Source organism: Gossypium hirsutum, chromosome D11, assembly GCF_007990345.1.
Source record: "Gossypium hirsutum isolate 1008001.06 chromosome D11, Gossypium_hirsutum_v2.1, whole genome shotgun sequence".
Classification (NCBI taxonomy): Eukaryota; Viridiplantae; Streptophyta; class Magnoliopsida; order Malvales; family Malvaceae; genus Gossypium; species Gossypium hirsutum.
This window is the reverse complement of record NC_053447.1, coordinates 69005452-69077540: the sequence shown is the minus strand read 5'-3', so window position 1 is coordinate 69077540 and position 72089 is coordinate 69005452. Positions and strand designations below refer to the sequence as shown.

General features: G+C 33.1%; 4 protein-coding genes across 9 annotated transcripts; 1 reads left to right on the top strand and 3 right to left on the bottom strand.

The window, feature by feature from the left end:
* The first annotated feature begins 30129 nt into the window (after window positions 1-30129).
* LOC107904361 (norbelladine synthase) lies at window positions 30130-30953 on the top strand. The gene is made up of 2 exons (XM_016830709.2): window positions 30130-30371; window positions 30497-30953. The coding sequence occupies exons 1-2, from the start codon at window positions 30188-30190 to the stop codon at window positions 30799-30801; spliced, it is 489 nt and encodes a 162-aa protein (XP_016686198.1). The 5' UTR covers window positions 30130-30187; the 3' UTR covers window positions 30802-30953.
* A 5919-nt stretch (window positions 30954-36872) lies between these two features.
* On the bottom strand, window positions 36873-40522 carry LOC107963462 (WEB family protein At3g02930, chloroplastic). The gene is made up of 3 exons (XM_016899975.2): window positions 40289-40522; window positions 39569-39776; window positions 36873-39408 (listed from the first exon to the last, which is right to left on the bottom strand). The coding sequence occupies exons 1-3, from the start codon at window positions 40303-40305 to the stop codon at window positions 37114-37116; spliced, it is 2520 nt and encodes an 839-aa protein (XP_016755464.2). The 5' UTR covers window positions 40306-40522; the 3' UTR covers window positions 36873-37113.
* A 2721-nt stretch (window positions 40523-43243) lies between these two features.
* LOC107963451 (uncharacterized) lies at window positions 43244-46204 on the bottom strand. Its single transcript, XM_016899967.2, has 5 exons — window positions 46053-46204; window positions 44845-44974; window positions 44399-44492; window positions 43777-43857; window positions 43244-43594 (listed from the first exon to the last, which is right to left on the bottom strand). Exons 1-5 carry the CDS (start codon window positions 46084-46086, stop codon window positions 43457-43459), a joined length of 477 nt encoding a protein of 158 aa, XP_016755456.1. The 5' UTR covers window positions 46087-46204; the 3' UTR covers window positions 43244-43456.
* Window positions 46205-48518: 2314 nt separating this feature from the next.
* On the bottom strand, window positions 48519-58954 carry LOC107963411 (uncharacterized). 6 transcript variants are annotated; one of them, XM_041105055.1, is made up of 14 exons: window positions 58799-58954; window positions 58312-58572; window positions 57813-57869; window positions 56357-56573; window positions 55707-56224; window positions 55158-55243; window positions 54945-55039; window positions 54555-54863; window positions 53982-54479; window positions 53153-53801; window positions 52780-53010; window positions 52496-52620; window positions 51120-51505; window positions 48519-49787 (listed from the first exon to the last, which is right to left on the bottom strand). In XM_041105055.1, exons 4-14 carry the CDS (start codon window positions 56460-56462, stop codon window positions 48804-48806), a joined length of 3987 nt encoding a protein of 1328 aa, XP_040960989.1. In that variant the 5' UTR covers window positions 56463-56573; window positions 57813-57869; window positions 58312-58572; window positions 58799-58954; the 3' UTR covers window positions 48519-48803. The 6 variants fall into 6 exon arrangements, with proteins under 6 accessions (XP_040960989.1, XP_040960988.1, XP_040960987.1 ...); XM_041105054.1 differs by having other exon boundaries at window positions 55707-56573; window positions 57813-57886; XM_041105053.1 differs by having other exon boundaries at window positions 55707-56573.
* Window positions 58955-72089: the final 13135 nt, after the last annotated feature.

The following is a 72089-nucleotide window of genomic DNA, read 5'->3' as shown; positions in this document are numbered from 1 at the left end:
TCGGAATAGTGGTTTCGGGACCATAAATTCGACGAGAAAAAAAATGTAATGGCCTGAATTTTCAGAGGTGTCGGAACGGTGATTTGAGATCACTAAATTCAACAAATGGGTAGAAAATATTATTAATTTAGTAAGTATAAGTTAAATGTGAAGTTAGGAAAATTTTTGAAATAGTGAATAGTGCACTAGAAATAAATATTAAAATAATTAGAATCGAAATGAGGTATCAAGAACTCAGGGATTTTAAACCGAGCCATAAATATTTTTATAAATATTTATGGAGTATTAAAAAGTTAGTATTAAAGTTTCGTTAAGAAATTTTAAAGTTCCGATAATTAATTGAACAAAAAGGACTAAATTGTAACAAATGCAAAATTTTAGGAAATGATTAAATAGCTTAAATGATAAAAGGAAGAGGGCTTAAAAGGCAAATAGACCCAAGGTCTATTTGGGCTGGACGGCAAAGGCATGAAATCAGCAAGAAAGTAAGAAGAATTAAGGGCAAAATTGGAATATTGTAAAATTTGCTTAATAAAGTTAGGACCAAAGTGGAATTATCTAGATTTCTCTTCATTTTTCTGAATTCTCATCAGCTAAAACACCATGGAAGGGCTTATTCAAGCTGGTTCTTCATATTTTTATTACAAGTAAGTTCAATTCTTGACTATTTCTTGAAATTTTTGTATTTTTATGACTTTTACAACTAGGCCAACTTGTTAAATTCATTAGTTTTTGATTTTATGAAAGAAGTTGAAAGTTGATATGAATATGTGCTAGAATTATATGATGATTTATCATGAAATTAGAGCTTTAAATTGTTCATATGCTGATTTTATTGAGAGAATTGAATAGAAAGTGAATGTTTGGGTCCTAATAGTAAAAGAGTTTGAAGATAGAGTTATATGTGGAAATTCTGAATTTCAATAGTTGTGTAACAACTTATAATGTCTAGGTAAAGTATTAATTGAGAAAATTAGATTAATTGAGGGGTTAATTGAGAACAGACCGAATTGTATAAACTGTGAAATTTGGGGCAAACTGGAAATCAACATTTTGCACTAAAGCAGTTTTGGACAGCAGCAGTAGTGTAACTTTGAAAAATCACCAAAAATGTTAAAGATTGAATTAGAGGATGAATAAAAAAATGAAACTAAATCTTATTGAGCCTAGTTTCTTATAAAAGAAACGGTGTGAGCAATGGAATTGTAAATCATGAGATATAATAGATTTTGTGAGACAATGTCAGAATGAATTCGGGTTCCCCTATTCTGACTTTGGAAAATCATTAAAAATTTTAAAAAAATGATTATGAGTTATAATTTATATGGTTAGAATCCTTAATGAGTCTATTTTTAGAATAAACAAATGAAAACATCATCCAAATTCTGTACAATTAGATAATTAATTTTTAGTGAAGAGTGGTCGGAACTGTCAGACAGCGAAATAGGGGAAAATTTAAAGAATAAATTGTACTATTTGGCTGAACCAAAAATGCTGAAAATTTTATGGTATGAAGATATGTGAGTCTAGTTTCAGGAAAAATTAACGGATCTTAATTTGGAGCTCTGTAGCCCTAGATAAAAATAATTTAGTGACTCTGACTTGGATAAACAGTTTTGAATATACATGTGAGTGAATAGTGAAATTATAGCTAATGTTGTTTAAGTGTGTTATACACATTAAGGATGTGGAATGGAGAGGAGGAGGAGGAAAATTGGGAAATATATGAATGATTTGTGTATAATTGGTCATATGCTTGATTTTAATTGATAAACGATGAAATAGAAATGATGCTTATATTTGTGCATTATTGGTCATGGTTTAAGCTCATGTGTGAAAATAAAAGTTTCATAGTATGTGTATGGTATATTCGGTATATGATTTGGCACGAAATAATGTCATGAATGGTTTATGAATTAACACATGTTGGTAAGCCTGATACATGAATAAATGTTGTGCTCATCCATGCTTATAATGCTTATGCTATACGTGTATTTGGCTAACATATTTGGTGTATATGCTTAGACTTTGGCCAAGTAGTGGCTAGATTATGCCACGTTAAATTTATAAGTTATGCATTGAAATGGTTTATCGTGTGGTTAGTTCCAAAAAGAGTCATGTTTAAATACACTAGCTTGCAACTATGGTTGAATGATATGCTTATATCTTGTGTGATGTGCATAGAAAGAAGTGTGGAAAGATAATGAAATAATAAGTTCATATGGCTGAAATTTAATGATTAAATGTTAATTTCATGAATTATACAATGTATGAGGAAATGTATTCATTTTTGAAATGAGAGTAAAATAAAAATGCGAAAATCGAATAAATGATCAAATTAAGCGGAACGCCGGATTTGAGTACTTCTGATCAAGTGACAAAGTGATAAGTGGTAGCCTTAGCTACACTTATCTGATCAAGTGATAAAGTGATAAGTGGTACCCTAGCTACACTTATCTGATCAGGGACAAGTGATAAGTGATCATACGTAAGACCATAGTTATACTATGGTAAAGTGAAAGTGAAGTACTCAATTTTCCGTAATCGTTCCCTAATTTGATTAAGGATGGTAAGTGACAAATGGACCCAAAAGAATTAAAGTAAATGGATAAGTGGTAGTGTATTTATATCAAGACGATGTTGTTATTCAAGCTAAAGTGATATTTTCATTGCAAAATTGAGAATTTCATAAATGTGTTATTGAATGGTATAATCAATAAACATTGAGTTAAATGGTAAATACGCATTAGTGTTGAACTTGATGTCATTGAATTGTACGTGAATTAAATGGAAATTGCTAGTGATATGATCTAAATCGTGAGCATGAGAAATTGCGAATTGAAGGAAATGGAAATGAAGCATTGAATTGCATGAGTATGTATCGGGTCTCGTAAGCTCTAATTATTATGATTATAACATTTTGAGGATATATTGTGAAAAGTTATAGGAGCATGTTAGTTATTTTGAAAGTTTTAATTTAGATGAAATTTTATAACTCGGTTAAATACGTTTACAAGTGCATGTGTTTTGGTAATGCCTCGTACCCTGTTCTGGTATTGAATACGGGTAAGGGGTGTTACAACTCGCCAGGCCATAAGTGCTCGAAATCTCAGATGTATCAGCTAATTGTTGAACCATTATGGGAATATGGTGCAGATACAAGGAGTTTATCTCATGAAGACTTCCAAGATTGTTTTGAGCAGTTGGATTTAACAGAACCGGGTCCAGGGAGCCCTACTCCTGTGTTTTTGTTACATGCATTACAAGGGCTGCAGGGACATAGTACTATGAGGTTTCCAATAGCTATTGATCACATGAAATGGTGGTTTTGGTGGATTCTGGTAGCATGCACAATTTCATAAATTTCAAGGTGGCTAAACGATTGAAACTAACAATAGAATCAGGACCTAATTTTAGGGTAATGGTAGCCAATGGAGTCAGATTGTATACTCAAGGATTATGTAGAGCAGTGTTCTGGAAAGCACAAGGGTATAGATTTACCACTGATTTCTTAGTGTTATCAGTAAAGGCTTTTGACTTGGTACAAGGCATTCAGTGGTTACTATCTTTGGGACCGATCGTGTGGGATTTTTCTAATTTGACCATGCAATTTACTCATGGGGAACAAAACTGTATTTTGAGAGGCACAGTACCAGGGTCAATGCATATTGTCCCTAGTAATCAATTTTCCAAATGTATGAGTCTAGTTGGTAATGGACCATGACTGATGCTGTTGGCTTCATATGATCAGACCACGCTTACAATGCATTGGTAATGGATCATGCCCGATGCTGTTGGTTTCCTGTGATCAGACCACGCTTACAATGCAATCAGCTTAGTCACCACCTGAATTACAAAGTCTTCTTGCTGAATTTGATGACATATGTCAGATGCCTACAAGCCTACCTCATCCCCGATTACATGACCATAAAATCCCTCTGATAGATGAATCTAAGGTTGTCAAAGTGATGCCTTATAGATACCTTGCAGTTCAGAAGACTGAGATTGAGAAGTTAGTACAAGAGATGTTGCAAGCTGGAATTATCAAGGACAGTAATAGTCTATTCGCATCTCCGGTGGTGATGGTCAAGAAGAAATATGGGAGTTGGAAGCTCCGTATAGACTATAGACAGCTCAACCAATTGACTGTCAATGATAGGTTCCCTATTCCTATCATCGAGGAACTGTTGGATGAGTTGGGGCAGGCACATTATTTTTCTAAGTTGGATTTGTGTTCTGGTTATCACTAGATTCGAATGTGTGAGCAAGACGTACACAAAACAACCTTCAAAACTCATGAAGGTCATTATGAATTTTTGGTCCTGCCATTTGGCTTGACCAATGCTCCTTCAAGCTTCCAGTCACTGATGAACTCAATCTTTTGATCCTTTTTGAGGAGGTCAGTTCTTGTTTTCTTTGATGATATACTTGTGTATTCTCAGAAGTAGATTGATCATTTGATCTATTTGTAAGAGGTCCTTCAAGTGTTGAAGGCAAACCATCTTTATGCTAAGCAATCCCAAGTGCATTTTTGGAGCTACACAAGTGGAATATCTGGGACATGTGATTTCCTAAGGGACTGTTAGTATGGATCGGGATAAAGCAGTTGGCGTTTTGGACTGGCCTTCTCCAAGATCAGTCAAGGAGTTGAGAGGGTTTTTTGGTTTGTCTGGCTATTACAGGAGATTTATACGAGGGTATGGAATTTTAGCCAAGCCCTCACTGCATTGTTACGGAAGGGAGTCTCATGGCATTGGTCAGTGCAGGAGCAGACTTCTTTTTATTAGCATAAAACAATAGTCTGTCAAGCTTCAGTGTTGGTTTTGCCGAATTTCTAGAAGCCTTTTTATGTGGAGACAGATGCCAGTGGCCATGGGGTCGGAGTTGTTTTACAACAAAAAGGAAATCCAGTGGCATACTTGAGCAAGGAGCTGGGTATCAAATATCAAGCCTTGTCTGTTTATGTAACACCCAAAACCTGGCATAGATGTTATGGCCGAATCTAGTGATGTCACATGGAATGAGATTTGAAGACAAGATTGTCGAGTTTAAAAACCGTTATAGTAAGTTAGCTTTTATTTAATTCAAAAAAAAAACTAGTTGATTTGCTTTAAAACTTATCTCTTAATGGAAGCTTTTGTAACCAAGTAATTTGGGAAAATCGTTTCTATTTACGAAAAACCTTAGTTTTTAGAAAAAAATCATGTTTTGTGGAGTTGCAGTTTTTTTTTAAAAATCCATAAAAAACAGTATAAAGTCCCAAATTTAAAGCCAACCAGTCCATAGTCCAAAAGATACATCAAAAACCCTAAATAAGAAATAAATTCTAGGCATTAACGAAAAACAGTCTAAAATTTACGTGTGGCCACCGTCGAGTCCTCCGCTGTACGGACCCGTCAAGTCTGGGGATTACCTGTACAGATTAAACAGAGAAATGGTGAGTTTTCGCAAACTCAGTGTGTAATCCCCACAGAAAACATGCATACAGATAATCAACAGAATTCAGTTAGATACAGTCCGGGGCCTGTGCCCATCACAGAATCAGTTTGGGCCTTAGCCCATTCAGATACAGTCTCAGAAATACATTAGGGCCTTGACCCATATCAGATACAGAATGCAAATACAGTAAATCCTACCCACCAGCCTCTACACACCATCTCTGCTCAACCCTACACGCCATGTGGGGATTAAATCAACCCACCCATCCCTACACACCATGCTGTATCGAAATACGACACATAATTAGAAGGTTGCAGCTGAGCTGCCAGATAACAGGCTTAATAGTCTTTCAGACACTTCCTCCAAATATCATCAACCCATCCCGATGCAATGCAACATACAAAATATGTCATGCCATTATGCAAATAATAGTACATACATTCAGATATCGTAAGTCATGCTCGATATAGAAATCAGACAGACAAATCACACATATAGGGGTCTAAGTAAAGCTTACCGACCTTATAATAGGTCCACAGTCGACTTGGGCGACCCGTGCAACCTTACAGAACTTTTTAAAAAAATGGGCTCACACGCCCATGTGGCCCACTCGGCCCAAATTGGCCTTGGCCACGTGATCCATTTTTAATGTAACCCGTGCTAGTTAATTATTCATATATATTTTCATTATTTACTTATATGTTCTTTTAAAGCTGTCTACTTGAGTCACTGTTACTAAATTATTTATATCTTGAGCTACAGAATACCGAATTAAGATCTACTTGATGTTTTTGAAACTAGACTCAAATAACTTTCTACCAAAAAATTTTAGAATTTTTGGTTCAGCCAATAAGTACAGTAAAATCTTCAAACTTACCCATGTTCTGCTGTTTGACAGCTTCGTCTCTTCTTTGCTAAAAATTAATTATCTCTTAGTACAAAATTTTGATGATGTTTCTATTTGTTTCTATTGAAAATAGACTCATTAATAATTTAACACATGTAAATTTTTAACCCCTAATTATTTTTCTCCAATTTTTGATGATTTTCCAAATTCAGAACAGGGGAACCCAAATTCAATATGACCTTATCTCACAAAGTTTATTATACCTCACGATTTATAATTCCATTATTTACACTGTTTCTTCTATGAGAAACTAGACTCAATAATCTTTAATTCCATATTTTTTTCATCATCTAATTTGATTTTCACAATTTATGGCGATTTTTCAAATTTAGCCTACTGCTGTTGTCCAAACAGCAAGCAATTTTGACTTTTCGCCGAATCCCTTTTTTTTGCGTTTCGGGTACACACCTGGTTTTTTTACGCTAAAATAGTCCTCGAGCACTCTAAAGCTTATAATCAAGATAATCAACATCAATTTAACATATTTACAAGCAAATTGACAACTAAGAACGAACAGAAACCCAACTTACCACCAGCGATAACATTCCATTTAACTATTGTTAATACGAGAACATTGAATTCACCAGTCCGAGCCTTCCCCTATGCCTAAACCGCAGAGAAAAATATTACCACTTCAGTCGTTAAGAGATTCATGATAAAAACGAAGAGAAACACTTACCGAAACTAAGCGAGCACTAACAGCGTGCGAAAACGAAGGAAAATAAATGGATTAAGGAAAAATCAAGAAGAAGAAAAAGAAGAGAAAGATGGAAAAACTCAGAGAATTTCGGCTAGAGGAAAGGGAGAAGAATAGGCGGCAATTTTTTTTTTTGGAAAAGAGAGTCAAAATTCTGTTATAGGAAAAAAAAATCCCGATAACCCCAAAAATTCATTAATCTTCTCCCCTAATTCCCACTACACATCCACTACTCAGAATCCCCTTATTACACAACTCTATCCCGAAATCTGAGCAAAAAATAATACCCTTGCCTGCATAAGGATTCGAACACAAAACCTCCACCATAATAACACACCATTTAACCACCAAACCAGCAAACCCATTCTGATGTAATCTACCTAACAATCAAATCAAAGCCTATTAAACAAGAGTAAGGCCTAATTCATTCAAAATACCAAAATTTTCCCAAACGAATGCTTGAACTTGGGACCTCATACACACACCTAGAACACTTAACCACTAAAGCAAACATATATTTGTATCATATTTTCACAATAATGAAATTAAAAATTTTGGGCCTTACAGTTTATGACAAGGAAATGCTTGCGGTGCTCTTAGCAGTTAAAAAGTGGCATTCGTATCTTGTTGGCAGGCACTTCTTCATCAAAACAGATCACTAAAGCTTAAAGTTCCTCTCTGAACAGCAAGCCATCACACCTTACCAGCAAGCCATCACACTTTACCATCAGAAATGGGTTGCTAAGATGCTAGGATATGACTACTCGATTTTATATCACAAAAGGGGCTTAGAATGCAGTGGCGAATGCCTTATCCAGGAAACCTTCTGACCTTACTCACCAATTGCTTCAATGTGAAGGCAACTTGGATTCGGATTGGTCTAAAGTATGGGAACGAATTATAGCTTTATATGTGATAGACAAAAAGCTATTTCAGTTATGTCACAAGGTACAAACTCAGCCCCAAATGCATCCAAAGTATTCATGGCATGGCACATTTCTACGCAGATTGGGCAAAGTGGTAGTAGGCAATGATGTTCAACTTAGAAGACATATCTTCAGTCTCTTCCATGATATTCCTTTAGGTGGCCATTCGGGTGTTCACGCTACTCGTCATAGGATATCAGCCCTGCTGTATTGGAAGGGGCTTTCTACAAACATCAAATGTTGGGTGCGCGAGTGTGTCATCTGCCAACGTTGCAAGGCTGACAATTCTGCTTCACCTGGGCTTTTGCAACCCTTACCAATTCCAGAGCGTGGTTGGATTGATATCAGTAAGAACTTTATTGAAGGACTACCTTGCAGGGTAAATCCGCCATTTTTGTAGTGATTGACCGCCTGACCAAGTATGGTCACTTCTTGGCATTGGCTCACCCCTTTACTGCCCTCACTGTAGCTAAGAATATCTCACCCACATATACAAACTGCATGGAATCCCTAAATCTATTGTGTCTGATAGAGATAATGTAACACCCCTAACCCGTATCTGTCGCCGGATTGGGGTTACGAGGTATTACCGAACAAGACACAACTTTTAAACAATTACACATGCACACCTGTTATATTCAAATTAATAACATAAAAGACTAATTACATATTAAACATACATAATTAATCGTAAAACAAATATAATATCTCATGCATATAATCATATTTACACCTTAATCATCATGCATCAAAGCCATACAAATTATACTTCTAAATAAATATACGAATCGTGTGCTTATCATTAAAATGGTATTTAAATACATAATAAATTTTAATCATTTTATTTCTTAATAATAAACATGCACTTAATAGACCAAACAAATCATATCACAAAGCTTATGCCCAATCTCATATGCGGCATTAACAAATGTGCCAATTGATTTAATATACTTCAATATATAAGGCCAAATCCTGTTTATCTTCTTATTACAAGCTTATACGCATATGCATACACCAACAGAGCCATTTCCTAACATCCATACTAAACATATCTCTTTACAATTACTTTATAAATCTATTATCTGAACGTATTGGCTAAACATTTTAGTCTTTGCACTCCTATAATAAACGTCAATCATATTTCATTTTCATATGCATAACCAAATTGAATAACTTTATATGTGAACATCAACTTAATACTCCATTAATTTATACCATTTCTATATGCTCTAATTCATGCCATTTAACAACACATTTCAGCAATTATTATCTCACAAATGACCAAAGCAATTTCATTAGTACACATTACCGAATACATAATCAATCAATTATCAAAATTATTCATTCAAACATAAATAAATCATAAAACATTATAATCACATCTTATACCATGTAACATATTTTTCAAAATAGACTAAGTAATAAGGCCGAATACACGCCAACCTAACATCATCTTTAAACTAACTCATAAGGCAAATTATACATCCACACATAGGTCTCTAATAAATTATATCAAATATCCAAATCCAAAGACATAGCATATTCATTCCAAGGAAATTACTAACACATATCATAAGTCAATAATACTTCCATCATTTTCCCCATTACTTAACCGAAATATAAGACCATTCATTTCATATTCAATCAAAACCATATAATAGCAAATTATATCAACTTTTGAGACTACATTTTCATGTATATACTAAATACATCATATACCTATAATACACATATTGCTTTCGAAATAGGCTTAAATATAACTAATTTATACAACTATTAACAAATATGCCAAACACATCACACTTGTATATCATAACCGAAATTTTGCATAAGCTTAAGCATCATATATATATCAATTAGACCAAAAGCATAAAAACCAAGCTTAACCAAAATGAATAAGTCATTTTTGCATGACTCATATTTACATACCCAAAAATTCAAGTATAATAACTAGTCTATACATGCCATAAGTTCGAATTCAACTTAATAATATACCGAAAGGATTCGATAGTGTGATAGATTTCTTTGACGATCCCCGAGCTCGTAACCAACCTTCAAAATCTAAAAAAAAAACAAAGAGCAAATACACACGATAAGCTTTAACAGCTTAGTAAGTCATAAGCAATTGAAACATTTAATCATATACAAAATTAATCTAGTCAAATCGAAATAATCTATTAATAATCCATCTACATCTCCAACTTATAATTTCCTAAGTCAAAACATATAAATTTTGCATAAATTCTCCTTTGGCCGAATACTCATTCAAATATTAGTACACTTAACCATTACTTTTTATAATACATTTACATCATTAGGCCAAATATATATATATTCACATATACTATCACATAATTCACATTAACATATAACATTATACCACCAATTCAACATTCATCTTACCTTTTTTTTATATAACTTAGTATGAGTACGTACCTGAACCTTTCTAGCTCGATTTTACACTAGATCTTAATTTATTATTGCCCGTTGAACCATTCGAAAATAAAAAGGATACTCGGATAATCAAACATTTTGTACAACGCCATCGTCCCAGACGTGGTCTTACATGTAATCATATATCGATGCCACTGTCCCAGACAGGGTCTTACACGTAAGTCACAAGTCGATGCCAACGTCCCAGATATGGTCTTACACGATAACACATAACAAAATTATATGTCATGACATATGTATCCTAAATATTCCTAAGGTTCGCACGGGACTTTCGGATGTTGTAACTCGATCGAATCAATCTCGTAACCATATTTCCTAAACTTATACACTTTTGGCCAATACATATTGTAGCGACCTAAAAATTTGGGCACGGGCGCTAGTCGAAGTGATTATTGAAAATTTGAAAGCACAGTTTCAATTTTATTCGAAAAAAGGAGTCGCCACCGATCTTTTTTCTAGGTGTGATCGGACACTTAATAAATTCTCTTTTTTTAGAAAAACTTTATTTTTAAACTATTCTAAAAAGAGATAATTTTAGGCCTACGTGAAAATCCAGAGAAACTTAGGGTTCGGGAGTCGGTTACGCGCGAGGAAGGTATTAGCACCCTCGCAACGCCCAAAATTAGTATCTCGTTAAACGTGCGTTGTCTTAATTTTCAAAAATACAAGTTCAATTTAATAGTTAATCGCGATCCGATCAACGAAATTTTTTTTAAACATAAAGATTTTTGAAATAATTATGTTTTTTAGAACACGAAAATTTTTTTAAAACACGAGAATTTTAGAAACACAAAAATTCTTAAAAACACGAAAATTTTTGAAAACACGACAATTTTGAAACAGGGGAATTTTTTTGAAAACACAAAAATTTTTGAATCACCGAAATTTTTGAAAGCACGAAAATTTTTGAAAACACGGAAATTTTTAAAACACGAGAATTTTTTTTAAAACATGAAAATTTTGAAACACGAGAGTTTTTGAAAACACGAAAATTTTTAAAACACGGGAATTTTTTTGAAAACATGAAAATTTTGAAACACTGAAGTTTTTGAAAACACGAAGATTTTTTTAAATCACCTAAATTTTTGGAAACGCGGAAATTTTTGAAACACCGAAATTTTTAAAAACACGAAGATTTTTGAAACACAGAAAGATTTTTTTTACACAAACTTTTCGATTTTTTTATTAAGCACGTATCGTATTTAATACGAACCGATGATATTCATTCAATATAGCAATGAAATCAACGAATTAGTATCAAATCGATTCGTTATCTTATTTTTTTGAAAACACAAATATTCTTTGAAACACGAGAAAAATTATTTTGAAGAAATGAAAATTTCGAAACACGAAAATTTTTTTGAAAACAGGAATTTTTTTTGAATATTTTTTATTTTTAAAAGGGCGTATCGAGTTTAACACAAACCGGTGATATTCACCCAACATAGCGATGAAATCAACGATTTTATATTAAATCGATTCGTTGCCTTATTTATTAAAATTATTTAAAATAAAATAAAACAAAAAAGAATTAAATTAAAAATATAAATACAAAAATATAAAAATATAAAAATGCATAAAATGCTAATGATATTAAAACGAAATAACATAAAAATACGAGCATTAAATTAAAAAAGAAATGAAATTACCGAAAAGATTTCAAAACGCGAGCTTCGTCGAACGGGTTACACAAATTAAACTTTTTTTCTTTTTTCTTTTCTTCTCTTTTCTTTTTTTCTGCTGGGCTAATGGGCAAGCTGAGCCTGCTGGGCTGCTGGGGACTGGGCTGCTGCAGGCCTGCTGCTGGTGGCCTGCTGGCTTGGGCCTGGCCTGCTGAGTTGGGCCTACTGAAAATGGCCTGCTATTATGATTTTTTTCTGTTTCTTTTTTCTGGTTTTTTTTTGCTTTGGGCTTCTGGTATGCGGGCCTGCTGCTCGGGTCGGATTTTGGGCCGGACGGGTCGTGGCTCGGGTCGGGTTGGTTGGTTGGTTCGGGTCGGGTCGGCCCGATTAAAAAAAAATTTTCTTTTTTTTTTCTTTCTTCTTCCTCTTTTCTTCTTTCTTTCTTTCTTTCTTTTCTTTCTTCTTCTTCTTCTTCTCCGTTTGCTCTCCTTCGCCGCCGTCGACGCCTCTGCTCGTGCTGCTGCCGGTGGTTCGCCGGTGGTTCGCCGATGGCCGGCCTCTCCTCCTCCTCTCTCTTCTTTTCCTTTTCTTTTGCTATTTGGGTTGTTTTTTTGATGGCTTTTTGGTTTTCTTCTTGCTTGTTCGTGTAGGTACAAAGGCGGTGAGGGGATGCCGACACACGGTGGTGGGCACGGTGGTGGTGAAGGCGGCGGTGGAGGCCCTTTTGCTTGCTGCTGTTTGAATTTTTTGGTTTCTCTACTATTTTTTTTTTTTGCTTCTTTTTTTGGGTTGCCGAATGCTCCCATTTCTCTTCAATCTCTTCCTTTTAATCCTAATTTTTGTCCTCTTTCTTCTTTGTTTGCAGGTGGCAGAGGAGCCATGATGGCCTAGGGGGCTGCTGGAGTAGCTCGGCTGGGGGGTACGTTCGGCTGCTGATTGCAGCGATTAGACAAGTCCAGAAGGACTAAATTGCATGGGATGCAAAGCTTCCAGGGCAAAGTGTAATTTTAGCAAAGATATGGGCCAAAATGTAATTTCTTGAGAGTTTAAGGGTCAATGTGAAATTTTGAGAAAGTGTAAGGGTTGAAATGTAATTTTAAAAAAGTTTGGGGTCAAAATGTAAATTTCAAAAAGTACAGGGGTCAAAATGTAATTTTTTTAATTTTTGTATTTTTTTGAAGTTTTTTTTAAACGAAATCGAGCCGGACAAAATTCCGTGATTACACATATTTATATTCGTAAAATTCAGTTCAGCATATAAAATTTACATATATTCAAAATTAACAACATTTATATGCTTATAGACTTACCTCGGATATTGACGGACGGAAATAAACGACTATTCGATTATTTTTGTTTTTCCCCAATCCAAATCCAATTTCTTTGGTTATTGATCTAAACATATTCAAATTAAACTCATTCAAATATTATTCCATTCAATTTGACCCAAAAACACATGAATCAACAAGTTACCATTTTTCCCCTGACATTTAACACTTTTTACAATTTAGTCCAAATTGCACAAAACACAAAACATGCAAAATTTGCACACATCATGCTTAGGCCGAATCTTCACCATACTCATACAAGTCCATGCAATTCATTTATTTCATATTTTAGTCCCTCAAAATATTATTTTCACAATTTACCCCAAATTACTCAAATTTATCAAAAATCCAAAGACAAAACATTATAATCTATCACATATCTTTTATTTTCTATCCACAAATAACAAAAATCACAAGCTATCATCAATAGCAAAACACAAAATCATCATCAAATTCAAAAATTAAAACATAGGCTTTATAGGTTTCATAGCAACGATATCAAAAACGTAAAAATTATCAAAAATCGAGCAAAACCGAACCTTGAATTAAGCTTGATAGTAGCTGAAACCTAAAAAGTCATGGATGATTTTCTTTCTTTGCTATTTTCGGTCAACAAAGATGATAATGTCTTTATTTTATGCTTTTGTTTTATTTAATTATCATATAATTATTTATTTTCATTTTTAACCTTTATAATTTTATTCCATTTCCACTAACTCATGTCCAAAAGTGTCCATGCATGAACTAAAGGGTCTAATTGCATCATAAATACCTCATGCTATAAAGATATCAACAATTCGGCCTTTACATATTTAACTATCAACTTTTTCATCTTACGCAATTAAACATTTTTATTAAATCAGCACTCAAAAGACAAAATTAAAATACGAAAATTTCATGGATATAAATTCACACAGTATAAACACATATAATAATATTTAAATATTTTTCTGACTCAGATTTGTGGTCCCGAAACCACTTTTTTTATTAGGGTCGAAACCGGACTGTTACAGATAAAATCTGCTTAAGTCATTTTTGGCAGGAACTGTTCCAGCAAATGGGTGCCAAATTGAATAAGTTGACGGCCTACCATGTAACACCCTAAACCTGGTCTAAACGTTAAGACCGAATCTGGCGATGTCACATTGTAACACCCCTTACCCGTATTCGACGCCGGAATAGGGTACGAGGCATTACTAGAAGACATACATTTGCATACATATTAAACCGAGTTACAAAATTTCATCCGAATTAAAACTTTTAAATTATTAATGTGCTTTTATAATTATTTACAACATATCCTCAAAATATTATATTCATAACAAATAGGGCCTACGAGACCCAATATTTACTCATGTAATTCAAAGCTTTATTTCAATTTCACTCAATTCACAATTTCTCATGTTCACAATTCAAATCAATTTCTCAATCCAATATATATATTTCAATCATCTAAGAATATAATTCAAGTTACACGAACTTACCAGGCTAAATTGCAGAAATACCAAAATTCAGGGACATTTTGGTAATTTTTTATTTACCTCGAATTTCCGCCCAATCTTGATATAAATTAATATTTCATTCAGTTTATTAATTTAAATAATAAAACAATTCATTTCATGCAATTTGGTCACTTTTTGACATTTTTACAAATTTACCCTTAAAATATTACTTTTATTCAATTTAGTCCCTGAACCTAAAACATGCAAATTAGCCATTTTTAATGAAAACTCATGCTAGTTGAATAATCATATATTTTCCTCCTCCTCCTCTCCATTCCACATCCTTAATGTATATAACATGCTTATATGTAACATTATCTATAATTTCACTATTTATTTATTTGTTCATTCAAAGCTGTCCACTTGAGTCATTGTCACAAAATTATTTATATCTTGAGCTATGTAACTTCGAATTGAGATCCGTTAATTTTTTCTGAAACTAGATTCACATGTATTCTTGCTATAAAATTTTCAGAATTTTTGGTTTAGCCAATAAGTACAGTTTATTCTTTAAATTCATCTCTATTCTGCTGTCTGACAGTTCCGACCCTTCTTCACTAAAAATTAATTTTCTCCTTGTACAGGATTCGGATGATGTTCCTATTTGTTTATATTGAAAATAGACTCATTCAGGATTTTAAAAATATAAATTTAAGCCCATAATTATTTTTCTTAAATTTTTTTATAATTTTCCAAATTCAGAACAGGGGAACCCGAATTCATTCTGACCTTGTCTCACAAAATTTATTATATCTCATGATTTACAATTCCATTACTTACACCGTTTATTCTATGAGAAACTAGACTAAATAAGATTTAATTCCATAATTTTTTTCATCTTCTAATTCGATTTTCACAATTTATGGTGATTTTTCAAAGTTAACCTACTGTTACTGTCCAAAACTATTTTAGTGCAAGATGTTGATTACTAAGTTTATAACTCCCTTATTCCCTTTCTCTATAATATTTCCATCACTTTCACTTATTTCCCTTCACTAATATATCAAGAACATAAGACTTTATATAAGAAATCTCTACTATAACATCATTTCTATGCTTTCTCAATAATATCAAACTTAAAAACATATTGAAATCTTGATGATCTTACCTTGTCCTATTGGTTTCAACCTTTAACTTGATTTTCTCTCTCTTCCAGCTTCTATCACTTGAATCTAACTTGATATTCTAACTCCCCATAGTCTTCTTGTTATCTTTCTCTCTTGATGGCTATGGAAATTCTTTTGATTTCTAGGTGAAAATGGTAAATTTTTGGTGGAAGAACCAAATTGTAAAGAAAGCAAAATTTTCTTTCTTTTCCTCTCTTCTCACGTTGGTTGCATGGAAAAAAAGATGATAATTCTTTGTCTTTCTCTCCTTATATATTAAATACAATAATAATAAAATAATAAAATACCTTATTAAAATATTAATAAACTAATATTTATACAATTAATTAATCTAAAATATCACCAATATCATCATTGCCCTCTAGATTTCTCTCTCTTCTAATTGACCATTTTTCCCTTTATGTTCTTTTAAAATTTCATCCTTGACTCATCACTTAATTTGGTAAAATTGCGATTTAGTCCCTCAAAATTATTCACCTTTTCAATTTGGTCCTAATTCATCCATTTTCCTTGGTTTCTAGATTATTCTACCCTTAAAATATTTGCACTATTAGTCCTTCAAATTTTTTCATATTTTCACTTTAACCTCTTAAATTTTGAGTATTTACTCTTGGGTAACAAAACTTTTCTCACTTTTGCGATTTAATTCTTTCTTGTATTAATATGTCATAATATGCTTCCCAATGTTGACTTAACTCATAATTTCCCTTTTTGTCACTTTATTTCCTTATTTTACTATATCAAGGATACCTATTTTCTTACTGTAGTAATTTTCGGGGTATTACATTTACCATCCTCAAACGGACGACCAAACTGTGATTCTTAATAAATGCTTAGAAGGCTATTTGCGATGTATGGTTGGTGAAAAACCTTCAGGGTGGGTATCTTGGCTACCATTAGCTGAGTGGTCGTATAACACCACCTACCACTCAGCTATTCAAACCACTCCGTATGAGGCCCTCTATGGGCAAACTCCACCAATTCACTAACCTTATGCGGCAGGTGCATCTCCGGTAGCTACAGTGGATCGTACCTTGCAACATAGAGAGGCCATGCACAAGGTTCTGAAATTTCATCTCACTCGATCTCAGGATCGAATGAAACAAATGGTTGAAAAATGGAGGTCCGAACAGGAATTCCAAGTCGGTGATTTGGTGTACTTGAAGCTGCAATCATATCGATAACATTCTTTGCGCAAGTTCAAAAACCAGAAGCTATCACCTCGATATTTTGGGCTTTTTCCTGTGGAGGCTCGGGTTGGGAAGGTTGCTTACAAACTATCCTTACCATCTTTTTGAAAATACATTCTTTTATTTTCGGGCTTTTTCTTATGTGTATTCTTGAAAATACATTCTTTTATTTTCTTTCTTCCTTTCTTTTTGTGAAAACACACATTCTCAATCCACTTCTTTGTTGCCTTTCTTTCGCCATCTTTGATGTTTTATTTGAGTTATGATCAGAACCGACTTTATTCTTATCCATTGTTATGACCTTTTTGCAAACATGTTGCATTGGAATAATGATTAATGGACTAATAAAACGTTCACAAAGGAAGTTTTGCATATTGCTCTGAAAAGTTCTAAATAATATAGGAACCTGAAACAGGACTATTGTTTAGAACACGCCAATTTTAAAGGTTGGAAATTTGAGAAGGAAGAGACTAAGTTTGGACTCTCTCTTTGGATTTTGTCGTCAAATGCATTGATTGAACAAAATGACAAGATGTTATGTTAATGACAAAGCTAAATAAATAAGCAAGCAATGATTATCAGGCAATAGGAAGAGGTTACCTCGGAGAAGAGATCCTTCATTTGCACATGAGTACGACACCTTGAGAATGGTGTGGGAAGCTAGAACGATTCAGGTCATGTATCCTCGAATAGTAATAGGAGAAGATTGAGGAAAAGCCACATATTTCTACCCTTGGATTACAGTGGGAGAATGATGGTACAAAATTTAGCACCCCAATGGATTAAACTTCGAGGTTCACAGTGGGGGCAACCTGGCTAAATGTTTCTTCAGAAAAGCCAGTCAAGCAAGAAGGCGTCGTAGCACGTTAGTCACAAAGCCTTAATAAACTTCGAGTAATGACAACCTAAGCGGGATCATTCTCGAAAAAAATAAAATTTTACATCATGCAAACACAATTCACACATGTCTAGTTAGGAGCATTTGATTCAGCCATCCTAATCATTAGGCATAATCAGGTTCATTATACAGGTCATCTTCCCTAGAGAACAGATCAATGAAGACATCAGATCCTGCTGACTGCGAAGCAGATCAAAGATAGAAGATCTTGCCTCCCTACATCGACAACGAAGTAGATCGAAGAATTTCAGATCTTATCTCCCAGAGATTACAGCGGAGTAGATTGAAGCTGGTAATCCTATCTCCCTGAGATTACAGTGGAGCGGATTAAAACCAAGGATCTTATCTCTCTGAAGTTACAGTAGAGTAGATCGCACTAGGTCTTATTCCCCTGAGATTACAGTGGAACAGACCGAAGAATTTCAAATCTTATCTCCCTGAGATTACAGCGGAGCAGATTGAAGCTAGTAATCCTATCTCTCTGAAGTTACAGTGGAGCAGATTAAAATAAAAAGATCTTATCTCTCTGAAGTTACAGTAGAGTAGATCACATCAGATTGAAGCCAGAGATCTTATCTCCTTGAGATTACAGTGGAACAGACCGAAAAATTTCAGATCTTATCTCCTTGAGATTACAATGGAGTAGATTGAAGATAGTAATCCTATCTCCTTGAGATTACAGTGGAGCGAATTAGGGGATCTTATCTCTCTGAAGTTACAGTAGAGTAGATCGTATCAGGTCTTATCTCCCTGAGATTACAGCGGAGTAGATTGAAGATAGTAATCCTATCTGCCTGAGATTACAGTGGAGTGGATTAAAATAAAGGATTTTATCTCTTTGAGGTTACAGTAGAGGAGATCGTGTCAGGTCTTATCCCCCTGATGTTGCAGTGGAACAGACTGAAAACATAAATTTCGTTCCCTTGCGAAGAAAATTAAAGCTACAAATCAGATCTTCCTGAAGTACGGTAGAATGGATTGAAGCAATAAGGCACAGTGGACTGGAGTGAAGCCACTTGAATAGAAGCGCTAAGAAGCGCTAAGAAAATTAGTCTTTCTTAGTCTTTGCTCTGTTATCGTTACACGATAACAAACAAAGAGGGGCAGCTGTACAGCCTAATTTATGCCCGGGCCCAACAAGCAGAGACCCAAGGATCAAATTAATTAAACCCAAACTAAATCTACCCAAACAGCCCCATTACAAGCCCAAATTCAAACAAGCCCATTACAGCAAGGCCCAACAAAAGTCAAACTAGGGTTTTAGCTTTTCTGAAACCCTAGCTAAGGCGCCGCACGTCCCTGGGGGCTCCTAACGTCTACCGCCACTCTAGTTTCTGCCACCGACGCCACCAGCTACTCCCATCAATTACCTGCAAGGACAGCACGCAAAGCAAAGGCAAAAACAGTGCAAAATAATAGAAATAGATAAAAATGTATTGAAATCGGCTATATAAAGATACAAACAAAATGTAACAGGGGTCTTTTTTCAGAGATTGAACAAAAACAACTTAATAAAAAGAAGAAAAAATTGAGAAGGTAGATTTCTTTTCTTTTCTGTTCTGGCGTTTCCTATCTTCTTTTTTTCTTTATTTATTTTTGTTTGTTACACTACTCTTCAAAAAACAAAAGAAAAGGGGAAAGAAAAGGACCTATTTGTTTCGAGGGCCGGCGTCGGAGCCCGTCTTCGTCGTCGCCGGTGGAGGAGGAGACGAGCGGTCTCTCCTCGTTTTCGGGTCTTGGGCTCGTCTTTCTCGACATTCCACCATGGATCTGTGGTCTAGAGGCAATCGGCTTCGAGGGGGACCAAAAAGATCCGATTTTGTGCCTCCGACCACCATGCACGGTGGTCGACGGAGGGTGGCCCGATGATCGGAAGTGGCCGGATCTTGGCCGGCCTTGGGGGCTTGAGAGAGAAAGCTCTCTGTTTTTTTTAGAAAACAGATAAAAATAATATTTTGGGGCATTTGTTTTATATTTATACAAGTCATAAAACGGTGCCGTTTTGAGGCCCTCTTGACCCGCGCGGTGACCCGACCCGGGGGGAGGATCCGCGTGTTTTCTTTAAATGGTATAATTGCACGCGCAGTCCCTCAGACTTTGCAACGCGTTGCAATTTGACCCTTGTTTCGTTCTTTTCTGTTTTTTTAATTTAACCACAAGCTTTTATTTCTGTTTCAATTTTGACCCTCTGCTGCAATGCGTTTTGGGGCTTCGGGGTATTTACCATTTTGGTCCCCCTTTTTTCGCGCATATTACATTTTGATCCTTTATTCTGTTTTATTTTTTATTTCAGCCCTGAGGTTTCGTTCCCGTTTTGAATTAGTCCTATTATTATTATTATTACTATTATTATTACCTATTTATTTATATTGATTTTATTTAAACTTCCGGTACATATATATTTATATATTTTACAACTTATGTACCTATATATATATCTATATACATATTTTCATTTTCATAAATACATACATATTTATATATAATCTTTATAGTCTAAAATACACCCTTTTTTATATATATTTTTTTAATCCGCATATACAGACACATTTTCAATATACTTTTAGTATGTATATAAATTAACGTATTTATTCGTATACATATGTATATTTTCATTAGTTTTAAACTTTAGTTTGTACATGTATACTTTTTCTTTTATTTTACAATATATATACACTTACTTTTTATATGTATTCCTTTATCTTCGTATTCTATAGTTTTATACACCTATATGTACATATTTTTATATATACGCATATTTATTTATCTTATACAAAATATACTTTATATATTTTGTTAATTCATGTATACACATATCTTAGTTCATGTCTATATATATCTTTTCACACTTAATTGTATTTGCTATTTATTTATTTCATTTTGTTATTATTTTGAATGAATGATTTAACTTTATTCGTTTTTTATTTTGTTATTTTGTATGTTGTAAGTTTGATCGTTCATGTTGATTGCTATAGCTTGCATCGTTTTATATTTTCATGTTCATTATGATTTTGCCATGCATAAATAATGTAATTTGCTTTCACTATAATTTTGTGCTTTATTTTTACTCGATATAACAAAATTTATTTTTTAAAATGGCATTTCGTGTTTGGATTCGAGAAAATCGTGCCCTAACTTACTGGGTTTCGATTCTCTTGATAAATCTAAATGTACGAATCTTTCTAAACTCAAATTTTAGACGACCTCGGGATTAAAAAATCATGTCCTAACTTACTGGTCATGATCTTATTTTTAAATCCGAGATGGCTAAAATATCTTTTAAATAAGCATTTTTCATTCGCGTATCGAGAATTTGAGATATCGTATACTAACTTACTGGATATGATTCTCTTTCTCGATTAACGTGAAATATATTCATTTTTCCAAAAATTTTCATTTTAATACAAGGATCGTATTTTTAGTTCTTTCAAGTTCTCAATTTTCGACATCAAGACATTAGATAATCAACTAGGTACCAATTTCTGGGCGTTACGAGGGTGCTAATCCTTCCTCGTACGTAACCGACTCCCGAACCCATTTTCTAAATTTCGTAGACCAAAACCGTTGTTTTAATAAAATCAAATTATTTATTAAAAACAACCTTTTTCCCAGGTGACCCAATCACACCTCAAAAAGGATTGGTGGCGACTCCCTTTTTCATTTTCAAAACCCAAGTCGACCCCGTTTTTCATCCAAAAAAATGGTGTCAACAATGTCATTTTATATGTACTTACAATAATTTCCATACATGCGTTTTTAGTCTTGTATTCTTCACACGTTTGATGTAGTGTGTTCTTTTATTAGTCAAACATACGTTTAGGAAGAATTGTGGTAGAGAAGACTTTTTTTTTTAAATGTTATAATTACAATACATACATGTTCGAGTGACCACAAGTATCAAACTATTACAATACGGATTATTCAAATAATTATAAAGTAGAATCAAATAACTACAAGCATAAACAAATTAAGAACTGATATAATCCAAACTAAAGCCGATAAATTAAGCTGAAACCCACACATAACAACTGCACAAAATGAAACTCAAAGCCTCACATATATAATTTTATGAATTGTTTAAAGATTAATGTGAAATAGGGATGATTAAAACTTGATTTGATTTAAAAAAATTGAAAAAAATTCAAATTTTGAGTTAATCGAATTGAATTATTTGAGTCAACTTGAATAACTCAATTCGAGTTTTGAGTTCGAGTCGATTTGAATTTCACAATTCAATTAACTCGAATAATTTAAATAACAGATTGGTGCAAATACCATTTTGGTCCTTGTAAACTTCGAAAATAAGCAAATTGATCTCTCTCACAACAAAAATTACAAAAAGAATTCAAAATAATTTTCAAAAATTCAAAATATTTATAAAAATTTCAAATTTTATATTTTTAAAAATTTTAAAATTTTAAAAAAAATTCTAACCATGTAAAAAAATTGAAATTTTAAAAATTTTCCACAATAATAATTTTGGGACCTAATTAATGATTCAAATTTATCATACTTAAGTATTTTTTATTATTATTTTGCTTTGAATTTGTTTTCAAATATATATGGTTTCAAATTTATGTGCTCTAACATGGAATTAGTTATATTATAACACTATTTTTATTTGACATGTTTATTTTTTTTAATTTAACTCGATTCGATTCGACTCGACTCAGATTGCATTTCACTCGACTCAATTCAAAAATATTTCACATTGAGTTAGGATGATAAAATAGGACTCGTGAACTAGACTAACTTGAAATTTTTTCACTCGATTCATCCGAATGCTCACCCCTAATGTGAATATGCATATGCATGCATGAGACTAATAAATAATAAAAGGGAACAGTCTTCATGCACTGTCGTTTTTCTTGTGCGAAATTCCTGCCGACCCCTTAAAATGATTTTTCCGTATAGGTCCTTTATAATTTATAAAATTTTAAATTAGTAACAGTTAAATTGCATTTTGACCCTCCAAAAATAATAAAAATTCGATTTAATCCTCTAAAATTATAAAGATATAAACTATTAAAATGATGAAGTTACATTTTTACTATCGTAAAAATATATAATTTAATTTTAACCAAAAAATTTTCCACTTCCCCGGATGACAATTACAATGATAAAAGTAGAGGTGATTCAAGATTGGGGTTGCTTTTTCCTCTTTTGACGAGAAGACTAATTTTGACAAGTATACATTGTAACGCCCTGAATAATTTATTTCTATTTTTGAAAATCCTAACACAAATAAGTATATATCTGCTTCAGTGGTTAAACATATTAGGTGTGTGTGTGTGAGGTCCTGGGTTCAAGTCTTACTTTTGACAAATTCTGTTATTTATTATCCTAGCCTTATCCCTGCTAATTCAAGTGTGTAGTATTTTTTTGTAAACTTATATTAGAATGAGTCTGTTAATTTAAATGGTAAGGAGTTAGCTTGTTGAAGGTCCTGTGTTTGAATTCTCGCGTGAGCATGGTTGATAATTTTTTGCGACAGCGGTTGATAGTGGTTCGGTGGTAGTAGGATTCTGAGTTAGTTGGGTGGTTAAGGGATGTAGATGTAGTGGGATTTGACTTAATCTTTTTATTTTATTCTATTTTTCCCAAAAATTTCTCCCTCTTCTAGTTTCTGACGTTCTTTTTCTCTGTGATTTCTTTCCATCCAAAATTTCTTTTCTTTTTCTTTGTTCTGCAAAAATTGTTCTTCCAAAATCACGGTGATATGATTTTTGACCTCTTTGTGTGTCTATTAAGTGAGGGTAGTGAGTTTTGTTTGAATTAGGGGTAATTATTTTAACTGTTCTATACCAATTCTGGTCCTTTCGATAATGTGATTCTGGGTTGTTTGGCAGCAAATCGTGAGGAACGGAATTCTTCTCTTACAAAATCGTAGTCGAGTTTGTTCGTGAAGTTGGGTAAGTAACGAGCGTTTGAATTTCACTGTTGAAGGTTTCATTAGTTTGGTTTATTTATGGATTAAAAACTGATTTGGGAGCGTGTAATGTCGTTTGTAGGTTCTGGTAGGCTCGGGATTGCTTATGCATCAAAACTAAACTAGGTGTGTACCCCTAATGCGAGAAAATGAGGCTCGATGAAAGCCAAAAATTGGGTCTGTCGATGCCACACGAGCGTGTGGCTGGCTATGTGCGAGACACAGCCATGTGATTGACGAATGTGTGATCGTTCGCTTGACAGGGTCGTGTGACGGTGTGAGTGTGGCCGTGTAGGCCACACGAGCTAGGCCAGGTTGGGCGTGTGGGCCATACAGACGTGTGGACCCATACGGGCAGGCCACACGGGCGTATGAGTTTTGGGTCAAGTCGTGTGGGCCATACGGGCAATGTCATTCTGGGCGTGTAGGCCCATACGGGCATATGAGCCCAAAATTTTAAAATTTTACCTACAGTCGCACGAGTCATTCCAATCAACTGTGGGCTTACCATAAGATTGGTAAGGGCTAACCAAATCCTATTTCATGTGATCTGATACTCTGATAGTCTGATTTGAGTAGGGAACTTATATGTCTGACTATACTGTTAAGTATGTATTTATCTGCATACGAGCATGTTAAGCATGTTTATTCTGTTATTTTGGCATCTGTATTCTGTATCTGTGTTTGGGGTGGGATTTGTATATGTAGAGGAAGTGATCTATACGGTGACCTTTCGCCTATATTCTGATAGCTTGACTGCATATTATCTGTTATGTGTCGCATCGACACTATATGGTGTGTAGGGATGGTGGGTGTTTTTAACCTCACATGGTGTGATGGGATGGTCGGAGATGGTGTGTAGAGGATGGGGGTATAATTCGGTATATCTGTTCTGTTAATCTGACTCTGATATCTGTATCTGTTATGGACTTAGGTCCGAATCTATATCTGATTGTATATGAAATACTGTGTATGTTGCATGAATATTTCTGTTGGGTTACACACTGAGTTTACGAAAACTCACATCTGTTTGTCTGTTTTGTTCAGGTAATCCACAGACATAGGTGGGTCGGTGCGACGGAGGCTTAGCGGTGACCACTTGACGGGAAATTGTTTTCACTATTATAATTTAATGTTTTTATTGAAATTATAGCTTTCATGAGAGTTTTGTAATTTTTGGACTCTCCGAGCTTTTCGGACTGTTTGGTTTAAATTTTTGATTTGGTTGCATTATGATTTCTAAACTACGACAATTCGACAAAATATCGATTTTACGCGAGCAAATGTTATTTTTGAAAATACGAGCATGGTTTTGATTTAAACTATTTTTCAAACTTCTACTGCGAAATGATTTGGTTTCAAAACCCTTCTTCATGACACTCTCGAATTTGGCCATAATGTCTAGGCCGGGTTTGGGGTGTTACATACATTATTGACATTACATATATAAATGTAAAAAGAAAAAGATTTATTTAATGTTTCTATGCATGAATGTTTTAGTAATTGTCGAAACCATTTTTATTTTGAAAAACAGGGTCGACTTTTAAAACGAAAATAGAGTCGCCACCAATCTTTTTTTTTGAGGTGTGATCGGGTCACCTAGAGATTAATCATTTTAATAAAACATTTTGATTTATTAAAATAATGATTTTGGTCTACAAAATTCGAAAAAAGGGCTCAGGAGTCAGTTACGCACGAGGAAGGATTAGCACCATCGTAACGCCCAAAAATTGGTACCTAATTGATTAATTAATGTCTTAAAGTCAAATGCCAAAGAAATTTGAAAAAAAATTAAAGACAATTCCCCTTTTATTGAAACTTTGTGTAAAAATGTTTGACCATCTTGATTCAATAAGGAAATTGAAACCTCGCAAGTTAGGGAACAATCCATTGGAGTTTCAAAGACGATATACCAGTTTACTTTTATTGAAAAATTTCATTTTGAAATTTTGAAATATTATATCCAATGCGTTAGGACATAATGTTTCGAACTTCCAAAATAAATTTTGATTTGAAAATTTTACGTTTGAATTGAAAAAGAAATACTCGGTTTCTTAAACTCAACAAAGAAAATCGAAGCCCAATAAGTTAAGGCACCATCCTCTCGAGAATTTTAAATACCGAATATACGTTATTTTGAAAACCTTTGAATAAAGATGATTTCAATATTTTGGTTATATGCAATCTCTTAAATGACATAAATGCAATAGAATGATTTAAAAAATAATAAATATGGATAAGCAATGCGAACATGTAAGAATGATAATTATACATCATATATTATACGAATACTAAAATTAACATTCAAAAATAAGCGAGTAAAAAAATCGAAAGAAATACTTAAGCAAATTACGCAAATAAAATATAGCAAACTTAAAAAGTATCCTAAAAGAAAGGAAATCTAAAACATCAATATCAACAACAAATTACATGTATAAAATATTTAAAACAAATAATGCATAAAAAATAATTTGATAAAAAAACTTATATATACACATATAATAGTATAGTATAAAATATTGTCATATAGATTTTATATATATATAAAGATATAGCAGAGAAATAAAAAGAATATATTAAAACTAAAAATGCACTAATTATATCAAATTAACATGAAATATAAAAATAACATGTGTTAAAAAAAATTTATAACATAAAAAAATAGTATATGAAAATTTTAATAATAAATTTAGAGTAATTATGATGATAAACTAAAAATAATTATAAATGAAAAACTTAAAATAATACATATATAAAAAAACTTTTAAAATAATAATACAATAATAAATTTATAATAATAAGTTTAATTACTATAATAATATTAGGTTTAAAACTAAATGTATTAAAAACAACAAAATAAAAAATTTAAATAAAAAAATAAAAAAATGAGCAAATTGAAATAAGGATTAAATCGAATTTAAAAACAAATTAAAAGGAAAATCTGTAGATAAAATAAAACTGAAGGCCAAAATGTGGTGCGCAAATAACATGGGGGACTTAGTGGGAAATATTCCCTTCTCCTCCAAAACGCGGCGTTGCAATCTAGGTTAAAATAAAACACACAAAAAAACTGCAGGGTCAAAATTAAAATTAAAAAACATCAAATTGAATCAGTTATGGAAGTGAGGGGACTAAAACCATAAATTTCCCATTTATGCCTCAAAAACACGCGGATCCCTTTTCGGATCTGGTCGGGTCGCGCTAGTTAGGGACAATACGATGTCGTTTCAGCGCCTATAGCCCCTACTCAAAATAGTATCGTATGGTACCCCTATTTAAATAAACGTTTCCCCAAAAATAACATTTGCAACCCTAAAAATAAAAAAAAAACCTTAATATTTCTCTGCTAGGGTTTCGGCTTTAGCTTCTACGTCGTCGTGCCTCCGCCATGAGTCCACCATGAACGGTGGTCGGAATCTCACCCTAAAGCTTGGAGGAGCGCACGCACGCAGAAGAGCAGCACACGCGGGGGAGACCCTGGTTGCTGCGGCGCTAGATGCTACTGTTGTTGCCCTGGGGTTTCAAAAACTGTTTTGGGCATTTGGGCCACATTGTAATTGGGCCATTGTTTTTAGATTGGGTCTGAGGTTTGGGTTTTATAATTTGGACTGAATTAGGTTTGGGCTCATTTTTATTGTAAATGGACTGGACGTTTATTATATATTTTTCTTGGTTTTTTTTATATTTCAATCGGGCCCGGGCAAATTGGGCCGATTACAATAATGTTATATCAATTAAGTGTTGAGTGTAATGATAAAACATAATAATACATTTTTAAGGAGAGATGTTGGTTCAAACCTATAATTTTGTAGACCTACGTGTTGTTTAGATGGCCACATGTTGTTTAGTTATTCTATTGTAATTTGGTTAGATTAGTGGTTAATTAGAATATGTTCGTAAACCATTAAATGGAAATGAAAATGTTCACCATTTAATTTTTTAAAATTGTGTTTGATAAATTAAAAATCGACTTGCATAATAGAGTCAATCTCCTAAGTTATTGAGTAGCGGTGTAGCTTTAGATCCGAGAGACAATAAGTCATTTTTATTAGGAACAAGTCTTTTTCAAGAATTCTATATAAATTTCTATATGATATGAAACTGATATAGTTACCTTTTAGAAAAATCTAACAGATTAAGTCCTTTTACTTGGTATAGAATTTCATGTTGATTTTACTTTTCAAGGTCTGATTTATTTCCCCATTTTATTGAAAATTAAGATCTTCAAATTTTATGTTTAACTTTTATCTAAAATTATTCAAAATAAAATAAAAAAACATCATATTAATAAATTAATGAAATAATGAATTTTAAAAAATAAATATTTATTATTATCAAATAAAATAGTGGGATAATATTTGATACACTCACAGTAGATCCTATGCCACCTCCTCAATAAGTAAAATAGAATAAATATTTGAGGAATTATAAATAAATATTTAAATATGATTAAAACTATTAATTTTTCATCTTTTACTGGGTGTATTGACGACATTGAAAATTTCTGTAAGATTCTAAGAAGAAAAATGATAGCAAATTATTGCAATTAAAGTCATTGTTGAAAGATTTGTATTTCATACGAATTTATGTTGTGAAAGACTTTTCGCATCTCTTTCCCATATATGCATCAATTTTACGAAAAGAAGATTTGAATGAGTGATGGCAAGAGAAATCCAGTTTAATACGTATATATATAATTATTATGGATGATGGGGTGAAAATGGTCCATAAAATAATTTTTCAATAAAATATAAATTAGTTTTAATTTTTAAACTGATTTTTAAAATAAATTATTCAGTTAAAATATTTACATTTTTTCTTTTAACTTTTATTCAAAATTATCTGAAATAAAATAAATAACATCATATTAATAAAATTTTCTCTATTTTTTTAAAAGTCTTTTTCCGGCTTTCATAGTCAACAGTCAACACCAACTAAAACTTAAAACTATGACTATGGAAGGAGACATACTTTTGATTTTTCAACTATTTATCGTGTGGAGCTAATTAGCAGTTGGCATGGCAAAATATCAATACAATATGTATAATTTGTTACTTACAGATTATTTTTTTAAAAATAGGTTGATATATATATTAGTATATATAAATTTTTTGTATAAAAATATCAATACAATATGTTACAAAATTTCAGTTCCGTTTGTGGAGTTAAAAAAATTTTCACCAAACAATTACATTTTTATTAAATAAAATGACGAATGAAATTTGATATCCTTAATTATTATGGTCAAAATGGTGGGGTTAATATCTTTTTCTTAAAAATACTCATTCCAACTTCACGTAGAAATATATTGGGTTAGAAATTAGAGGGGATTCGCCCCGTCCCCCCTAAAATGAAAACTTGTCATTTAGGCCCTCTAAATTTTTTTAAAATTTTAAATTAATAAATGCAAAATTACACTTTGGCCACTTCTAAAATCATAAAAATTTGATATAATCCTTTAAAAATTATAAAGATATAGACTATAAAAAATTAAAATTTCATTTGGCCCCCTCTAAACAATTGTTCTGGCTTCGCCCCTGTTAGAAATGTGTTTTTAAGAGAAATTCATGTAATCGTTTTAATCAATATAGCTAAGGATGTTAATTATTTGGGCTAACTAATATCATTATAAAAATAGAGGATCAAGTTATGTCAAATTAAAATGTAAAGACTAAATCTCAAATGTGATAGAGAGATCAAAATTACAATTTTATAATTATCTTAAAATAACTAAAAAATAAAAAAGAGTTGTGTCATTAGTTAGTCCAAATAATTAGCATCCTTAATATTTTTAGTACATGATGTGCATCTTTTTAATAACATTTATTCCAATTCATTATGCAAAAATATATTTTTTTGATAGAATAGTATTTTTTTAAAATAGATTAAAAATTTAATCAAAATAGCTAAAGGTGTTAATTAGTTGGACTACGTAATGTTATTATAAAAGTAGAGAATTAAAATATAAAGATTAAATCTTAAATGTGAGAATAATAAAGGGACCAAAACTGAAAATTTACCATTATAATTATAATTATAATGGCTAGAAAGGAAAAAGTCTACAACATTTTCCAATAAAACGTGAAGGATGGTGCAACAATAAGTAGAAGACAAATGGTCTGCTTTCTATATATAGACAGCTGATCCGTATGTAGGAGAAACTAAAAAATGAAGGGCCATCTCTCACATGATTATCTTTTGGAGGTTCCGGCAGCCGTCGTATGGGACACCTACCGTGGCCTCGAGCTCGGAAAACTAGTCAATCAAATGTTTCAAGATGTTGTGGGAATGGTCGAAGTTGTTCACGGTGACGGAGGCGTTGGAACTATTTTAAAGATCACATTCCCTCCTGGTAAGTATGACTATGATGTACATATGTTGTAGGGTTCGAATAGATAATTCGACCTTTTAATAATTCTTTAGAGTGGGGTTTTTTTTTATTATTATTATATAATCGTGGCATTGAAATTGATATAGGAACATTGGGATTGAGCTATATGAAGGAAATATTTACACAAGCTGATGATGAACAACGGGTGAAGGAAAGTGAAATCATTGAAGGAGGATTCAAAGATTTTGGATTTGAGGTTTATCGTTATCGCTTTCAAATCATTGAGAAAAATGGTGAATCATCTATTATCAGGTCATCGGTGGAGTATGAAATAGATGACAAGCTTCAAGAGATTGCTTCCCTTGCCACTACCAAGCAAATGGAAGCATTGAATGAAGTTGTTGGCAAACATCTCAAACAAAAATGGGATTCCTCTAATAAGAAACCTTAATGTCTTCTCTCCATGCAATTACCAACTTTTAAGAATAATGAGCTTAAATAGTTCAAGCAACCTCGATGTTTTATTTTTATTGTACCGTTTCTATTGTATCGGTAAAATTATGGATAATATATAAATAAGATTGCAGGAGCAATTCACTGCCACATGCATTGCTATCAGACAATTTCTGCGACTCAAACCCATAACATGGATATAGGGTTAACACCCGTTGGGATGCTTTTATTTATTTTTAAGTTGATTTTAGGTAGGATGCTGGAGGTTATTATCAGGGTTAAAAGCTTGAATCTTAAGCTGCTAACGAAAAACTTCAATCACTTGCTCGTTCGGGTTATTGATGATGCTTTTTAATATATTTTAATCATATAACACTTGACATATTTTAACTCCACAAGAGAAGTTAAAAGACTGTCCTGTACATGTACTTAATTGATAATTCAAAGAATAGAATAGGTTATGATTTTTTCAACCCTTTTGTAAAATTTAAAAAAATCGTTCATCTTTAGACCAAATAATAGTCATAGATGTATATATTTAACTATTTATCCATTTCATAAAAAAATTTTATTACAAATACATTTAATTATTTAAATCCTATATCTCACATAAATATTTAATAATTTTATCGTTCATTTTTTATACAATATTGAGAGTGGATAGATTTTAAATCCGTCTTAAACGAATATCTGATAAGAATTTTAACCACTACTTACAAGTCAAGATTTATCATTTATGTATTATATCATTAGTTGTATACCTTCCAATGTTGAATAAATTTTGAGTTTTTGTTGAATTTAGAACATGGGTATTGACATTATGAGTTTAATAAAGTAACTTTTACAGAAGGAAAACGTATATGATTGTAAGAAACTCCAAGTAGAAGACATTTGCTAATATATAAAACACACCCCCACCACACACATGAACCAAATTGTTATTTGTCAAAAGGAACTGCTTTGGAGAAACTAAGAAATGAAGGGTCATCTCTCATATATTATCCGGTAGAGGTTCCGGCAGCTGTCATATGGGATGTCTACCGTGGCATCGAGATCAGAAAACTAGCTGATCAACTGCTTTGAGGCGTTATCGGCACGATTGAAGGGTGATGGAGGTGTTGGAACTATTGTAAAGATCACCTTCCCTCCTCGTAAGTATGGAGATATGGTATATATGTATTATCATATATGTAATATCATGTCAATTTGTTATCTCCACATATTACTCATTAATAATTCAGTTAATAAATTAACGATTGATTTTTGTGTAGACTGAAATTTCAAAGGAGACTATGGACTAAATCTACAATTGTATATGTCGAAACCACTTTTAGATAACAAAAAAAAAGCGTCAACTTATTTTAAAAATGAAAAATTGGAGTCGCCACCGATATTTTATTGAGGTGTGATCGGATCACCTTAAAAATGATTTTGGTCTACAAGTTTTAAGAAAAACGGGTTCAGGAGTCAGTTCGTACGAGGAAAGATTAGCACCCTTGTAACGCCCAAAATCGGTACCGAATTGATTGTTTAATGTCTTAAAGTCGAATGTCGAAAATTTGAAAAGTTTAGAAACGATTCCCCTTTTTATTAATGTCATATTTTAAAACAATGCTTGGATAGATTTGAACGAATGTAAAAGGATTTCTCATCCCGAGGCAACAAAATGTCATATCCAGTAAGTTAGGATGCAACGTTTGAATTCCCGAGCATAAGCTAAACTTTTAAAAATCTTTATTGAAACTTTGTGCATTTGAAAACTAAAATGTTTAGTCGTTTTAGTTCGATGAGAAAATCGAAACCCCGTAAGTTAGAGCATGATTCCTCATCGTTCCAAAGACGACATATTGCAAACTTCATTTTTCCTTTTTTACGAAATTGGATCAAAGCGAAGGTTTAATGCAATATTAACAATGATATAAATTTGATTTATTCGAAATGAAAAGAAATGAAATAATCAAATTTTGGCAAATAAATCGGAAATTTTAACTATGATGTAATGTTCAGAATTGAAAAGCAAATGTATGAACATGGAATAAGATACATGGGCAGAATACTAAACAATATGCGCGTACAAACCCCAAACACACATAATAATTATTGAACTCGAAATAATATATAAAACAAATCCAAAGAAAGGGTACATAAATAAAACAACATGAAGTAAGTAATAGGCTAAAAACAAATCTATTATGCAAATGAATTTAAGATAAAATGATACATGAAACGAATTGAAATAAATCATTTAATAAATTGTTTAAAACAACTAATAAAACACAATATACAAAAATATTTAAGCAAATGAAGTATGACGAAAAATTAGAATATACATTATATAGAAAAATAATAATAATATGTATAATTCAAAATAAATAGTATGTATATGGATGAAGTTTAAAACAATGCATGAATTAAAACAATTAATATATATATATATATGAATGTACAATTTAATACAAATAATATCTACAATTTAAAATGAATTGGATAATTTACAATAAATAATATATAATAAATTTGAAATAATAATACATATAAAATTTAAAAATTTTGATGATAATTCTAGAATAATCATACGTGATAAATCCAAAATAATCCATATAATAAATTTAAAAATAATGATAAATTTGAAATAGATATACATGATAAATTTAAGATAATGTTAAAGATGAATTTAAAATAATAATATTGATAAATTACAAATAATAAAACATGATAAATCTAAAATAATAATATACAATACACTTAGATAATATTAATGATTAATTTAATAATAATAAGTATAAACATTCAAATAATATCAGATTTAAAAATTTTTTTAAAAAAAATAGCATAATAATCGATACTTAAATAAATAAAACACAAGCAAATTAAATCAAACTAATGAGGATTAAATTGAATTTAAAGCAAAATTAAAAGGAAAAAATGAGAATAAAACAAAAATGAGGGCCAAAATATGACGTGCGGATAACATGGGGACCGAATGGGAAATATTCCCTTCCCTCAAAACGCAGCATCTTGACACAGATCAAATTGGAATGAAACCTAAAAAGCGTGGCCAAATTTAAATGAAATAAAAGAATCAATTTGAAATACCCAACGAAAGAAAAGGGACTGTTAGCGCAATTTTTCGAAGCGTTACAAAACGCGTAGATCCTTCCCGAGTCGGGTCACCGTGCGGGTTATTGAGGCTAAACGGCCAATATGGCACCGTTTTAGAGCCATTGAAATAGGCCCTAAACGGTACCGTTTTATGCACAATATAAAAGCCACTTAAAACACTAAAATCAGAAACACTTTTTATTTACATTAACTATCAAGGAAAAAAAACTAAACCCTCTCTGCCCTCTGCCGCTTCAACGATCTGAAGCTCTGCCCGACTCCGATTGCGATGGAGTAGGCAGAGCCAAGTAGATTCCTGATCTCCTAACTCTTCTTTTCTTTTTCATATAAGATTAATAAAAAACGGAAAAGGAAAAACGTAACGAAAAAAATACAGAAGAAAAAGTGAAAGAATAACCTTCTTTAAAACTTTTTTATTTCTTTTTCCCTCCCTTTACATTGATTTCCTCTCTCTTTTTTTGAATACCCCTTTTTTTAAAAAATAGAAAATATGGCTCTTTTTATAGCCCAAAATACAACTTATTTTCTATTTTTCTCTATTTTTACACTGTGTTTTTGTTGCTATTGGACTATTGCAGGCGGCATACGTGGAGGTGTGGCGGCTGGGGCTGTGCTGGAAGCTGTTAGATTTTAGGGTTTCGGTGAATTGGGTATTTGGTTTAGTTGGGTTTGGGTTTGGTATTATTGGGCCATGCAGCCTTTTGTAATTTGGACTCTTTTTTTTATTTGTTTGGTCTATTTTAATTGCGAGCCCGGGCTAAAACTGGGTATTACAGTATACATAGTGTAGAACTAGCAATTGAATTTAATTGAACAGATTTAAATTCTACTATTTGGATCAGGACTAAAATTTTAGATTTTGAAAAGTACAAGGACTAAATTTGACCAAATCAAAAAGTACAAGGATTAAACTTGATCACATTAAATTACAAGAACCAAACCCACAACTTTCACAAAATATAGGGACTAATAGTAGAATTTAACTTATATGTTATGTGTTAATATTAATTTTCTTCCCACCATGATATTGAAATTCATACAAGAACCCCGAGACTGAGTTATATGAAGGAAATGTTTAAAAAAATTGATGATGAATAACAGGTGAAGGAACTTGCTATCAATAATGACAGTAGAATGATCGCAAAGTAATAAGAAATAATAATAACACGTAAATTTCACGTGAAAAACCCTTATCGGAAAAAATCACGAGTAGAGGAGAAGAAATTCACTATGTCGAAAAACACATAATACAAGAGGAGTTCAACTACATCTATTTAAGGGTTAAAAAACCTATATAATCAAAGTCTAATAGAAGAAGTATAGTTATATACGGATTCAACTTATTCGGCCCTCGATCCTTCGCCTCCACAAATATCCTATTTGTCTCTATTTTACTTCTTTAACGAGTGACGGGATTCGGATCAAACAATTCTAACAGAAACTAAAATCGAAGATGTCGAGTTTGAGATTTGTCGTTTTCGAGTGCAAATCATCAAGAAAGATGTTGAATCGTCCATTATCAGGTCATCAATTGATTATAAAATAGATGCCAAGCTTCAAGAACTTACTTCTTAGGCCACTACCAAGCCAATGGAGATATGGAAGGAAGGTATTTGCAAATCTCTCTCGAACAGAAATGGAATTCCACAAAGTAGTAAGTTTAATGTGTTATATGTTTAGATGTCTACATGGGAGGAATGTTAAATAATGAAAATCTCAAATAATGGCGTGTAATGTATTGACTGCTCACCTCATCCCTTTATCATGAGGTTAGGAGTTTGATCTTTGTCAATAGAAATAGAGCACATTTAATAGTTAAGAGGGATTTTGACCATAAAAAAATATTATCTCATGAATTGGGTCGGATTGAATTTGGGCTCAGTTTAAACATGATTCACACACTTTATGTTTGCTCTTTGAATTATTATTATCACTGTCCTCTTTGAATTAATAATTTGAATTTTTATGTAACTATATTTGACCTCTATCGAAAAAAGTTTTTAAATAAATTAAAGGAATCATGTCATAAATCTCTCACTACTTCATTACTATATCAAAGACATCTATCTAACATCATGATTCTCGATCTTGGCATTTACGTGTTTTGTTTTTTTACGCTTTTACTCCAACCAACTACCTATTTCAGTTGAAACAACATCAACTCTTATTCAACAAAGCCAACCAATCAGATATCTTTATTATCATCCAACCATTGGCTCCCATCTACAAGTTCAAAGTGAGAAGGTTCGTGTGCAACTATCTTGATTATGGTTTAAGAGTCTTGACTAACGGATGCCAAACCACGTTCTGGATATACGTCACAACTCACGCAATCTCCGAAAATCTCAAGGCTTCGATTTAATTCGTCGCTATTAGAGTTCATCATTCCAACATCCTCACCATCAACTACTAGTCATCAACCTTGTATAAGTGTAATAGCATAATCTTTACATCCATAAATAGAAGTTTTTATCCTAGCTTTAAATTGTTTTTGAATTATTGTTTCATTTTATTTTTTATTTAGTAATTTAAATTATAAATAAATTTTTTTATCAATAAATCAATGAAGTTATTTCGTAAATCTCTCATTACTTCAATATATTTAACATATTTTAATTGTATAATATTTATTATATTTTAAATCCACAAGCAAGATTAAAAATTATCAAGTGATATTTAGAAAACAATAAATAAATAAAATGTAAGATTATTCTTAACCCCGCTTGTGAAATTAAGAAAACACCATCACCAATCTATCCAATAACAAACCTATATGTATATATTGAACAAATTTCCCATAACTTCAGTAGAAATACACTTCATTATTCAAATCCTATACTTATTTATATTTAACAATTTTATTGTTCATATATTATATATACTATATAAACACAAAAAACATATACATACATACATACATAAAGATAAAATTTTAGCAATGGTGTATGTCATAAAGTTTAGTTTCAATGATAAACATGAAGAAAACAAATTGAAATAAGGCTTGAGTTGCCATGTTTTTCATGAACTTAAAATATTCTAAAATTAGGAAATAAAGTAGTTAAGAGACTAATCCTATAGAGAAAATATTAAGCAAAACCAATGAACCCAAACACAGTCAGCTGCAAGATAATTATATCCTAAATACCTGCCTGCTTGTAGGGCTATGAGCCATGGCCACGGCTGGTTTCTACTTCTGGTTGCTACTTCCTTTCTTCTTCAGTAGGCTCCCGAATTTATGGAGTAAAGGCTTCTTCTTTTTGTGTTGCTGCTGCTTTGATGGTGAGTTTCCACCATTGTCTATGATTTCTGTTGAAATGTTTATTTGATCAAAGCCCTCGCTACCATCCACCTTTGACTCGCCTTCTTCATCAAAGGATTCTTCTTGTTCAGGTTCTCCTTCTGGTGAGAATTCTTTCTTTTCGATTTTGCAGCTTTCCCACATCTTAAATTCGACCGGATCATCCTTTACTTTTCTTTCATCTTCTTTCTTTACTTTTCCATTCACATTCTCCATTTCATTTGCTTGAAGAGCCTCATCTTTCAAGCCATTGTTTAACTTTTGGGAGTTTTCATTTTTGGGCTCCTCAGGACGCTCCGATGGGATCTCTAACACAGGCTTTTCTTTACTTCCATGCCCGTTCTCTTCCGAGAATTCAACCACCTTAGGCAACAAATCATAGTCCTTGTCACTGTCGGTTAGCTCACCATTTTCCTCGCTTTGCTTTTTTATCATAGCTTCTTCTAACAACTTAGACAACTCCTCAACTTTCTTAAGCGACGCAACTTCCCTAGCACGAAGTTCCTCATTTTCTTGAATGACACTCTGCAACTCGGTTTCTTTAACCAACATACTCTCCTTCATTTTCATGCTCTCAATCTTGACTTCCTTTACTGCTTCTTGCAGATAAATCACGTTCGATTCAACTTCCTTTAGGTTCTCCTTCAACTGAGCTTCTTCCTCAGATACAGAAGCTTCTTCCTCGGATTGTTTCAGCAAATTTACCAGCCTATTAATTTCCTTTTCCAGATATGTTTTTTCTTCATCCGATTTTTTTACACAATCTACTAAATGCATTTCTTTTTCTTCCCACTCGGTTTTGGAATTCTGATATTGATTCTTGGATTGTTCAATGGTATTTGTGAGAAGATCAATCTCATTTTTCGCATTATCAAGCATGGTTTCGTACTTCTCATCTGTTGCTGTCAAGAACAACCTTAGTTCCTCTAACTGAGTCTCGTAATTTTCGTTGTCTGTTTCACGAGATAACAGCTTCTCCTTAGCTTCCCTAGCTTCCGCAGAAACTTCATGCAAGGCCGAAGCTAAACTTTCCATTGCTTTCTTGCTCTTCTCTTCCTCATCCCTAGAATCTTCCAACTCGTTAATGAGTTTGTTTTTCTCTTCTAAAAGAGTTTGGACACTCGAAACTGCAACCTTCTCGTTATTTAGAGCTCGGGTCTTTTCTTCTTTCAGTGTTTCTAACTCGGACTTTAGAGACTCAACCAAATTCGCCACTTCCACATTTTCTTTCTTAGCCATAATAATCTGATGTTCTGATTCCTCGAGATCCCTTCTTTCTGTACCAATCGTCATTTCCAATAGCCTCACCTTTTCTTTAAGAGCAACAATTTCGGATTCCGCATCTTGCAATGAATTATTCTTGCTCTCTAGTTGTTTCATGACCGAGTCCAAAGATTCCAATGTAAATCTTTCTAACTTCTTTGCTTCCTCAATCTGCATTTCTAATTCTTCAATCCTATTTCCCCACTCCTCTATTACGTTATGTGCATAAGATTCAGCCATTCTCGCAGCTCCTAGATCAACATTAAGTTGTTCAATGAAAGCCTCCTTTTCCACCAACTCCTCCTCGTAGACCTTTGCTTTCCCAAGTTTGTGTTTCAATGATTCTATCTCTTCCATAAGCTTCGACACCATTTCATTCTGTTCGTTAACCTCTCTTTCACGTTTTGAATCAAGCAATGACTTCAACCGAACCAATTCAGCTGAGAGAATTTCCACTTTCTCAGCATTGATTTCAGCAATCTTGGTAGCACCGTCAGCATGGTCCAATGCTTGGTTCTTCGTGTCACAAGTCATGGCTAGTTCCTGCTTCACCCTTTGAAGTTCATAAGTGGTCGAGGCAAGAACAGCCAAATCCAAAGCATGTTGGTTCCTCACAGATTCAATTTCTAGCCATTCTTCATCTTTCTTTTGAGCAGCTTCCGTTCCCACCTGTTCCAACTCAACAGACCGAAACTTCTCAATCTCGGAGCTCTCTTCAGCTTGCTTTCGTGCAACCAAAGCCTCTCTAAGCTTTGCATTTGCTTCTTCAGCCACTTTTTGTGCTTCTTTTAGTTCATCAATTGCTTGTGCTTTCTCTTTCTCGATCAATGATATTTTCTCCTCTGCTTTCTTTAAATCCTCTTGAACCAAGTTCAACTGAAACTGCAATTGAGATCCCCTAATCACCCGTGGTTGCAGTTTCTGAAAACCGAAACCAACCGATAATCCAGATGAAAACCCATTAGTTAAGAATCCTCATAACCGAACCCTATATCAATAAATCTGATATAAATCTACTTCTTGCTAAAAACATGTAAGATCAAATACAGCAATATTTGATAGCATTGACTAAAAGACTTACTTCAGGTGGTGTGGCAACTTTCGGTGATCTATGATCAACTGTAGGCTTCGAGTTAAGAGATAGTCTTTGCGATCGATCAACCGAATGACTAGTACTCTGCAAGGGAGAAGGTGAACCAGGCTCTGGTTTGACCAGTCCCCTACTCACTTTACTTGCCACTCTAGGTGTTGCTGGTGAAGTCTTACTAGGAGTATCAGATAAACTAGACCTGTATAAAAATGTTCAAAGGCTCATACTTTAAAATCAAAATCCCATTATTTTAAACACAAAATTCAAAGAATATAAACAAAAATTTATGCCAAAATCAAATAAAAGATGGATTTATACATAATTGGGCAAAGAGCAAATTATTCTACTAAATTAATACATCTATACATATGCACTTTAAATAACAGAGAACAAAATCAACTAAAATAAGACTATAAAAATTGAGTGAAACCCATTTGAAAAAATGAATCAAAGAACAAAATCAACTAAAAAGTATGAATTGAAAGTCTTTAAATTTCAAATTACAATGGAAACACACACACACACAAGGCTAAAAGAATAAAAAAGAAGATTAAAACAATCCCAGAATTTACTACAAAAAATCATAAGAACATTAAGAAGAACCCCAAAATAAGCAAGAAAAAAACCCCAAGTCAGATCTAAGTACAAAAATAAAAGAATTAACAAAAGAAGCATGAAGTGATAAAAGAGAAAACCCAGAAAGAAACGTACTTGGATTTAGCAGACATGATGAGATATAAGAAGAAGATCGATGAAAGTAGGCTTTTTTTTTTTTTTCAAGAAGCAAAGAGAAAGGAAGGAACTTGGAGAAAGCAGTTGCTACCTAAAATGCTTACATTTTGGGGGAAAAAAATGGAATTATAATGTAAGGTTCAAACATAACTGATGAACCATTTTCCCTTTTTCTTAACCTATCATCAATGAAAAAATTGCTTCAAAACAAAAAGAATGAAAATTTTCCTTATAGTTCTTTTTTTTTTCTGTAACCCGTTATTAGATTTAGGTAAATTACATTATTAGTCCCTTACTTATTAGTAAATTTATTTTTTAATCATCAAATTATAAAAATTATAAAATTATCACTTAATTATTCAATTTTATCTTTTTTTGTCACCGACGAGCTAATAAGTTTTTTCCATTAGTCAGTTAATAGTTGGTGACCAACAAAAAAAAACTTTGAATAGTTAAGTGATCATTTTGTAAATTTATATCTTAATTGAATGAATATTGCAAAATTGCAGCATATAACATGTCATGGTTCTTAGACCAACTTGCTATCCGGTTGACCCACTACCAGGCCATCTCTCCTTACCTCAATAGGTATATAGTTCACTATCGTGTAATTCACCACTATGGTTCGCCTGTACACTTCATCGCTATGTAGGCGAACTCATACTAGGAGGACATGTGCTAGTCCTAAAAGAGGGTACGTGTTAACATGCCTAGGGCTTATTTGTTCTTAGTAGGTCACATCAAGGGATCGTAATTTATAAATACAAAAATGGACTCTCAAGTGAAAGAGAAAAAAAATCACTCAGCAAAACGTCACAAGTAAATGTTTGAATTGGATATTTGCTAATATAAAAAAATGAATAAAGATATAAATAATTGGATTGAACGTTGAAAGAAAGAATAGTTAAAGTCATGCAGAGAATATAAGTTGGAACCCTAAATGTTCATTGTCTTAGGAAGCACAACTAAGGGTGTGCATTCGGTTAACTGACCAGAAATAGTTATAACCAAATTAACCGACGTTTCAAAATTTTTAACCGTTAACCGAATCAAATTTTTTTAAAAAAACATTAACTGAATCGAAATTTTTTCAGTTAATTACGTCGGTTAACCGAATTAACCAAAAATTGTATGGTTTTTATTTTTGGTTAAAAATTAACCGAATTAACTGAATTAACCGAATTATCCGAATTGAATCACTACATAATTAAAAACATTACATAAGTCTTTGAATCACTACATAATTAAAAACATTACGTAAGTCTTGAAATTAACACATAATTGAAATGTAAGTCTTTAATATTCTCCATTTATATCCATTTCTTCTCTCTAAAAAAATTCCATTTGCATTAAACCTAAAAAAAAAACATATGTAATTGGGTAGAGACTTAGAGTTAGACTTTAGTTTTAGTTTTATTGGGTTGGGTTGGGTAATTGAGTTGGGTTGGATAATTTTATTTATTAATTTTTTCGGTTGAATGGAAAAAATTCGGTTAACCGACCGGTTTCGAACCGAATTAACCGTTAACTGAAAAATTATAAAAAAAATTAACCGATCCCCGACCGAGAAAATTCGGTTAACTGACCGATTAACCGAATTCGGTCGGTTAACCGAATTTTTTCGGTTTTACTCGAATTATGCACATCCCTAAGCACAACAAATATCTGCACTTGTGGTGGCTGTCACCCTAACATTGGTTGCAGTTTTCTAATAGCGTTCCTCTTGTTTAGAGGTGACCATGGGCCGGGTCGGGCCGAGTCCAGATAAAATTTTAGGTCCATTTTCTAGGCCCTATCCCGGCCCGAAATATGGGCTTAAAAATTTGTCCAAGCCCGACCCGACCCATATTAAATATATATATTTAGTTATACAAAATATATATTTGATTAAAAATAAAAATATATATTTAATATATTATTTGGACCGGGCCGGGCCTAGGTCAAAAAGTTTTGCCCGAGGAAAACGGGCCTCGTTTTTTGCCCAAATCCATATTTCGGGCCTATATTTTTACCCGAACCCTTCTATTTTTTGAGCGGGCCGTTGGGCCGGGCCGAATAACCCAACCCATGATCACCTCTACTCTTGTTCATGTATTTATCTATGTATTTGGATTGATTAAGATTGAATGTTTGGATGAATTTTATACCGTATTGGGTTGGTAGGTATCTATTCTCGATTTGAAAGCAAAATAAATGATGTGTGGTATATTGTTTATATACGTCAACAACATAGGCTAAAACATCAAGAAAATCACAAAATAGATTTTATAATTTCATTTATGCACTCGAGTTTTTATTTCGTCACGGCTGAAAAATACAAGATTCCTTAGAGAAATTGTGAATTTAGGCGAATATCATTTTTAAAATATTACATAATATATTTGATAAGATTTAAACAAGTTGAGTGTTGAAGTAACCCTCCAAAAGAATAGCAGTATTGGGTATCCCTAAATTGGGAAATAAGATTATGTCTTGTTATATTAAAGTCATAAAACCAATTATATAATAAAGTGACAATTGACTTTTTGGATCAGATTACAGATAATATTGCAATATATTGCAACATATTCAAATTGGGTCCATAGCTCAGTGGCAGAGCATTTGACTGCAGATCAAGAGGTAACCGGTTGGGCCCTTTCAATGTTGTAGATTTTGTTGTTTCTTTCACGCATGTTTCCAACAATTCATAGTTTCTTACACTGGCTGTTAATTTTCTGCAAAAGTAAATAAAAAAATAGATTTTGTTGTGATATTTGATGGTATTTTAAGGATCGTCGGATCTCGATATTTTACACGTGTCATCGCATCTATGAAATCTGAATAACTTTATCCATTTGGTTTCATATATGACATCCAAAGATAGCTTCAATTTTACTTATAAGAAATATATATATTAATATAAAATGGGAATGCTTTATCATGGAAAAATCCATATAACACAAAAGACTTTCACAGCTCTAATTTGCATTCTCAAAGGGAGGGGGGGGGATACACAAATGGTTTCAAAAAGCATCAAAATTCAAGTATAATGTCAGAAATGCATAACCCCATATATAATTTTCAATCAACTATGCTATAGAGAACCTAAACCTCCTCCAATCCACTGAAACTCAACCATCATGACTCGGCCGTAACAAAACACAAGTCTCACATGGTAGCTTCTACTTCAGGGTCAGTCTCAGCCGGCACAGTAGGTGCGTTGTTGCTGCCTCGCAATCGCGAGGATACATTATCGATGGCCGAATTGAGTTGGCTGATTTTTTCATTCAGGGTCTCCCTGGTTTTCTGCTTTTGATAGAAGTAAGAAAGGTTCCGAATTAGTATAAAGAGAGTAGCATATATGGATACAGGGCTAAAGAACATAAGATGTTTGAAGGAACCAGGGGGGGGGGCGAGGTCCATGCCTAATGCTTGACCTTCCTGTATCAATGGACAGCATAGCAAATAAAGTAGAGACCCTAATTTACCTCTAAACCTCCTTCATAGTATATTGGTCGCTTTGCCTTACGGAATCCGTATTCATCTTCATTTAGAAGGGATCTTCTAATCTGGATCAAAACAACAAATGAATTGAGGTTTCAACCTGATAACGGAAATTTCAAATAACAACGGAAGAAAAAGAAAACGACAATTCATGGCACAGAAAGAACAGCAAATAATGTTCCATCTATGTTGCTTTGATTCTTCATTTTTCTTTAAGCATTCATATTTGATGAGTATCCAAACATGTTTATAGGAATATGATATAACAAAGATTCCCAAAATACATGGAAAAACTTTAACTATATTCAGCGTTACATCCAAGTCAAAGTAATATAGCATTTCATCACCTCAAGGTATAATATGATGAGTGACATAGCGGTAGTAAAGCATGAAACAACACTATGATAGGATTCATTTAAAAGATATAGATGAACTAGTTAATTTTACTAAGATCTTGTTAAATACTAATAGAAGATGATATTAGCTCTTTCGTCCGGAACACGAATGCACTACTACAAGGAAACTTTTCAGCCAACTTCAGATCACTAATTTGATATATTAAAGTATGTTCACGAAATTTAGAAAGTGAAAGTAAATATTAATCACCTGCGGTGCAAAAACGTATCCCAAAGTTCCGAATATAGCACCTCCTAAAAGAAAACCAGTAACAAAATCACTTCCTCCACCCCTGCTGCCATTGCTGCATTTACCAGAGTGAACAACGAAAGATGAGAATAGAGAAGATATAAGCAACATAATCAACATATGCAATTCGCAAAATGCTACTTGAAATAAACCTAAATATAACACAAGGGTCTATGCTTTAAATTTTTGGAGTTTGAGCATTGAGAAGAGAAGGTTGTTCAGCATCAAATAGAATTTTATTAATAGAGAAATCATCGAATCAATGACTTTAACATCACAAGGGTCTGATAACAATGGTTTTTCGATGACAATGGTTTCCTTCGAACTACCGATATTCAGCAGAAACTGAAAACTGGTTTTTCGATGACAAAGCTATTTCAAGTGGACTGAAATCCAGAACGACATACCGATATTCAGCAGAAACTGAAAACTGGTTTTTCGATGACAATGGTTTCCTTCGAACTACCAAACTTGGTTTTTTCCCAAAGGTGCTGGACTTAGTGAACCAAACCTCACGTGCCTTGAGATGAGAACCACCTATAAACCAAAGAATAATAGTAAATTGAGCATGAAGCAAGAGCTCATCAATAAATCATTATTGTCATATTTCAATAGCAAACCATCACTAGCCCCAAGACCAGTAGATATGATAATAAAAAACCAAAGCAGCAAAGCATTCATTTTTGGGATTCAGGCATATGATTGTTTTTCTCATAATTATGGCATTTGAATCCTAAAATCTTCTTTTTGTACTTGTGAACCCTAAACCATAAGAATTTGATATCAAGGAAAATCATCAATAATCCTAAAATTTCTATTCCTAAAATTTACATTCCCAATAAAAAAACACACAGAATATGACAGAAGTACATTGCTATTCTTTTTTCTTACCAACTACAAATACATACATGAACATGTTTCAAACTTTAATCGCTCGAACAAATTAAAATTAACAAACTTGAAGCACATCTACATCCAGTCTTTTCTTTTTTGTTTCTTTTTGCTTTCTTTATGAACTTTAATCCTCAAAGAAAGCAAGTATTTACTATTTATTTGTTGAATCTTCATCATAGCAACCTCCGGCTTTTTTTTTTTTTGGATACAACATCTAAATTACCCAGAACCCCTCAATCCCTAAATTAGAGGACATTATACATGCACACTCGTACCCACAATCTCTAGATTACTGCAACAACAATGATAACAACTGAACTAATACTCACTCAGTGAGCTTTAATAGCTTACAATAATACTTGATGCTACCAAGTTATCAATTTTCCTAAAGCATCAGTGTCCGATATATATTCAAACATGAACATTAAGATATGATTCTTCAAATACATATATATATATAAAACAAAACATATCAAACCTAAGCAAGCCTATATCAAACATACCCATATCACACTCATAGGACACAAAATCACAACTTTTATTTTAATAATTGAAGTTTAAAAATTATCTTCATAAATGTAAAAATTGTATAATTTTTTACTTTTAATCGAATTATTACGTTTTCTTCAGCTAAAACAAAAAAGTGATACAAGAAAAGTAATAATTACACTCGAAAATGAAAATTAATAAAAAGGGGAAATTTTGCTAAAATTGAAAAAACCTGAGATGGAAACGGGAGCCAAGCAAGAAGCCATGAGAGAAGCTGTAGATGAGAAACCAAAGAGATGTTAGCAAGAAAATTTTATTTTTATTTTTATTTTTCTGCCAGGGTTATAAAAATCTCTTCAGTTTTTATATTTACGAATATACCCTTCCTATAAGAAAAGATTTTTGGAAGATTTTCTCTCTTTTTTCTAAATAAATTACGAGGAAATATTTTAACCACGTCACTATAAAAAAAGGGATAAATATAATTTTTAGCCCCTAAATTTGATAATTAGGTTCATGTTGATCCCTGAACTTGGATTCCATCAAGATTTAATGATGTGATCAATGTTCTTAGAACATAACTGGATTGACAAATCAGACAGATTGGATCGTGAATCGACTGGTATACTAATCCAAACAAAGGGGTTGAACTAATTGAATTAGAAAAGTACTCGAAACCGGTAAAAATTGAAAACGGGGAGAAAAACTAGTAGTTGAACATGTTGAATCGTTTAATTTTTTAAAAAAAATTATATGAATTTTTAATTATTCATTTAACTATTGCCGGTCTATCAGTTGAATTGATCAAACCTATTGAATCTAAAATCAATGGTCTGATCAGTGTAACCATTGGTTCGTTTATTAGAACATTATACGTAACATTTTAATATTGTACCACATCATCACTTAAAAATTTATATAATTTTTTAATTTTTAAGTGATGACGTAGCACAATCTTAGAGTGATATGTCATCAACTTTTATATTTTTCAAGTTTAGGACCAAATGAATCTAGTTGTCAAATACAAGTACCAAAGTGTACCAAGTTGCCAAATTTAAGGATACAAATTATAGTATCCCATTAAAAAATCTTTATTTCTTTATATATTATATAAATATATATTTATTGATTCATTGTGTAATTAGGTAGTTGAAATAAAGATCTATTCATTATTCATAAAATACACCTTGATTAATAAAGTTCAACTTTTTAAGTTATTTCTGTTCGGGATATTTCTCTTTTGTTTATGTTAGAAGACGTAGAAGAACTGTTCCACCTCCACATTACAATTCGCTCTGATCAATCCCCTAAAAACGACGGCCCTAGTAAAGTTTATTAAAATATCATTCATCAAAGGGTTTCATAAGAGAACACTTTTTCTTCATCATCCCATTCAATCTTTCTCCATCTCACCTTAATTCTTATTTTATCTTTTCCAAATCTAAACATTTCTCGAGTCGAACAACTTGAATATAATCTTAGTCTGTTTCTCCTGTCATTATTATTTTTTAAAAATTACTCAATTTTTAAAATAAATCTAATTTTTAATTAAACTAATAATATCATTTACAACTTCTCATCAATAAAAAATCATCTAACCTTTTGTTTTCCGTTGTAGAGTGAGAAGCATGGGTTAGAAAGTCTAGCCATCATCCATCACCTAGTCACTTAAAAAGAGTTGTTTGCACCTTGCAAATTTGGATATCAATACCACTCAAACAACCATCTCGTCTCCTTCAACTAAACTCTTCCATTAAAGAAATGTTGGTGTTGATGATATTTTCCTAAAGGGCGAAGTGTTGGGGTTCAGTCAGTAACCTCCAGGCCTGCTTACTAAGTAATGCATCACTCCATGCTGTGAATACCAAGTCCACCGTTGGTTTTCGGTTTCCCAAAGTGAAGTTTCCTCTGATTCGGATCATTACCCCACCAAAACCTTCGCATAATAAAATCAAGCTCTTCTCCCAACAAACTTCGGAGATAGCAAATAGATTGGATTAGAAGATAATACAAACCGAATCAAGGTGCATCAACCAGCTTGGGATAGGCAGTTTGATTTCCTTATAGCTAATTCCAATTGCATCTTCTCAATAAAAGTTAGGAATAAGATTCTCTTATTTGGGTGACACCCACAATCCCAGCTGGACTAAAGAATAATTCTGATTTATTAGTAGAATATAGAACTAGTATACTCTCAGAATGCACATTTGCCTTGAAAAACCAAAACCAATCATTCTGCGAATAAGAGATGAGATATCAATGGGCTTCCTTGAGCGATTCGTTGTTCTTCCTCGGCACGAATAAGGAGATGGCACAACAGGAATAGGTAAGAGGGTAATGGGTCATCCTGATGCAATCCATGTCTCAGAGGGCTCCCATTAACTAGTAACATCGACTACAACCTGATATGTTACCATAGATATACATTGCTGAATGAGCTGCCTCCATTTTAAAAAACCGACACAACCAATTTAATCTCCACATATGATATTCAATTTGAGAGGGCTAGATTACCTATGAAATTTGGTCCGAACATTAACCGCATTTTTTCAAAACCGAACCGAACCATTACCCACCGAAAACCAACTTTCAATAAACCTTTCAAAGCAGTAACCGTAACACTACCAGTGAGGTAACTCTAACCAAAGAGGAACGGAAAACAAAAGCAGAAAAAAAGGAATTTCAACAGATCAAAGCATTGGTTTGCAAATTTCTTGTCGATATTCCGAAGTAAGCCGGCTTTCATTCTCTTTATATACAAACAGCCGCGACTATGTCTATGCACTCGAAAAAAAAAAAGAAACAAAAAAAAAAAACAAATGAGAAGTTAATTGCTAAGTTCTGTATGGGTTATGAACAGATGGGAATGTGGATTTTCCTACAAACCCCAATGCAAGGCCATAGTAGTATACATTATTACCACATTCATGAAGTAGGAAACTGTAATGGCATTAACAACCTAGGACCCTCCTCATCAGGAGCCTTATTTTTCAGGGAAGCCCTGGAATAGTAGCAGCGATGTATTCACAGGATGTCTTTCAGGCAACTGCTGCTCTGGTTTAGGAACGGGTTTTACATTCCGCTCCATCTCTGGAAAAGGGAAAGAAAGGGAAAGGGAAAGGGAGGCAGATACATCGTCTTCCTCTTGCTTTTTGGTTACCTTATCTTGAGGTGTGTTCCGGTTGTCATTTTTTTCCATTGCTCCTACAAAGAAAGGCAGGATTCCTTTGTTTGGTGGTCTCGTCTCAGCTCCCAAAGCAAGTTCAAGATTAGGAGAGGTGTCATGAACTTGGTCCTCGTCCTTTAAGGAAAGCTCCTTCCATGGTTTGGAATTGTCCCCTAACCGAAATTCCCCTGGACCACGTGATTCTACAGGAAAGAAAAACCTTTCACTACTTCCCATGTCCTCGGGGATTATCTTTTCTTCACAAGCAATGTCACACCTCTTCTCTTCAACCAAAGAGCCAGAACCTGGATAATGTCTATCTGATGCTAAACCATCATCTCTAAAAGGAACTTGATCTCTAGCACTGGTATACTGGTATATCCCACTGAAACCTGTTATCAGCTTTTTATTATCACATCCTCTACCTACAGAAACTCTCTTCACCTCAGTCCACGGCAGTTTTTGACTTGTATCAGTAGAAACTTCGGGAACTGGTTTTGTAAGATCCAAGAATGGGGTTTTGGGATGATTCAATTGCAACGAGTTAAGATCTCTAATTGAAGTTTTTCCATCAGTACACACATCAACCTTTGAATCCCTAATTTTAACAGGATCTCCACCTATCTTCTCCTCAACAACTGCCTCTTGTTTTCCAGTAGGGCAATTATTTAAAGATGGTTTAGCTTCTTCGATATGCATTTCCACTTTCTCAACTTTGAAAGAACCATTATTGGTTTCAGTAACTAGAAGGCAAGGTTTTAGCTCGGTGTCAGATTGAGAATCTGGAAATTTGCTCTCTTCCTGTAAAATAATGGCAATGTCAACATTCATAGGAAAAGAGAAAACCAAAAACAAAAAAGCCTTTAATAAAAGCTATTCAGAATAATACAATAAAAACTCGAACAAGCATGTCCATAAATAAACTGACAAAATCTATGAAATAATAACACTTTTTTCAACCAACAGCCACCCTTCCCACCTCACGGAAAAATAAACAAAAATAATAAAAGTGCTAGAGACTACTAGATATCCTCAGCTGAGTAATATTGACTTCAGACGCTATTGATCCAGCCATCGAGGGTCAAAATCAAAATTATCTGCTCAGCAACTCAGTAGAACTGGATGCAAAACATTTTCCTGTATTTATGGCCAAAAGTCTTGAAATACACAGCTATTGATAAGAAGATGTTAAAAAAATACGATGAAACAATTAATATTCGAGATGAAACACCAATAAGTGCAGAGTGGCACTAGGACTCTAATGGAGCACTTAAACCAATTTAATGATGTTCACGGAGAATAGCCACAATAACAACCTTCAAAGAAATGCGTGTTCCCCCTATTTCCCTTTGGGTGCAGTAGGGCAGAGAAGGAAGGGAAGAAACATCAAGCACTAGTCCAGGTATACAGCTAAACACTTACCCAGAAAGAAGAACAAATGACAACCGAGTATTGTACCAATGCACAGACAACAAGACAAAACCACCACCAATGTCATCCAACTAGTGTTGTTCATTACAAAAAAAAAACAAGCATTTTGCCTTAAATAAAGTAGAGGTGCCACCAGCTGTCCATCGTAGTAACAGCAATCATGATGAAGAGATATAAACATAGAAAACAGGAATGGGACTGAACATGAAGAGATAACAACAAGAATAAACGGAATTTCACTTCATGTCGACTTCTGTAAGAATGTGCGAGCTATAAAAGGGCAAAAGCACCCACAGATATTTTAAGTCAGGCCAATGAAATATTTAAAATTTTAAGAAATTACATAAATGAATGCTAAGTTTTTAACAGCATTAACATTAGAAAAGAGAAGCAACACCACTCTTCCACAAAGTAAGAGAATGAATAGAATCAGAGATGAAACTTGCAAATTCATAAGCATTTTGAAGCACCACACGTTCATTGACAAGCAAGAAAAAAGATTAGATTCTTAAAATCTTGAATTGGATTATATTAACTACTTATCGATTAGATCACATCACTTAGTAAGTAACCACCCTATAGCTCATTGTAGGTTTTAAGGTCAGTAAACAATGGCAAGAATATTAAAAAAGAAACCAACTATAGCAAAACATGAACTTGACAGTTTTTGAAGAACTATACATTGAAAGAAGAATAAATTACCAGAGTAGTAGTGCATTTCATTTTTGGTTCCACCTGTGTGCTGCTTGTTGCAATTCTAGACAAGAATTTGGTGTCAACTTTGACATCTTGCTCCTCCAATTTTTCTTTTATTCCCCCAAATGTCTGCTCAAAAGAAGCAACCTTATTATCACCAACTCTATCCGTTGAGATACATGTCTTTTCAACAGAAGTGGTTACTGGAACTACATTGCACGAACTATCACATGCGGCTGATTCATTATCTACTGGCTGAGCAATATCACTAGATCTCTGTTTCTCCAAACATACCATACTTGCATCAGGATTGCACACGCTCTTTGAGGAATTTGAACAGTTTGCCTTTCTTGCCTTGAAAACACCCCAGAGGAATAATAAGTTATTCCACCCTGCAAACAAAATATCAAAAATTTTTACCTTGAAGTCATACTCCAGATGTTCCTTCAAAAACATTCTGTAAACAGTAGCATTGCTATCAATGATATCAAACCAAAACAAAATAGTAAAATGCCAAACCCATATCAAACCTATGAAAAATGTGCTAAACAAAAACGAACCATTTGCAACAGCAAACCTATAGTAGACAAACAAATTGACGCTGTATCAAACCTACCATACTATGAACATGTTCAATAGTTGACAAGAGAAAAAGGAGCCAGTAAGTAACAGCAGATGCTGTGTCGCCTTGTGCAAAGGTTATAGCCAAAGAGACTATTCTATCTGTGCCTTAAGATCCTTGATTTGAAAAACTAAGAGTGACATAATTCAAAACTCTGACTTCTACAATTTTTTCGTTAATGCATCATATCATAACCCGTACAACTGGTAGCCCTAGCCTAGAAAAGAGCATGCTAAAAGGACTCAACCAAATCAATCCTTCAACTCTAAACAGCCCCACAACTTAAGGATTTCAATGGAAGACATTTTAGGTAGATCCATATAGCATGCAATTCTGCCCATTAATCCATAATCTCTGCATTGAGGGGAAAATGCAAAAATTTCAGGATTCCCTGTCCTTTCAGACCTAATATTCCCTCTGATTTGCTCAAAATGTTTCCAAGTTGAATTGTAAAAATCTAAGTTTTGAAAGCATATCAGGGGGTTATAAATATTATGGAATTTCCATATCCAGGCAAATATGGTTAAGGATTGAGATCTTTGAGTCATTGCTATTTATATTTGGAGATACAAATATCAAATTTAGCCCCCATGACCCCACTTGATCAGTACCTACAAAGCCAGTGTGGTGCAGTCAAACAGACATATCCTTTATCCTTGCCTTCTCGTGAATCTTGGGTCAAAGCATATAGTCCAACCAAATGTAAAACTACAGGGAACTATACTTGATTTGAATATCTCAATTTTGTAACAATCCTTACGCTGGCAATGTTCTGGAAGGTGGTTGGATGGGAATATCAAAAGCTCAACACCTTCAAAATTTCCTTTGAGGGCAAGATCATCCTTGACCATGGTATCCAAAAGCACCTTGTAGTTGTTCTGATAACTGCAACAGCAGAAATAAATTTTCAAAACACTGAAAACCAAGGAAATGGGGTCATGATCAACCCAAGCTGGAGAAATGAGAAAGGAGAAAGGAAAAGGAGGAGGGGGAGAGGGAGTGGGAGTGGGAGGGGAAGTGAACAGGGGAAAAAGTAAAATCTACCTTTCAAGGTCCTTGGCAAAGAAGTACAAAGCAATATTATCTTCCTTAGGACTACTGTCATGAAACTGTGCTGGCCATGTGCTCAAGCGAGGTACTTCGTACAAGGAAACTTTGTGCGGAAAAGAATTGACAACCTCAAGCACTTTGGGTGATGCAAGGGTCGAGATATGGGCTTGAATTCCACCACAAAGCTCAGGAGGTTTGCCAAGTTTATTCACATCAAAAGCCCCTCTGCAGAAAAGTAACAGAATCTATCACATTCAAGAAACATCTCAAGGAAAAAAATGCACAGCAATAAATGCAAATGACGCCTAAATGGAGCATCCTTTTAACCAAAAAAGCGAACAGTTAAATAGAAGGACAAGAATCCTACTGCCAAATGTATTCATGTTCTGGGATGGCTGATAGCTTTGGAACAGCAGATACTGTGGCTAAAGGAGGGACATAGTTATCTCTCACTGGAAGATTGCCAACAGAAGAAACTACAGAGACAGCATCAGTGGAGTGAGAATTAAGCAGCTTGATATTAGCAGTGGAAGCCTGATTACAAATATTTGTTTTCCCTTCATCTGTACTTTCAACAGAAATCACATTCTTTGCCTTATCGCAAACAGATGATGGATCTTGAGAAGTTCTTTCACATATTCCAGGCTTCAGACGCATAGCTGCCTCAATTGCAGCTTTCAACTTATTGCCTTTATTTATCTCTTCTCTAGAAGTTCTAGGAGCAGACTGATCAGCACAAGATGCCTGACAGACTGAGCAATGTTCAGCTGTATGACCCATTCCTTTGCATGTTAGACATGGAACTCTTTTAGAGGATCGACTAACACTACTCTCCCTTGATTTCTCACTCTGATTTATTGAATCTACTGACTGAGATAGGCCATCTGACATGACTCCATTATTGTTACTAGGTTGCCTCTCAGATGCCCGTGAAGAACTTGATGAGGGTTCCTCCTTCAGGCTTACAGGGTTTACCTTCTGTTCCGAAGAATTGCGCCCATTGGTGGATGAAACAACTGCAAAATAAGAAGAATGCTCTTAAATTGCTGGTATCAGCCAAAAGAAAACAAAGAAGATGAGATAACAATGGAGTATACAGAGAAACATTCCAGTTATAGAGAACACTTAAGAAAACAAAAGTAACTTTAAAAAATAGCATAAAATAGCAGTCCCTTGGTCAGAATGCCAAAACATACCAGAAGAAACTGCATTGTCTACACCTTTACGAGCTAGATTGCTGGTTGACCTTGATAAAGTATTTGGTCTTCCTTCAGACTGAACAACCTTAGTTTCTCGGTGGTTGATTGCAGATGAATGAGAAATTGCATCAGCACGAGGTGTCAGTTTCTGATCAACCTTAGGTGTGGAGACACTAGAACTAGAGTGGTTTAATTTTGAGATATTTTTCCTTTCTGATGATATCTGCTCTTTAACTTGCTTTAATCCCTTTAGATCTTGAACATGAGGATATTTAGATGATAGTGTTTTAACTTTTGATTCCCCAGAATTTAACCGTCCAGAGTTACCAGATTTAAATGACATTGATTTCCCCATGATTCTAGCAGGTTCCTCCTTGCTATCAAATGATGCATGTTCTCTAGCACCTTTCCGTTTTTGAATAACAACTTCATCTACAAGCTTCACTTTGGGTTTGGAATTTAAGGTATTGAATGAACTGCATTTCAATAAGCTCCCTGTAACAAGTAGGCCATGCTTAAAGTTAACAAATAAGTCAAAAAAGTTTTAGACAACAAAATCAATTCACTTACCCTTCGATGTTTGCAGCCGTGGACCAGAAGGGGGAGTGCGTACAGCTTCTGGCATACCATTACCAGAATGGTTGCCGAGAGAAATTTGCGGAGATGGCCTTACTTTACCCTTGTCTAAGTTCTTAAATGAACCCTCTCGAGAGAAAGCAGATAGTCTGCTGGGGCTCAATGATTTTGGTGATCCCATATTTGTTTGAATAGCCTGCCTTTTTGGAGCCGAAGCACCCTCTAGATTTTCAGCATGTCTCTTACCTAAGCTACGTGTACTAGAGCTAAGTTTATTTGCCTTTTTCCCTTCAGCATCCAAACCTTGAAAAGTTAATTGCAAAAGGGTGTCAGCACATGCTCTTGCCAGAGCATCATTTTTACTCCATCAGTTTTATAACTAACCTTGCTTTTGGCTTTCAGTTCCCTCACTCAGCTTGCATTCTTCACAGAGCCAATCACCTTCAGGAACTTTTTGAAGCATTTCTCGCATACAGTAACTGATCAATAGCACGAATAACGTAAAACTCACTGCTGAATATAGACATGGATAAAATTAAATAGAAATGCAATAAAACCTGCTGACAACCATATGGCTAAAGAGATTTGTACACATACGTGTGCTCTGCACCATCGGTGCACTTGCTACATATAGCAAGCAAATCTTCTCGTCCTGCATCCCCACAGATATCACATACTTTAACCTATTCCAGAAAATTCAGGAAACAAAGAAAAATCAGAAAAACTTATTGATACAAAACTAAGTACTAACAAATTTAAAATCAAAGAAGAAAACATATCTACCAATCTTACAAAGTAAAATGAAAAGGAACGCTTCTATTTTAATTATATAATTTTGATGGAATCCCGTTTAAGGACCTCCTATTCATTTTCGAAGCACCCATTACCCTTTAAAACATTCATTTAACAACACCTAATGAGCATACGATCTGCCTATTGCCAGAATCTTAAAATAAGTTCAAGAATATCACAGTCACTACTTACATTCTCCAAGGATGGCACCTACACTACAAGTGCAAATGGAAAACCAAATAAGCTAAATAGACAACTTCCACAATGCCAGTCCTACGAAAAACCTAGTTATCAGTCAAGCATGCACACTTCCTTCATACCAAGTCTTGTAAAGAAAAAAGTAATATTACTTACATCATGTTCTGAGGCATCAGATTCAAAACTCTCATCCACAGAAGCTGTCTGCGAAGGAGACTCCTGCTTCTCAGGTAACTTAACAAACTCATTCAACTCATCTAGCTCATCTTCCTTCAAATTTTTACCAGTTTTATCCAGTGGGTCCCTGCCATTGTCGTCAATATCTGCTTCTAACTTTGGATGGATTTTGGGAGAAATCTCAGAACTGCCTCCAACAGCACTCTTGCTGCTTCCAGAATGTAAATATGGAGTTTGGATTCTAGGCGAACTACTGCCTTCTTTTACAGAAGCAGGTTCTGACAATTCTAGCTTCTCGGATGTGGGCGCCTTTCCGGATCCTAAACTACAAACTGATGTTGCACTACGAGATGAATTCTTACTGTCTAAATCCTTGTTGGAATAACTAAAAGCTATATTTGCATCACTGGCTCTTCCAGGACATGAAATACTATCAACATGGCTTTCAACACCTTTGGATTCAGACTTGTTTGAGAAGGTTCTATCAATCCCAACATCTACCATGGCATTAGCTACATCAGATGGTCTTGCAGTTGCTTTACTTTCTATACTTTCAGAGTAAGAATCATGACTTGAATTGACACTGAGTAAATTACTTGCTTCACTGGGCCTATGGTATAAGCTATCACCTGTTTTATCCTCGTTGATAGAATACTGACTTCCAACAGCAACATGATCAGTTTCATCAGGAAACTCATCACTCTTTGACCCCATCTGAGCTATACTAAGATGCATACAAGATCAGCAAGGAGCAGAGCACACGTTCCAGGTTCCAGACTCTGCTTTTGCACGAACCTTTTGACTCATGTACTGGCTAATTAATCTTTTTATAGTTTCTGGTGGCACCTAAGATAAAAAGCAGAATTAAGCAAATAATGGAAAAATGCCAAAGATCCGTGCCTTTTAGCAAACACAAGCAAGGAAAGAATCCAATTTCTAAAGAGGATCCAAAACCCTAATTCCCAACATAGGCCACTCAACGCCACAATGGACAGGTACAGAAAATTTCATGATAAATATCACCAAAATCACCGATTCCATAGCTAATTTGAAGGAACCAAATGTTCAAACTCAAAATACAATTAATTTATCATATGCAGCTAAATTAATAGAAAATGAAAATAAATTTTGATTCAACCATCATAAAAGAAAGGATTCAGCTATACTCCACCACATTTTTGTACTTTCATCAATATTTCAAAACATTCCATGACACTGGCAGTAATAACTTACAAGACTTTTTATGTTCACACCAGTAAGTGTAAACAACAAAAAAAACATTGCACTACATACAAAGTGCTTACAAACTTACATAGCTGTTAACTAACTATACCACAGCAACATAAAGACCGAAAGAACATCCATAAAACAAACTTACAAATTCACAAGATTTGTAATAATATCATGAGTCATGGAACTGAAAATTCTGTAGAATTTAAAGAAAATCATATCTTCGTTAAGACTATTGTGAGGGTTCCTACTTAGAATTAACCCATTAACATTTTAAATAGAACACAATTTTCAACATTGGAACTGAATACCTCAGAAAGTTAGCATCACATAATTACTGCCAAAAAATGCAATAAAGGGCTTTATCCGATCTTTAAGTCTGAAAATGGGTACATGCATGGTAAACACTTTTTACTTGGTACTATAAATACTAAGAAAATGAAAAAGATGAAATGAATTTGCTACCTTAGCCAACAAATTTGAATCCAGCAAAACAAAAAGGATGGCGAGATTACAGACAAAAACTAAGTAGGTATATCATTTTCTTGCATTCCACTTCTAAATCATTCCTAGAGAGCATATGAATGAAAAAGTACGCTCATTTTCTATCATTCTTCCCACCAATCCTCTACCTCATAGTTTTCAAAACACTCCACCAATAAAATTTTAAAGTTAACCACAACAACATAATGTATACGGTAATATTCCAAGAGGGCAGAAAATGCAAAGAAATAAATGCTCTTACTTCTTTCAACTTATAACATTATACTAACAAAATTTAAGAAAAAGAAAGAAAGAAGAGGAAGAAAAAGTAGCATTTAAGCCTTAAGGTTAAGAACACAGTTTGAAAATTACCCTGTTCTCACCGTATTCTTCTGAATACTCTGATCCATCTCATCTGAAACATGTGATCTAAAAAGCACATCAAACTGTATCAAATAAAGCATCATTAAACAAAATCCAGTGAAAAGAACCATTGCACTAAAAGCAATCTAATTTTGCAACATCTAAAACTTCCATCTAAACTCCATAAAAGGCCTAACATAGGGTCATATTTTTTTTGGCGGAACTAGGGACAAGCAGCAAGGTAGAAATATATCCAATTTCTAAAGAGGACCCAAAACCCTAATTCCCAACATAGGCCATTCAGCATCACAAAGGACTGATACATCAAATTTCAGGATAGCTTTACCAAATATTTCCACATATTCTACAGCTACATTAAACTAATCAAACGTTCGAACCCAATATCCAATTAATTAAAATCCCAAAAAACTGAAATTATCAATCAAATGTTTAATTGATAAGATTAAACGAAAACCTAATGAAACAAGAAAAATATAATTTTATATGCCTCTGGTTCATAGATTATCTCGATCGCATTGTAAAACTCCTCAATAGGCCGCTCCTTCCGCCTCACCACAATAGCAGCTGCTACCGCCGCCGATATCGCTGAAGAAACGATCGAAAGGCAAATTGAACATTAAACTAATTTCTTTCCTTTATCTCTATGAATTTCCCCCTATCCCTCCCTCTTTAGCCGCTGAGGAAGGTTTTCAATTCCAATTTCAATCTCAATTTCCCAATTTCTACTTCAAAAATCCTCTCCGTTAATCTGCCCAAAAAAAACAAAAAACTGATATTCACAAAATAAACATGAAAATATAAATCAACAACATTTAAAAAAAGTTATATCTCTGTTTTTCTATTTTTATTTATTTCTCGATGATCTCAGAAAAACAAAATCTTAGAAATGGTAATTACTTAATCAGATTTCTCACTCATAAACAAAAAATAAAAAACTTATAAAATCTAAAATAAATAAAATCAAATCAAATTACCTCTCTGGCCCCTCTCTCTATTTTCTCTCTTCTTTTTTTTTTTTGCTGAACTAGATTTTCTCACTTAAAATGTGGGCAAAACCTCCCTCTACTGTTTCTATATTTTCTCCCCCTTTTATAAATATCGGTCTTCAAATTCAATTCATTATTCTTAAAGGGATAATTTTTTTAAGAATTATATAAATTTATTTTATCAAAAAATACTCTAAAGAAAGGGAATTGAACTCATTTTGATTAAGTTCGAATGCTAAAGTTGTTATTATTAAGAAAATTTTATCTAAATACCACTTTTGACTCAAATAAGATTAGTCTTAAATCGTAAAATGAATGAAGATATAGTAATTATATCAAATATATATACATTTATTTTTATTGAATTTATTGTTTGCTTTGATTTTGTAAAAATATATAAATAAATTTTTTATTATGATTTAATTTTTTGGGCAAATTACATCTAAAGATCTCTAAATTATTAGTAAGTTTATATCTGATTACTTAACTTCAAAATATTATAAAAGTAGGAACTGAACTATTTGAAAATTTTCATGTATTACATTATTGATAAATTGACTTAATTGAGATCCAATATGCATAACATCTATTACTACAACCATGGTAAAACTACTTGCTCTATTATCAAATTTTGCAAGCTAAATATTATTTTTTTGCATTTATTAATGGGCAAATTCCGCTATATGTTGGAGTTTCTTGCTACATTGGTTGAAAGATGGAGGTCGAAGACCTATATTTTTCATTTTTCATGCAAGAAAGCGAATGATAATATTGAAAGGTGTAGCTTTACTTATAGGCCTTTTAATCGATGGAAGATACGTATCAATAGAAACTGCATTCAATCTGCAGGCAAGACTCTTGACATTCTTAAGCGCATTCTCAAAAAAGGAGATTAATTTCAACGGGTATCAGATGAGATGTACATAGTTGATACACCTAATCAACAAGCTCTTACTAGATCCAAATGGGTTGAGATCGAGTGATAAGCCAAAGCTTACATGCTTAACATATAGAGGAAGTGGAGGGTTTAAGGTCACACAAACAAGTTTGGCAACATGATTCATCACATGTATCTCACATTGCTTTCCAATTCCAATTTAGTTAGAACATACAAGTAGGAGCAACAATTCTCACGTTCCTCTATAAGGTGTTTTACAAGGTGACCTAGATTGAGGTTGATAAAATAAATAATTGATGTATACTTTTAAAAGTATGGGACTAGATAGGTTTGTCGTGGTTAGCGCCCATCTCTTTTTAACCGTATATTTTTTTTCCTATTATGAGAAGGTGAAAATATATTCATCCTCTATATAATGTTATAGAACATATTACATTATGAATATTTTATAATAGTACTTACATTTAATAATTTAACAAATGGAACGCCAATCAAATTATGAGAATAACCTTACTTAGACTTAATGGCAAATCGTTGAACATGCATATGAACAATAAGTTGCTAGTATAGTTGTATTCGTTATTATATTTGTTAGGGATCAACCCGATTAAGCAACAAACAAGTAAAAATATCAGAAGAAATTGAGAAGATGAACACACAAATTTAACGTGGAAAAACCCCTCCAAAGAGGATAAAAAACCACGGGCAAAGATAATTTTGCTATAATGGCAAAAGAATGAAGAGTACAAAAGATGGAGATAAAACTAAATCCCGAAAACCCGAAAAAACAAAGAACCCTCAAAACGTAAACACAAAATTCTCTGAATGTGTTATGAGTTCTAATCTAATAGGTGTCTTTACTAAGGTTGTAAAATAGCCTATTTATAGGCTAAATTTATATGTCAAATAATAATAAAATAATCTAAACTAATCAGTGTTTGACTGAAACAAATAAACAGAGTTTAACTAAAAGATTATTTCTCAAATTTGACTGAAAATAGGAGTCATACTTAACAAATCTCCACCTTGACTCATATTTCCACAACGCCATCTTTGCCAAAGCCCACCACGAGCCTATCTTGAACTATGCAGGGAATTAACTAAGTCGAATCTGTGCTTCGAAATTGGAAGACTTCTAGCCTTCGACTTGTACACTGCCAAATCAAAACTAACCCGGGTCTGATTTTCACGAACACAGTGCCCTAACTTTTCAAAACCTGCATCCAAAAGAGAACCTCTCTTCAACAAACAGTCATACATTTTTCCCTCCTATGGCCAAGTTGCCTCCGCTCCAAAGAAGTTGACTTCGACTCTGTAACGGACGAGGGACGTCCGATTTCACCGGTCACTGTAGAACCTTCCAGAATATAAAGACTGCCAGTTCTTTTACCTTTTAACAAAACGAGAGCTCCACGAGATACTTTAATGTCGCTTGACTCGATGTTGATTCTGCATCCTTTCAAGTCTAAAATACTTAAGGAGATGAGATTCTTTCGTAAATCAGGTACATACCTGACATCTGAGAGTGTCCTAATCGTCCCATCATGTATCCTAATTTTAACAGTACCAATACCAATTACCTTACTAGATGAATCGTTTCCCATGCGAACAACTCCACCTTCAACCGAACTGTATGTAGAGAACCATTCTCTATTGGGACACATGTGGAAAGAACATCTCGAATCTAGGATCCACTCGGACGTGAGCTTGGAGTTATCGCTCGTTGACACTAACAAGAAATCATCACCGCTTTCATCGATCAAATTAGCACCAGCTACATCTTCCTCGTTACTCTCAGCAGCTCTTTTATTTCGCAGTTTATAACAATCTGCTTTGACGTGACCTAACTTTTTACAATAGCGACACCTTTTGTCTCGTTTCTTTGATGCTATCAAAACGGAAGCTTGCCTATTTGCCTTGCTATCCAAATGCAGCTCATTGTCGAGTTTGTCTCTACTCAAGAAATGACCCTTTACATCTTCGAACGAGAGTTTGTCTCTGCCATAAATCAGGGTTTCTTTGAAAGACTTGTATGAAGGGGGTAAATAGCACAATAATAGCATAGCTTGATCTTCATCATCAATATGAACCTCAACGTTCTTTAAATCATTTAAAAGAGTAATGAATTGACTGATGTGATCTCTAAGAAGCTCACCTTCGTTCATGCGAAACGTAAATAGACGTTGTTTCAACACTAAACGGTTAGCTAGAGATTTAGTCGCATAAAGAGTTTCTAACCTTTTCCACAAGGCGAATGAGGTCTTTTCCATCAATACCTCCTGCAATACCGTATTCGCGAGGCACAACTGGATTGCAGACAAAGCCTTTTCATCAAGCTCTTCCCATTCTATTTTATTTAGATTCTCAGTCTTTTTCCCGATAACAACCTTTTTCAAACCGGATTAAACTAGAATTGCCATCATCCAAACTTGCCACAGATTGAAATTTGTCTCACCATCGAACTTCTCAATTTCAAACCTTGTTGTTGCCATATCTAAATGGACTGATCTTTGAACTTGCTCTGATACCACTTGTTAAGGATCAACCCTTTAAGCAACAAACAAGTAAAAATAGCAGAAGAAATTGAGAAGATGAACACACAAATTTAATATGGAAAAACCCCTTTAAAGAGGATAAAAAACCACGGGCAAATATAATTTTACTATAATGGCAAAAGAACGAAGAGTATAAAAGATGAAGATAAAACTAAACCCCAAAAACCCGAAAAAACAAAGAACCCTCAAAACGTAAACACAAAATTCTCTGAATGTGTTATGAGTTCTAATCTAATGGGTGTCTTTACTAGGGTTGTAAAAGAGCCTATTTATAGGCTAAATTCATATGTCAAATAATAATAAAATAATCTAAACTAATCAATGTTTGACTGAAACAAATAAACAGAGTTTAACTAAAAGAATATTTCTCAAATTTGACTGAAAATAAAAGTCATACTTAACAATATTTATTATTCGTAAAATGAATATAAATATATTTGTTATAATTATTTTACAATTTGTGCGAGTGTGGTACTAGAATAATGTGATCACCATCCTGCTATTGTTGGAAGCATACAAACATAATCATTCATGAAAGATGTACACACCTCTTATATGTTTTCACATTGTCAAGTGACTTCATGATGACATGTATTAGAGCAACTTATAAGATAGTCTAAGAAATTTAGAGGAGTTGAGAAACATTGATGCACTTCATAAGATTGATTTGTGTGGGATGAATGACGAATTTTGGCCCAATGTTTAATGTGACTAGATTAACCTTTAAGATGCTTCCACTCAGCATGCCATTGAGGGTATGTGGATCAAGAAATTTTAATAACATACTATGAATGGTATACACTAAATGGACTGACATTGCCTAAATCAGGAAGGACAAGTTTCTCAATGGAAGGAATAACATGTACAAATGAGTCATCGATAGAGAATGAGTGTCTGCTCAATCAGCCAAGTCAATCGACTTTTCTTTGTTGAGAAATGTGCTCATATTGTAGTTGTACAAGTCCAAATTTGTTCGGGCCCAGTGTAAAAAAATAATAAACAGTCCAGACCCAAAAGGCCCAAATCTAAACCTAGCCCAATATCCAATTAAAACCTACAGCAACCCAACACCAAATCAAAGAAAAAGAAGAAACCCTAGCCACCTAGGTCTTCTGTTGCCGTCGCATCATCTGACTAGCGCCGCACCACCAACTCTGCCACCGACTCTACTTGCACCTGCTCCATCTGCAAAAGAAAAGAAAACACGCAATAGCAGTAGGAAGGGGGTGGTAACAAAAATCGGCTATAAAGCCACGAAAAAACAGATCTGTAGAGGGGAATTTTTCTTTTATTTTTCTTCATTTCTTTCGGTTAAAACCGAATATGTTGTAAAAAAAGAAGGTTTTTTTCTTCTTTTTTGGTTTGCTACGAATATTGAATAAGAAAAACAGAAACTGAAAACCAATTTCAGAGGCGAAATTTCTTTTTTTTTGTTTGATTCTTCTTTTATTTCTTTTTTGTTTTCGCATGTTAAATAATAAAAATAAGAAAGGAAAAAGTGAGGACTCACTTAATTCGGCCGATCTACTCGCCGTCGAAGGCCAAGCCGAAAAGGAGAAGAAACGAAATGTTTCTTCATTGTTCTATCGGGTTTGGCCGAGATTTCGGGAGTTTTGGCCTAGGATCCTTGCTCCAAGTGTGACAGGCTTCGAAAAGGGAATTTTTGTTTTCTCCGACCACCGCATACGGTGGCATCGGTGCCGATGACTGGCGGCCGACGCGACGACTGATGACCGGTGCCCTAACCGGAGATGGCCGGACCGAGAGGCTGGGGGAGAATATTTGAGAGGAATTCAGTTTTTTAAAAGAAAAGGGCAGAAAATGAAGTTTAAAAAAAACATTTGATTTTTATAAGCATTTAAAAACGACGATGTTTTGTTCCATAACCCCAGGCGTTAAAACGACGCCGTTTCGCTCCTAACCCGCTGACCGAGTCGATCCAACTTGGAGGGTCCGCGTGTTTTCGTTGGAAGGGTTAATTGCACCTTTAGCCCTTCCGATTTTTTAATATTTTTTAATCAGGTATTTCTAAATTTTTAATTTTTACCCGGTTATTTTATCACGATTTCAATTTGGTCCATTCTGGAACGATGTCGTTTTTAGGAAAAAGGAAAATTCCCATTCTGGTCCTTCCATATTGTGCGCGCTTTCAGGAAGATCCTCTTTTTATTTTATTTGCGGATTTAGCCCAAAGTTCTGTTTTCAATTCAAATCAATCCTGTTTTTGTTATTTTGTTATTTTAGTAATTGATTCAGTTTTTTTATATATATTTATTTATTCCTCATTATTATGCTATTATCTTTGTATTATTATTGTTATTATATTTCCAATTTGTTTATTTATCTAGTTTAAATATTATTAATCTTATTATTATTTATTCATTTATACCTTTAATATTTTAGATTTAAATATATATATACAATATTTTTTTTATATACATACGTACTCATATATATATTCCTTATATATTTTGTAATTTATATACATATCTATATATATATATTCTATTTTCATGAATATATACATGCTTATATTTTAAATAAAAATAAAAAGAGCTTTATAATTTGCATATAAATATAACAACATATTTTTTTAATATATTCGTAAACACATGTATACATTATCATTATTTACTTATATATATACATATATATTTACTATTTTCAAACTTTGTTATATATACATAGATTTTTATTTATTTTGTTTTTATTTTTATAATCTTATTTATTTTCATTATTGTTATTATTGTCTTATTTGATATTTATTTATTTATTTATGTGTTCATTATTATTTTGAGAAGTATTGTAATCCTATTTGTTTATTTCTTTATCATTTCATGTATGTTATTGATTTGTCCTTTTTACTTAACTTATCTTTGTTGTTATTGCTCGTATTATTTTACTATTGCATTCAATATGGCTTTGTATGCATATTAACCTCGTGTTTTATTTCTACTATTTCAAGTTAGATTAATTTATCTCGACGCATAAGTTTCGACTTTCAAAAAAAGCAAAATTTCGTATTCTGAGACTTGAAAAGATCGTGTCCTAACTTACGGGGTTTCGACTTTCTCGACTAATTCAAACATACGAATCCTTTCAAACTTAAGTTTTTTAAACAATCTCGGAAATTATTAAAAGACCGTGTTCTAACTTACGGGATATGATTTCTTTTCTAAACCCGAGATAATCAAATATTGTTCAAAATAAATAATTTTTTTGGGTATTTATTCACGTATCGAGAATTCAAGACATTGTATCCTAACTTACGGGATATAATTCTCTTTCTCGATTAACGTAAAATATTTCTCTTTTCTAGAAATTTTTAGCATTTCAACAAAGGATCATGTTTTGAATTTTTTTTTTAAATTTTCAATCTTCGACACTAAGACACTAATTAATCAACTAGGTACCAATTTTGGGCGTTACGAGAGTGCTAATCCTTCCTCGTACGTAATCGACTCCCAAACCTATTTTTCTGAATTTCGTGGACCAAAATCGTTGTTTTAATAAAATCAAATCGTTTATTAAAAACAACCACTTTTCGAGGTGACCCGATCACACCTCATCAAAAAGGATTGGTGGCGACTCCCATTTTTGTTTTCATTTTTCAAAACCTAAGTCGACCCCATTTTGTCAAAAAAATGGTGTCAACAGTAGTAAACATGTAATTATTTTCTATGTATTTGAACAATGAATAATTAAATAAAGTTAATTTCACATTTCACTATTATGTCTTTTGTATTTATGTATTTCATGTTTTGTATGCATAGCGAAATTGTGATAAGCAAATATTAGCTCATTGATTGTCTAATTTCAAACTGATGATAAGTGGCACTGTAAGAACGTTTACATTGCGAGAAAGATAACTTACTTCAGTAAATAATCTAAACGAGTCTGTAATCCCATAAAAGAATCAAAGTAAACATTTGATTCAAATACTAAGAAGGATTATTATGTTGTCCCCAATTCCAATTGGAGAGATGACTAAACTTGGCTATCGGAGCAATTGACTCCACGGGTAGAGACAGATGTATTCATTGAAAGAATAATATATTAAACTGGACCTAAGATGAATTAATTTTGAATTTGTTTGTGAATTAATTCACTTGTGATGCTCATGGTGTGATTTACCTAAATCCTAAGTTAGTCACTGACCATGCGTATATAATTCATGTGCTTTGATATATGTAGAGGCTTATGCTCTAAAGATGATCGAGCCCATAGTCAGTATGTTGGGTACATAACTTGTGTATGGCATGACTTTACTAGCAACAATGAAATTCATAACTCGATTAAAAAGTTAACAATATCCTCTTAGTGGCATTGTGTGGATTGACAAATATGAAACGTGGTCACGGGTTGCTTATTCTCGAATAAGCAATTTATCACAGTCATTTGTTGACAGTTATCATATTAATCATTAAGAAGACACAATAGTGACAATGAGATAAAATATGATTGTATTGAGTAAGGGGATTTAACTCAAGAGAATCAAGGATATCATATGAGAGTAACACACACATGCCAAGGTCATCGAACAAAGCATTGGATGAATTGCTTTCGTAAAAAGTATACACTAAAAAATTTGCAATCATGGTACTTCTTGTGGACTTACTTCATAATTAGGTAAATTGCAAATTATTAGAACGATACTTCTGGACATAATTGCAATTATTTGAGTCTAATTATATATGTTTGATTGGTCCCTTTGTTAGTTCAACAAAAGCTCCATCGAACTGCATTTAAATTAGAAGAAAATTCTACAACTTTGGAAATAATTTAATTGAGTCAATTTATTCGATGTGAAATTAAATTAAGCGGTCATGATAATTGTTCAACTAGAGAATTTGATTAAAGAATTTTCTTGAAAAATCAATTTGAAAAATCTCAGTGATTTTTGAGAAAATTAATTTTGATCAAGAAAAATTAAATTAATCAAATTAATTAAAATAAATATAATAATTTTGGAAATTAATTTTCAAGTTAAACAATTGACTCAATGAGTAATTGAATTTGAAAATTAGACCTGAGATCGAAAATTAGGCCCGAGACCCAAAAATTGGCCGAATCAGACCTGGTATGTGAAACTAGGCCGACGGTCTAATCGGTGGCAGGACCGGATTGGTCAGACCATCGCTAGCCCAGACTGAATCGGTAATAATTAAACTGGCTTGGGATGCCGTGAGGGTGTTGCACCTACGATGGCACCACCGGACACGATGGTGGCGACGACGATGGCATTCTGATGATCGGCGGGTGGTCCTTCGACAGTTGAGTGGTGGAGAATCGCACTCCTACTAGGACTCTACCAAATAATTTGATTTCAGATTAATTATTCTAAAATTAATATTATTTTAATAAATTTAATATTAAATTAAATTTAACACTTATCTTAATAGTATTTTATTAATTTAATATTAAAGTGATTATTTTAATATTCAATTAAATTTAATATTTATCTTATAGATAAATATTATGTTAATTTAATAAAATTTAATATTAAATTTAATCTAATATTTATTTTGATAAGTATTATATTAATTTAATATTAAAGTGATTAAGTTTAGTCATAGTTGAACTCTCTAAACTCTCTCTACTAATCTCAACACGGCGAATAGAAAAAAAAAAGAAAAGAAAAAGGAAAAGATTGGGTGTTGTTGATTTTATTTTAATAAGGTAAGATAAATATAAAATTTAAGTTTTAAAACAATTTATTTTGATCTAATGGCTAATATCATTTTAGTTTACATGATTCTCATTTTAAAATTTCTCACTGTAATTGTCCAATAACTTTTAAAAAATTTAGAAATTTATAAGCGATTTAATAATTTTATAAGAACTTTAGTAATTTACAACATTGTAATTCAATAATTTACCACATTGTAAGAAGTTATGTAAATATTACAATGTTGTAAGAGATTCAATAATTTTGTAAAAAAAAATTAGTAATTCTAAAAGATATTCAATAATTTTATAAGAGATTTAGTAAAATTGTAACAACTTCAATAATTTTATAAAAAAAATTTTAGTAATTTACAATGTTATAATAAATTAGGCAAAAATTGTAATATTATAAAAAAAATCCAATAATTTCGTAAAAGATTCGATAATTTAGTAATTTAAAAAATTATTAACTCCCTCATAATTAGATGCATTCATAGGCCGGTTTGGGTTTATGCTTTTAACTTCAAGCCTACCGATCCTAGTTGTTTTACTGTTTAAAAATAATAAAAAGATAAAAATATTTTATATTAATATGAAAATACTTTTATAATTAAAATAAAGTAAATAAAATTTTAAATAGTAAAATAGGTCATTTGGGCTTGGTCTAGGCTTGGTATCGGGCTAGCCTTGAGGAACTATAAAAAATATTAATATCATTTTTGAATTTGACTTGAACTGGACTCGACTTGATACATGAACACCTCTATTAAAAGATATAATTCTTAATAATATATGATCGTAGCTAGATTTTATGTAAGGACCTTTCGTTGTAGATTTTGAGATTTTATGATTTTATACAATATTATAAGAATTAGATTGAAAGTTGAATTGGTTAAACTTTAGGTTCTTTGATTCAATTAATTGAATTGACCGATTCAACTATTTAAAAAATTTTAAAAAATTAAAAATAAGTTATTTATAATTTAAAATTTAAAAGAATATTTAAGAATTAAAAAAAATTAAAATAAAAACCACACGCCCAATCCAAAGACAATGGAACCAAGACAACTTGCTCCAACCTTTGGCATTTCTAAAATATTACGTGTGACCAATAATTTATTGAGTCAAGTGATAATGATTAAATGTTTTTCTATAAGGTTTTGATTAGAAAAAATTAATGTTGGAAAAATTTATTTTCATAAATTTAATATAACTAATTTGGATTTAATTTAAACCTTATATAATTATTAAATATAAGCCAACCGTAATATTTCATATTTTATTCATATCGATTATATAAGTCAAATTCGATATGAATTAAAATATTTTAACTATTTGTTTTATGTATAATAATTTCAACCGTTCAAGAAATATTAATATATATATAGTATTTTAGATTGATATGATATATATATATATATCGAATTAATTTGAAAATTTACACACATGATTAAAATATTAATCATACTAAAATATACGAATGAGTGTAATATTACTTTAATTTTACACTAATATAAGTGGATTCCTCCCCAAATAGGGGAATATTATTAAATATATGAATAATTTTTATTTATTACTTAAAAATATAATATTTATATATTGTCTTGACTTGAATGAATCAGTAGTTGAAATTCTTGCTAGACACTCGTTTGGCATGAGTTTGAACCGTTCCCCCACCCCTAATATTTGTATAAAAAGTATAATATTTATATATTTAAACCTAGGTGATCCAATATCAAAACATGCCATCATTGAGTGACTATTTATATAATTTATCATTTTCTAAAATTATTTTATTACTTAATAATTTTAATTTTAAATTATTTATGTAAAGAATAAATATAAACTTTATTTTTTGATATGAAAGATGAGCACAATGCGATTACAAACTTCGAAAAATATTATTATTCTTAGCTATATATTCCTTACAATATCCAAAGGCTCCCAAAACAGTTGTACATTGAATTTATTTTAGCCAGACCAACAACTTTATTCTAAAATCTCATGAAATCTTACTTTCAAATATGCTAGCTAGAACAAATAAATTTAACTCCTGTATAAGAAAAAGTTGGCATCAATAATTGAATATTTGAATTAAATATTGTATAAATACCTAATGTTGTGAATTAAATGTTTAATAAATACCTGGAGAGGCTGCTCTGTCTGGGTTTTTGGACCTGCTAGTGAGCAAATCGCTTGACTCTGTACTCAACTTTGTTTCTGATCACAACCAACTCCACCAGCAGCTCAAGCAGTGGCAGTCTATATTGCCTGATATCCGAGCAGTGTTGGACGATGCAGAGGAGAAGCAGATCAAGAACGAGGGCGTGAAGAAATGGTTGGAGGATCTCCAAGACTTGGCTTACGATGTGGATGACATCTTGGACGAGTTCGCTTATGAAGAGTTACGACTCAAGCTCCAAAACACTCAAGCTCAAGCCTGGCTGGATTAGTCGTAGTATTTTCACTCCCACTTCTTCTCAGCTTAAGAATTCCATGATTACGAAGGTGGAAGAAATAACTGATAGACTGAATAGTTTGACTACATGAAGGAGGAGTTTGGGTTGAGTGAGATTTTGTCTCAAGCTGCAACCTCCAAGGGAAAGCAACCCAGGCAGCAACCAACTTCCGTACTGGATGGAGTTGTGGAGTATGTTGGTAGACACAAGGAGAAGACAGAAATGATTGAGTTGCTCAAAGGTGATAACTCCAATGGAGTTTTAGTCCTTTCCATTGTCGGCATGGGGGGATGGGTAAAACAACTCTTGCTCAGCTTGTTTACAATGATGCCACCATCAACGAGTCTTTTGACCACAAGGCCTGGGTATGCGTAAGATTGATGCAGTTAATATAACCAGGACAATTTTAAAATCCATCGATCCTGACTCTCCTGATCAGAGTGACTTGAATTTGCTTCAAGTTAAGTTGAATGAGAAGTTGTCTGGGAAAAGATTCTTGCTTGTTTTAGATGAAAGTTGTCTCCGTTTGGAGCAGGGACCAATATCATTGTAACCACCCGTCTTCAGATTGTTTCATCTATTGTGGATCCATTCAAAGCTTTTCATTTGCATAAATTATCGGATGATAATTGTTTATCCATATTTACACAACATGCATTCAAAGCAAAAAATTTCGATGGACATCTCCAGCTTAAAGAAATTGGAGAGAAAATTGTTAGAAAGTGCAATGCCTTACCTTTGGCCACAAAAGCCATTGAAAGTTTGCTACGCACAGTTAAATATCATCGAGAATGGGAAAGAATATATGAGAGTGAGATATGGAACTTACCATAATAGCAGTGTGGCATAATTCCAGCTTTCCGATTAAACTATCATCACTTCCATCATACTTGAAACGATGTTTTGCATATTGCTCCATACCTCCCAAGATTATGAATTTGAGGAAGAATAAATTATACTATTATGGAGAGAAGAAGGTTTCTTGCAACAAAAAGCTAAATTTCGAACTAAAGATATTGGAAAGCAGTATTTTGAAGATCGAGTTCTGAGGTCATTTTTTCAAAATTCTAGTAAAAATGAATCATGGTACGTAATGCATGACCTTATCAATGATTTAACTCAAGTAGTTGCTGGAGAAATATTCTCAAAATTGGAGGGTGATAGACAACAATTCTCAAATCGCACTCGACATTCTTCTTATATTGTCAGCGAACATGACACAATGAAGAAAATTGAAGCATTTGATCAAGTAAACTCTTTACGAACTTTTCAGCCCTTAACGTTTTCTAATGTTGATTATCTGGGGTCTTATTTAACTAATGTTGTCTTGGTTGATTTGTTACCAAGACTTGGCTACTTAAGGGTGCTTTCTTTAAGTGGGAACATTATTATTAAAATGTTATTCCATGCTTCAAAAGTTACCTCTGAATATGGGAAATCTTATCAACTTGTATTATCTTGACATCAGAGATGCGTAATCAATAAAAAGGATGCCTTTTGGAATTGATAAGCTGATCAATCTTCAAGAATATGTTGTCATTGGAACTTCGCAACTGTAAAAATTGCAAATCCCTACCATCGATTGCAAGGTTGTCATTGTTAAAAGACCTTTCAATTTGTGGTTTGGATGAGCTACATAAGATTGGTCTTGAGTTGTTTGGAGTATATCAATCGAATGCATTTACATCATTAGAGACTGT

Coding starts and splice junctions, on each gene's coding strand:
- LOC107963451 (XM_016899967.2), bottom strand. CDS start 46,086: ATGGCTTCTTGCTTGGCTCCCGTTTCCATCTCAG. Junction 44,493..44,844: donor TCAGTTTCTGCTGAATATCG/GTATGTCGTTCT, acceptor TGGTAAATGCAG/CAATGGCAGCAGGGGTGGAG. Junction 43,595..43,776: donor ACTATGAAGGAGGTTTAGAG/GTAAATTAGGGT, acceptor TATCAAAAGCAG/AAAACCAGGGAGACCCTGAA.
- LOC107963411 (XM_016899943.2), bottom strand. CDS start 56,462: ATGCATCTTAGTATAGCTCAGATGGGGTCAAAGAGTGATGAGTTTCCT. Junction 54,864..54,944: donor AACTGAAAGCCAAAAGCAAG/GTTAGTTATAAA, acceptor TAACTTTTCAAG/GTTTGGATGCTGAAGGGAAA. Junction 51,506..52,495: donor CCTTCCAGAACATTGCCAGC/GTAAGGATTGTT, acceptor TTTTGTTTGCAG/GGTGGAATAACTTATTATTC.
- LOC107963462 (XM_016899975.2), bottom strand. Junction 39,409..39,568: donor AAGTTGCCACACCACCTGAA/GTAAGTCTTTTA, acceptor TTCGGTTTTCAG/AAACTGCAACCACGGGTGAT.
- LOC107904361 (XM_016830709.2), top strand. CDS start 30,188: ATGAAGGGCCATCTCTCACATGATTATCTTTTGGAGGTTCCGGCAGCC. Junction 30,372..30,496: donor AAAGATCACATTCCCTCCTG/GTAAGTATGACT, acceptor AAATTGATATAG/GAACATTGGGATTGAGCTAT.